General features: G+C 37.6%; 1 long non-coding RNA gene across 1 annotated transcript; it reads right to left on the bottom strand.

Moving 5' to 3' along the window:
• Positions 1–21,246: 21,246 nt before the first annotated feature.
• On the bottom strand, positions 21,247–58,834 carry LOC123569828 (uncharacterized). The gene is made up of 3 exons (XR_006693643.2): positions 58,739–58,834; positions 45,559–45,676; positions 21,247–21,352 (listed from the first exon to the last, which is right to left on the bottom strand). It is a non-coding gene; the product is annotated as an uncharacterized lncRNA (long non-coding RNA).
• Between the last annotated feature and the right edge of the window lie 13,255 nt (positions 58,835–72,089).

Below are 72,089 nucleotides of genomic sequence, written 5' to 3'. Positions count from 1 at the left end.
AAGCTATTATTTAAGTTCTTACATTTGCTAAATTAAATCTTGAAATGAGACTCCCATTTCTCTTACAGATCAAATAGAATTATTTTTGACTGGATGATTAATTATGGTTATTGTGCTTATAGTAAATAAGAAACTGCCTGAAGCTTTAGCTAATATTCTCCCCTAAACCTATTGATTAGTAATTTGCTTGTCTTGGCTACCGAGAATTAAATTTCAATCATTCTACAGTGGGCTTAAAGCTGTTTTCTCTAATAAAGTATATATGGACCATTTGGCCTGGTAGAGTTTTAAAAAGTTTAAGAGTATTCCTTATACAGGTATACAAGAAAATAATAGAAAGGAAAGAAATAAACTCCAAAGTCTTCATCTTGATCTTTGTAGCAAGAAAATAACTCAGGATTTCACAAAAGATGAACGAAATTGGCATCCGGCCATTTTAATACACTTCTGTATTAGCCTGACCCTATCTGTACACATTGATTGGAACATTTTGCTGTGTGTTCCTTACAACTGGTTCACAGTAAATGACCCTGCAGTGCAACAGACATTACAAGACAAATCTAACTAGTGCTTACAAGTCTTTCGTTTTTGAAAGAAAAGGGATTATCCAGAACTAATAAGGTGGCTATGACATTCAGCAGATGAAGTAAAAAAGAAGAAAAGAAAGAGAAAAGAGAAAAAAGAAATGCAAGAGAATTGTCAAATCTTCTTCCTCCTCCATGAGTTAAGATTGATTTAGGTTCAGAAAATAATCACTGCTGTGGAATATGTAACAATCAAATATATCAATTTGTATAAATATCAGAGAATTACATAACTAATCAAGCAACAAAAAAAGTAAATCATATTGGAAAGTAACAGTGAACAACTAAAAATGGGAGAACATGTATATTTTCATTCAGGCTAAAAAAGCATTAAAAAAACAAGCCAATGAAAGTATCCTTAGATAAAATGAATATCTGACTGTGTGGAAACACTCAAAATTATGACATGTGCTTTGTTGTAAAGATGCTGGCCTCAGTAATTATAGTGAGTGTCCCCATAGTTGACTTGTCCCCACTCTAATTTCTAAAGAAAAGAAAAAGAGCATCATGATGAGGCTAAGAACAGTTGAGGATTACAGATGTCACTAAACCAACCATCAGTAGTGTAAATTAAATGTCATATTTAGTTTGGGTTTTCATGGAGGGGAATTTTGTGGTTACAAGGGAAAATGGCTTTGTTTTGTTGGTTTTACATGTCATTGTACTCATAAGAGACAATGTCCTAGAACTTAAAGTATAATAATAATAAAAATAAATTAAAAAACAAGCTTACAAAAATTTAAAAATAAATAAATAAATAAATAAATTCTTAACACATCTGGAATATTCATTTTTAAGATTCATGTCTCTCTCTTACATGATTATTTCATTTAAAAGATGATTATTCGTTAAGAAAAATCTTATCAAGTACATCATTTTATTTATTTATTTTTCCTTTGTTTTTTTATTATACTTTAAGTTCTAGGGTACATGTGCATAACGTGCAGGTTTGTTACATATTTATACTTATGCCATGTTGGTGTGCTGCACCCATCAACTCGTCAGCACCCATCAACTCGTCATTTACATCAGTATAACTCCCAATGCAATCCTTCCCCCCTCCCCCATCCCCATGATAGGCCCCAGTGTGTGATGTTCCCCTTCCAGAGTCCAAGTGATCTCATTGTTCAGTTCCCACCTATGAGTGACAACATGCGGTGTTTGCTTTTCTGTTCTTGCGATAGTTTGCTGAGAATCATGGTTTCCAGCTGCATCCATGTCCCTACAAAGGACACAGACTCATCCTTTTTTATGGCTGCATAGTATTCCATGGTGTATATGTGCCACATTTTCTTAATCCAGTCTGTCACTGATGGACATTTGGGTTGATTCCAAGTCTTTGCTATTGTGAATAGTGCTGCAATAAACATACGTGTGCATGTGTCTTTATAGCAGCATGATTTATAATCCTTTGGGTATATACGCAGTAATGGGATGGCTGGGTCATGTGGTACATCTAGTTCTAGATCCTTGAGGAATCGCCATACTGTTTTCCATAATGGTTGAACTAGTTTACAATCCCACCAACAGTGTAAAAGTGTTCCTATTTCTCCACATCCTCTCCAGCACCTGTTGTTTTCTGACTTTGTAATGATTGCCATTCTAACTGGTGTGAGATGGTATCTCATTGTGGTTTTGATTTGCATTTCTCTGATGGCCAGTGATGAGGAGCATTTTTTCATGTGTCTGTTGGCTGTATGAATGTCTTCTTTTGAGAAATGTCTGTTCATATCCTTTGCCCACTTTTTGATGGGGTTGTTGTTTTTTTGTTGTAAATTTGTTTGAGTTCTTTGTAGGTTCTGGATATTAGCCCTTTGTCAGATGAGTAGATTGCAAAAATTTTCTCCCATTTTGTGGGTTGCCTGTTCACTCTGATGGTAGTTTCTTTTGCTGTGCAGAAGCTCTTTAGTTTAATGAGATCCCATTTGTCAATTTTGGCTTTTGCTGCCGTTGCTTTTGGTGTTTTAGACATGAAATCTTTGCCCATGCCTATGTCCTGAATGGTACTACCTAGGTTTTCCTCTAGGGTTTTTATGGTATTAAGTCTAACATTTAAGTCTTTAATCCATCTTGAATTAATTTTCGTATAAGGAGTAAGGAAAGGATCCAGTTTCAGCTTTCTACTTATGGCTAGCCAATTTTCCCAGCACCATTTATTAAATAGAGAATCCTTTCCCCATTTCTTGTTTCTCTCAGGTTTGTCAAAGATCAGATGGCTGTAGATGTGTGATATTATTTCTGAGGATTCTGTTCTGTTCCATTGGTCTATATCTCTATTTTGGTACCAGTACCATGCTGTTTTGGTTACTGTAGCCTTGTAGTATAGTTTGAAGTCAGGTAGCGTGATGCCTCCAGCTTTGTTCTTTTGACTTAGGATTGTCTTGGAGATGCGGGCTCTTTTTTGGTTCCATATGAACTTTAAAGCAGTTTTTTCCAATTCTGTGAAGAAACTCATTGGTAGCTTGATGGGGATGGCATTGAATCTATAAATTACCTTGGGCAGTATGGCCATTTTCACGATGTTGATTCTTCCTATGCATGAGCATGGTATGTTTTTCCATTTGTTTGTGTCCTCTTTGATTTCACTGAGCAGTGGCTTGTAGTTCTCCTTGAAGAGGTCTTTTACATCCTTTATAAGTTGGATTCCTAGGTATTTTATTCTCTTTGAAGCAATTGTGAATGGAAGTTCATTCCTGATTTGGCTCTCTGTTTGTCTGTTACTGGTGTATAAGAATGCTTGTGATTTTTGCACATTAATTTTGTATCCTGAGACTTTGCTGAAGTTGCTTATCAGCTTAAGGAGATTTTGGGCTGAGACAATGGGGTTTTCTAAATATACAATCATGTCATCTGCAAACAGGGACAATTTGACTTCTTCTTTTCCTAACTGAATACCCTTGATTTCTTTCTCTTGCCTGATTGCCCTAGCCAGAACTTCCAACAGTATGTTGAATAGGAGGGGTGAGAGAGGGCATCCCTGTCTTGTGCCAGTTTTCAAAGGGATTTTTCCAATTTTTGGCCATTCAGTATGATATTGGCTGTGGGTTTGTCATAAGTAGCTCTTATTATTTTGAGGTACGTTCCATCAATACCGAATTTATTGAGCATTTTTAGCATGAAGCGCTGTTGAATTTTGTCAAAAGCCTTTTCTGCATCTATTGAGATAAACATGTGGTTCTTGTCTTTGGTTCTGTTTATATGCTGGATTATGTTTATTGATTTGCGAATGTTGAACCAGCCTTGCATCCCAGGGATGAAGCCCACTTGATCATGGTGGATAAGCTTTTTGATGTGCTGCTGAATCCGATTTGCCAGTATTTTATTGAGGATTTTTGCATCGATGTTCATCAGGGATATTGGTCTAAAATTCTCTTTTTTTGTTGTGTCTCTGCCAGGCTTTGATATCAGGATGATGTTGGCCTCATAAAATGAGTTAGGGAGGATCTCTCTTTTTCTATTGATTGAAATAGTTTCAGAAGGAATGGTACCAGCTCCTCCTTGTACGTCTGGTAGAATTCAGCTGTGAATCCATCTGGTCCTGGACTTTTTTTCATTGGTAGGTATTAATTATTGCCTCAATTTCAGAGCCTGCTATTGGTTTATTCAGGGATTCAACTTCTTCCTGGTTTAGTGTTGGAAGAGTGTAAGGGTCCAGGAAATTATCCATTTCTTCTAGATTTTCTAGTTTATTTGCGTAGAGGTGTTTATAGTATTCTCTGATGGTAGTTTGTATTTCTGTGGGGTCGGTGGTGATATCCCCTTTATCATTTTTTATTGCGTCTATTTGATTCTTCTCTCTTCTTTATTAGTCTTGCTAGTGGTCTGTCATTTTTGTTGATCTTTTCAAAAAACCATCTCCTGGATTCATTGATTTTTTGGAGGGTTTTTTGTGTCTCTATGTCCTTCAGTTCTGCTCTGATCTTAGTTATTTCTTGCCTTCTGCTAGGTTTTGAATGTGTTTGCTCTTGCTTCTCTAGTTCTTTAAATTGTGATGTTAGAGTGTCAATTTTAAATCTTTCTTGCTTTCCCTTGTGGGCATTTAGTGCTATAAATTTCCCTCTACACACTGCTTTTAATGTGTCCCAGAGATTCTGGTATGTTGTGTCTTTGTTCTCATTGTTTTCAAAGAACGTCTTTATTTCTGCCTTCATTTCGTTATGGACCCAGCAGTCATTCAGGAGCAGGTTGTTCAGTTTCCATGTAGTTGAGCGGTTTTGATTGTCCTGAGTTCTAGTTTGATTGCACTGTGGTCTGAGAGACAGTTTGTTATAATTTCTGCTCTTGAACATTTGCTGAGGAGTGCTTTACTTCCAACTATGTGGTCAATTTTGGAATAAGTGCGATGTGGTGCTGAGAAGAATGTATATTCTGTTGATTTGTGGTGGAGAGTTCTATAGATGTCTAATAGGTCTGCTTGCTGCAGAGATGAGTTCAATTCCTGGATATCCTTGTTAACTTTCTGTCTCGTTGATCTGTCTAATGTTGACAGTGGAGTGTTGAAGTCTCCCATTATTATTGTATGGGAGTCTAAGTCTCTTTGTAAGTCTCTAAGGACTTGCTTTATGAATCTGGGTGCTCCTTTATTGGGTGCATATATATTTAGGATAGTTAGCTCTTCCTGTTGAATTGATCCCTTTGCCATTATGTAATGGCCTTGTTTGTCTCTTTTCATCTTTGATGGTTTAAAGTCTATTTTATCAGAGACTAATATTGCAACCCCTGCTTTTTTTTGTTCTCCATTTACTTGGTAAATCTTCCTCCATCCCTTTATTTTGAGCCTATGTATGTCTCTGCGTGTGAGATGGGTCTCCTGAATACAGCAGACTGATGGGTCTTGACTCTTTATCCAGTTTGCCAGTCTGTGTCTTTTAATTGGAGCATTTAGTCCATTTACATTTAAGGTTAAGATTGTTATGTGTGAACTTGATCCTGCCATTATGATATTAACTGGTTATTTTGCTCGTTAGTTGATTCAGTTTCTTCCTAGCCTCGATGGTCTTTACATTTTGGCATGTTTTTGCAATGGCTGGTACCGGTTGTTCCTTTCCATGTTTAGTGCTTCCTTCAGGGTCTCTTGTAAAGCAGGCCTAGTGGTGACAAAATCTCTAAGCATTTGCTTATTTGTAAAGGATTTTATTTCTCCTTCACTTATGAAACTTAGTTTGGCTGGATATGCAATTCTGGGTTTAAAATTCTTTTCTTTAAGAATGTTGAATATTGGCCCCCACTCTCTTCTGGCTTGTAGAGTTTCTGCTGAGAGATCTGCTGTTAGTCTGATGGGCTTCCCTTTGTGGGTACCCCGACCTTTCTCTCTGGCTGCCCTTAAGATTTTTTCCTTCATTTCAACTTTGGTGAATCTGGCAATTATGTGTCTTGGAGTTGCTCTTCTCGAGGAGTATCTTTGTGGCGTTCTCTGTATTTCCTGAATTTGAATGTTGGCCTGCCCTACTAGGTTGGGGAAGTTCTCCTGGATGATATCCTGAAGAGTGTTTTCCAACTTGGTTCCATTTTCCCCCTCACTTTCAGGCACCCCAATCAGACGTAGATTTGGTCTTTTTACATAATCCCATACTTCTTTCAGGCTTTGTTCATTTGTTTTCCTTCTTTTTTCTTTTGGTTTCTCTTCTCACTTCATTTCATTCATTTGATCCTCAATCTCTGATACTCTTTCTTCCAGTTGATCGAGTAGGTTACTGAAGCTTGTGCATTTGTCACGTATTTCTTGTGTCATGGTTTTCATCTCTTTCATTTCATTTATGACCTTCTCTGCATTAATTACTCTAGCTATCAATTCTTCCAATTTTTTTTCAAGATTTTTAGTTTCTTTGTGCTGGGTACGTAATTCCTCCTTTAGCTCTGAGAAGTTTGATGGACTTAAGCCTTCTTCTCTCTTCTCGTCAAAGTCATTCTCCTTCCAGCTTTGATCCATTGCTGGGGATGAGCTGCACTCCTTTGCCGGGGGAGATGCGCTCTTATTTTTGGAATTTCCAGCTTTCTGCCCTGCTTTTTCCCCATCTTTGTGGTTTTATCTGCCTCTGGTCTTTGATGATGATGGTGACGTACTGATGGGGTTTTGGTGTAGGTGTCCTTCCTGTTTGATAGTTTTCCTTCTAACAGTCAGGACCCTCAGCTGTAGGTCTGTTGGAGATTGCTTGAGGTCCACTCCAGACCGTATTTGCCTGGGTGTCAGCAGCAGAGGCTGCAGAAGATAGAATTTTGCTGAACAGTGAGTGTACCTGTCTGATTCTTGCTTTGGAGGCTTCCTCTCAGGGGTGTACTCCACCCTGTGAGGTGTGGGGTGTCAGACTGCCCCTAGTGGGGGATGTCTCCCAGTTAGGCTACTCAGGGGTCAGGGACCCACTTGAGCAGGCAGTCTGTCCCTTCTCAGATCTCAACCTCCGTGTTGGGAGATCCACTGCTCTCTTCAAAGCTGTCAGACAGAGTCGTTTGCGTCTGCAGAGGTTTCTGCTGCTTTAGTTGTTGTTTAGCTGTGCCCTGTCCCCAGAGGTGGAGTCTACAGAGACAGGAAGGTTTCCTTGAGCTGCTGTGAGCTTCACCCAGTTCGAGCTTCCCAGCAGCTTTGTTTACCTACTTAAGCCTCAGCAATGGCAGACGCCCCTCCCCCAGCCTCACTGCTGCCTTGCCGTTAGATCTCAGACTGCTGTGCTAGCAATGAGGGAGGCTCCGTGAGCGTGGGACCCTCTCGGCCAGGTGTGGGATATAATCTCCTGGTGTGCCTGTTTGCTTAAAGCGCAGTATTGGGGTGGGAGTTACCCGATATTCCAGGTGTTGTGTGTCTCAGTTCCCCTGGCTAGGAAAAGGGATTCCCTTTCCCTTGCGCTTCCCGGGTGAGGCGATGCCTCGCCCTGCTTCAGCTCTGGCTGGTCGGGCTGCAGCAGCTGACCAGCACCAATTGTCTGGCACTGCCTAGTGAGATGAACCCAGTACCTCCGTTGAAAATGCAGAAATCACCGGTCTTCTGTGTCGCCCGCGCTGGGAGTTGGAGACTGGAGCTGTTCCAAGAATTTAGAATAGAGAAATCAAAATGTTATTCTGAATTTGGGTGCATTAAATGGGTATTTGAGAAACCAACATTTGTAACTCCAAACATGTTCAGACTTTAAGAATTATTAGTAGTTAATTTAAATCCCTCTAAAAATTATTATCAGTTACCAAGCAGGTAGGGTTTTTTGGTGGGGGTAGTGGGAGAACTAGAGTGTCAAATGATGCCCCCAGATGGCAGACAAAATGACACCCTATGTCTCAAAAGTTAAAAGCAGAACCAAGAGGCCATGGCAGAGGGAGGGAGCAGTCATGCTGTGTCCTTAAAATGTATTGCAGAATCTATTTTCATGAACAGCTCCTGAAAACAAATACAGCTGGAAATTCCCCAGTTGACCACTAAAAGACCACCTGGCACTAATCAACCAACTTCCTGGAACCAGACAATTAAGACTGACTGGTGATTTGGGGCTTACAGGTCATCCAATCAAGACTCTGATCCACACTCCCCTGAAGTTCCTCCCCTGCCCTGCAGTTTTTGCCTTAATAATCTCTGACGTGGTTTGAATTTGTGTCCCTGCTCAAATCTCATGCCAAATTGTAATCCCTAATGTTGGAGGTGGGTAGTAGTGGAAGGTGATTGGATCATGGGGACATGTTCACCTTTGGTGCTGTTCTGATGGAGTTCTTATGAAATCTGGTTGTGTAGGATTGTGTGGCACGCCCACCCACCACCCCCCACCCTCCCACACACACACACACACACACACACACACACTTCCTTCTGCTCTGGCCATATGAGGATGCCTGCTCCTGCTCTGCCTCCTGCCATGTGTAAAAGTTTCCTGAGGCTTTCCCAGAAGCTGAGCAGATGCCAGCATCATGCTTCCTGTAGAGCCTGCAGAAGCATGAGTCAATTAAATCTCTATACTTTATATTTCTTTTATATTTCAGTCTCGAATATTTCTTCATAGCAAAGCAGGAATGGGCTAATACAGTCTTCTATTCTCCCAGTCCTCTTTGGAGCACTTGTGTTTTACACTGGAGGCTCTGTCTTCCCGGTCTGTAAATTCTTTTAGAAAACAAAGTTATTTTCCCTCCACAGATCTAATTCGTCTTCTGTTAACAAGGAAAAAATAAAAGAGAAAGAATCTTTATTTCTAGTAACTTCTAACAGAATTTTTTAAATTGCTCTATTTTTAGAGCAATTTTATTTAGGTTTACAGAGAAATTTGGCAGAAGGTACAGAGTCTCTATAGGTATCCACTCTCATTGTTCCAAGAAACACACACAGTTACCCCCATTATTAATATTTTGAATCAATGTGATATATAATTAATGACACGATATTGATGTGTTATTAATGTTCATAATTTACACTAGAGTCTCTCTTTGTGTTTTACCACACAGATAATTGTGATTATTAAATAACATCTTTCACTATTTAAAAACTGTCAGGCCTCTGAGCCCAAGTTAAGTCATCATATCCCCTGTGACCCGCATATATATATCCAGATGGCCTGAAGCAAGTGAAGAATCATAAAAGAAGTGAAAATGGCCGGTTACTGTCTTAACTGATGACACTACCTTGTGAAATTCCTTCTCCTGGCTCAGAAGCTCCCCCATTGAGCACCTTGTGACCCCCACCCCTGACCGACAGAGAACAACCCCCTTTGACTGTAATTTTCCACTACCTACCCAAATCCTATAAAATGGCCCCGCTCTTATCTCCCTTCACTGACTCTCTTTTCGGACTCAACCCGCCTGCCCCCAGGTGACTAAAAAGCTTTATTGCTCACAGGAATCCTGTTTGGTGGTCTCTTCACAGGGATGCTAGTGACAAAAACTACTCACAAGAAATTGGTCATAAATTTGAAAACCAGTAGAAAGATAAGTTCAAATAATCAGTGGTAATACTTTATATACTCACATAACATCCTCCATTTTTTCTCATACTTGCATTCTAAATTGGATGTAGAAGAGGATAGGGCAGATCACTTCATATCTGAAATCTAGTCTTAGGTTTCTAACTGGAAACAAAATCTCTTAGGATTATTCTTTTTTTCTTCACCAATTTCTCTGGTGCTTACAACCAATTTCATTCTTGTTTATAAGCAGAAAAATGAAAGGAGTGGCACAATTTTAAAGCCACAAATACATAGATTAAAGGCTTGAGATAAAAGTAAGACATTCCAATGATCAGGGTTACCTAAAGATGAATGTTTTATCTTTGAACATGATCACTTTTCAAAAGGTTTCAAGTAAGTGCTCAACTAAACCCATTATCATTGCGACAATTAGTCTATATTGGATAATTATGAATAATTTCATGTTTGGAATTATATAAAAGTCATCTCAAGGCATTGAAAATAATAATTGTCTTACAATATCTTTGTTATTCATTTTCTTCCTTAACGAAACAAATAGATTAACTATCTATTAACAGAATGTTAGTAATAAATCCAAGTGAAAGCCAATAAAAATAATTTAGTGCTTTAGTTTCTCCACAATTAAACAAAGCCAACAAATTAGAAATCTACTTGTCCAAATAGATCATCAAAATAACTTTCATGACTATATTTTCAATTGATTTTATAATTGTCTTGGGTGTCAGTGTGCATATGCTGTGGGCTTGTTTGTATTGAGTGCATGTGAATATTGCTTAAACATATGGTGTGTATGCATGAGTGTATCATGTGTGTATATATGAGTGTGTATTTTAAGGAACTGTTTTGTGGTTAGTGTAGTTAATGTTAATTTAAATAGTAATAATTTAGTTAAAATTATAATAGTTTATTTTCAGAAATAAGGTTTAAGGAAGAGGTAGTGATTAGCTTTAACTTTTAATAATAATTTAGATAGAATACTGTAATAAATTAATAAAGAGAATCATCAAGGAGACCTATAATGTTTTCCTAAAGTCAGACTTAAAACTAAATAGCAGGTCTGTGATTTGCACCTCTGTGATTATAAAAGAAGTAAAACATCTCACATTAATAATCAAAATTACACAGTACCACTTAAACCACTTAGAGTTTTCTCTGTACAATAAACACCAAACATGCTCCTATCCATACATTCTTAATGACTGGCAACCAGTTCCAGCTTCTAAATTGAAATAACAGCAACCACACCTTTCTTCACCCACAAATGCAAAATAACACACAGACCACACAGCTGGCATCAATTAACTCTGATTAAAAGTATTATCATTGATTTGGCATTGGAGTTTTTATTCCCATCCCTTTTGTTCAACAGTGTCACTCAGCCAATTTCATTTATGTCAACTAAATACTAGCATAGACAAGATTAAGCAAAAAATAATCTAATAAAATACAATTTTTAAAATACTAAAACTTCAACCCCTTCCCTTTATTTTCTATTTCAGTTCTATCTGGAATGTAGCCAAATATCAGCATTTAAAATGTTGAAGATGTTTTGAGACATTTTTTGATAAAGAGCTTAAGTTGACTAGATCCAAAACAACTACATCACGTCTATGAACAAACATTGCTTATGCAATAGCAAGATAATCAGAACTAAGTGGGAAATTGTCTCAAAATGTAAAACAGCCCAATTTCACTTTATGGCCTAATTTCACATGAACAGACCACTTAGTTGACCAAAGGCCCTTGTTTTCAAAGAGTACTGTAACAACGTACACACGTGCTTGCAGCTAACTGTAGCATTCACTACCTCAATTGCAAAATGTCAACAAGCAAGTGCACATACTAGGCAAGATTTGAGCCACCAGCTAATGTACATTCTTCTGGGCATTTTTAACAGGACACAGTGAGGAAAGAGAGAGACCCTCTCATATTGTTTTATATTGTTTTATACTCAGTACCTGTTTTAGGAAAAAACAAGGAAGTAAAACCAAAAACAGGCAGCCCGATGCCAGGCCCGCCTGGCCTAAACCCAGTAGTTAAAAATCGACTCATAGCTTAGAAACTGATGTTATTCACAGATTCCAGACACTGTATAGAAGAACACTGTAAAACTCCCTGTCCTGTTCTGTTTCTCTCTGACCGTCGATGCATGCAGCTCCTGTCATGTGCCCTCTGCTTGCTCAAATCAATCATGACCCTTTCATGTGAAATCTTTAGTGTTGTGAGCCCTTAAAAGGGACAGAAATTGTGCACTTGAGGAGCTCGGATTTTAAGGCAGTAGCTTGCTGATGCTTCCAGCTACTTCCTTCCTTCTACAACTAGGTGTCTGAGAGGTTTTGTCTGCGGCTCGTCCTGCTACAACAGTTGTAGTCTTAATCCAAATATTCTTTGCAGTGCAACAGCTCAAGTGTAAAATAAAACTTTTGGAGATTCATTTAAAATAGGTCTATTTAACAGTTCTTTTCTTAAATAAAAAGATTTAGCTATTCTGTAACCTTTATCTAAATTTTGTTACACATATATAATTATATATACATATTCATTTATTTATACTTACACATACACACACCCATGAGACAAAGAGAGAGAACAAAAACACCTGCGTTAGAAATCTTGTCTACCTACAACTTTTAGAGAGCACCACACACACAAATTACTACAACTTTGTCATGAATACTTCCTAACAGGATTACTTTTATGCGGTTATAAAATTTTCCTAATAATCTACCGAGACTCCATCAAAAGACTTAAGAGATTAAGCAAATAATATCCTCCAATCCTTCATTTAGAATTATGCTAGAAATTTGGGGTTGCCAGGCAGCAAAAACAGATGAGATATCAAGGATTCTGGGTTTTAATTCTGGATCAAAACTTTTAACACATGTCATTCTCATCACAAGTCAAACCGGAATTATCTCTGCTCCTTCATGAGTAACTTAGTAAAAACTACACCAGTCCACGTCCTGAACACAGACACTTGTGTAGAATCAAATAGCAAAGGCCTACTGTAGGCTGAGCAACAATTTCAGAAGTGACTGCTCCATCCTCCCAACAAATCTTCCATTTTCACCAGAGTTACTGAAGTTACTCAATCTGGAAATCTGGGTGGCATTTTTGACACCTTTCTCTCCATCACCCACTCAACCAAATCCAAAAGTTTTTGAGGTACTCCTGAAATCTGTTGATTTTTCTTTTTCTCACTATTTTTCTGTTTAAGTCCATCATTATTGCAACAGTCACCTACAATGGTCTCCTGCCTTCATTGTTGCCCTTTTCAATCCACTTCACTTCTCTGCCAGAGTTTTCAAAAGCTGCAAATGTGGTATTGACCCTTTTGCACAAAATTCTTCAAACAGCTCCTCATTGCCCAGATGATCAAACCAAAAATGATGGACTTGACTTACATTTTCTGCCATAAAACTACTGTCACCCCTATACCTTCACTCCATCCTTCTCCACCATCCCTAGCTCTTTACACACAGTCTTTGTTTTAGTTACGTATTATTGTTTTTATTTCATTTATATTCTTGGCAATCTCTAGGCTTTGAATGTGATATTTTCTAAGGCTAAAACATTTACCTGCATCTCTTTCCTCTTCTTTGATTTGTTCTCGGGTTAGTGGTCACTTCTCATGGGAGGCTCTCCCAGTATCACCAGACATGTGTTAAAAACCCAGTTTATGTGCTTCAGAGTATCATTTACCACTCTGACAAAGTTGTCTGTTTCTTGTCCATGTCCCTGCTGATTATAAATGTTCTGTCATAAAGAATCATATCTGTCTTGTCTGCTATTTTATCACCAACCCCTGACATACAGTAGGAGTCAATATGTGTATATTAACCAAGTAAATAAATAATACAATCTGTAAAAATTAATGATCGGCTTTAGCTGGAAAAGAAAAGAGGGACAGGAATGTTAGAAGTGGGTATTTATGGGAGTGAAGAGTAATGAGAGGCAGTATAAGTCTTTGTTTCCTTCTTACTCTCCAGAGAAAGTGACCATCTCTATGTAATATGGTAAAATGGGAATAACAGCATTGTCATCAAAAAGAGTCAAACTTGATAAAATGTTTAAAGAAGTTTATTCTGAGCCAAATATGAGTGACCAAAGCCTGAGTCATAGTCTCAAGAGGTCCTGAGAACATGAGCCCCAGGTGGTTGGGTTACAGCTTGATTTTATACATTTTAGGGGGACATAAGTTATAGGCAGACATCAGCCAATACATGTAAGGTGCACATTGTTTCAGTCCAGAAAGTTAGGACAACTTGAAGTAGGTCATGGGTGGATTCAAAGATTTTCTTATTGGCAATTGATTGAAAGATTTAAGTTATTATCTAAAGACCTGGAATCAATATAAAGAAGTGGCTGTGTTAAGATAAGGGATTGTGGAGATCAAGTTTCTTATCATGTAGATGAAACCTCCAGCTGAAAAGCTTCAGAAATAATAGATGGTAAATGTCTCTTACCAGAACTTAAAAGGTGCCACACTCTCAGTTAAATCTTTTCTGGATCAGGAAAAGACCTGGAAAGGGAAAGGGGTTCTCTACAAAATGTAGATTGTCCCCATAAAAGACAATTTTGGAGGATCACTTTAAGATATGTCAAAGAAATGTATTTTGAGATGAAGTCTTTGAGCCCTTACTATCTGTCATGTGATGCTATACTAGAGTCAGGTTGAAATTTGGTATCTTATTGCTGCAAAGAGTCTCTTTTATCTGTTTAAGCTCTGTTTTATGTTATTGCTGGTCAGTTGTGCCTGAATTCCAAAGGGAGGAAGAAGCATAATGAGGCATGTCTGACCACCCCCAACCCCTTCTCACCATGGCCTACACTAGTTTTTCAAGTTACTTTAAATTCTCCTTGGCCAAGAGGAGGGGTCTAATTCAGTTGGTTTGAGAACTTCGATTTATTTTCAATTTACAGTCTGTCTCATGGGATTTCCATGAAATTAAACAAATTAATATTAGAAAGCACTTAGAAATATGTCAGTTACTTCCTAAGTGCTTCTGGATGTGTATTGCAAAATAAAAATTACATCAGACAAGCTAAAAAGAAAATACTTTATTCAAAATTATTGCAACGGTAAAGACAGGCTATTGTAATAGGGGAGAGAGATTGAACTCAATTCCATTAACCTGAAAGACAGAAAAGTTTATAAACACTGGGATGAACTAGTAGAGAAGCACAGGAAGATGCTGGAGGAGGTTGGTCAACATGATCAGGCTATCCATGTTTTCTGGTTGTCTCTTATTGAAGTTATGCTCCTACTTTCCCATAGAGACTGGGAAATAGGGAACTATCTTTCTTGATGATAGTGATGGCTTCCAAGTTCTCGAGAAAGATATTCCTAGGTTGCAGAAAATTTACATCTCAAAAGAGCAGAGAAATAATTTACAATTACAGGTTTTCTAAAGTAAATACTCTTAAAAAAAGGGGGTGGTGGTAGAGGGTGATCAGGAATCAGAAAGAACCTTATCTAAGATTTAGTCAAGCTGAGAGAAACTCATTTAGGCTACCTTGGTCAGTATCAACCATTATACTATTAACCAACAGGTAGAAATGAAGGTAAATTAACTTGATTTTTTTTAGATGTTACTGAATATACTTTTTTATGTTTCTAATAATCTTGTGTACATACCAACTAAGGTCAATACATTTTTGAAATTAAAGTAACATATTATACTGCAAGAGTCTTTGCAAGTTCCATAAAATATGGCATAAAGTCAGAATTGGAGCTAATGAGAACATAATGACATGTCCCTTCAGATAGTGGCAAAAGGCAAGAGAAGGGTAAGAATGAATGAATGAATGAATTATAGGTCACACAAAATGCATATCACTTAACTCCGGGCTAAAAATGATGGACTGTTAATCTGCAAGCCACCAAATTTTAGATCATTAAAATGTATTATTTCTCCTACGGAGGAGTGTTTCTCATTCTAAAAGATATTTGAGTATTTGAATAAGCCCGCCTGAGAAGTTACTCATCACTTTCAACTCACTGAATTTTAATTATCAACATATCAAACCATTTGATATGTTTCCAACTTTGCTAAAAATGCCATAAACTTCATGTCATAACACAGACAACTACTATTTAATCAGAAGATAATGGGCTAAAATATGACACCTGCTGATTAAATTTCCTCATGTAATTTTAATATTCAATGGCAGCTTTTGTGTATATTCATATTTAGGAGACGCAAACATGACTGAATCCATAGACTATGCTCTGCTACAACTGTAGTGAATATCTGCTAATTATTTTAATGACTCCATAATAGGTCACTAATTGTAGCAGGAGAAGATCAGAGGAAATTCAAGGCACGAGTGAACAGTAACAGACTCTATTCTGGACTAGCTCTGCCTAAGATGGAGAAAAAAGTAACAGCATCAGACAGTGACAGTGAGTTTGAACACTATATTCTTTCTGTATTTTCTATCTTTCCCCACTCAATTTTTCATGTGCAGAGTTAAAGCGCCACTCCTTTACTGCCTATGTATATATAACTTCCAAGTTTACTACACTGATTCTAATCCCTGTGTATTAGTCTGCTCTCACACTACTATAAAGAAATACCTGAGACTAGGTAATTTATAAACAAAATAGGTTTAATTGGCTCATGTCTCCACAGGCTGTACAGGAAACATGACAGCATCTGCTTCTGGGAAGCCTCAGGAAACTTTCAATCATGGCAGAAGGCAAAGGGAGAGCGAGGCATCTCACATGGAGGGAGTAGCAGGAGGGAAGTGTGGTGCTACACACTTTTAAATGATCACACCACTAGAACCAACCATCATGAGAACAGCACCAACAGGGAAATCCAGCCCCACAGTCCAATCACCTCCTACCAGGACCCACCTCCAATATTGGGGGTTACAATTTGACATGAGATTTGGGTGGGGACACAGATCAAAAGAATGTCATTTTGTCCCTGGCCCCTCCCAAACCTCATGTCCTTCTCATATTGAAAAGTCTAATCATGCCTTCCTGAGAGTGCCCCAAAGTCTTAACTCATTTCAGCATTAACTCAAAAGTCCAAAGTCCCAAGTCTCATCAGAGACAAGCCAAGTCCCTTCCACCTATGAGCCTGTAAAATGAAAAGCAATTTAGTTACTTCCAAGATGCAATGGGGATATAGGCATTGGGTAAATATTCCCATTCCAAAAGAGAGTAATCAGCCAAAATAAATAGGCTACATGCCCCATGCCAGTCTTAAACTCAGCAGGGCAGTTATTAGATCTTAAAGCTCCAAAATGATCTCTTTTGACTCTATGTCTCATATCCAGGGCACACTGGGGCAAGCAGTGGGCTCCTATGGCCTTTGGCAGCTCTGCCCCTGTGGCTTTGCAGGGTACAGTGGCCACGGCTACTCTCATGGGCTGCTGTTTAGTGCCTGCAACTTTTCCAGGTGACAGATGCAAGCTGCCAGTGGATCTACCATTCTGGAGTCTGGATGACAGTGGCCCCCTTCTCACAGCTCCACTAGGCAGTGTCCCCATGGGGACTCTGTGTGGGGGCTCCAACCCTACATTTCCCCTCTACACTCCCTGGTACATGTTCTCCAGGAGGGCTCTGCCCCTTCAGCAGGCTTCTGACTGGACATCCAGGCTTTTCCATACATTCTCTGAAATCTAGGCAGAGCTCCCAAGCCTCAGCTTTCACACGCTGTACATCCAGAGGCTTAACACCACATGGAAGCTGCCAAGAATTATGGCTTACATTCTCTGAAGCAGTGGCCAGAGCTATACCTTGGTCCCTTTGAGCCATGGGTGGAGCTAGAGCAGCCAGGATGCGGGAGCAGTTTCCTGAGGTTGCACAAGTTGGCAAGGCCCTTGGCCCAGCCCATGAAACCGTTCTTCCCTCCTTGGCTTCTGGGACTATGAAGGAAGGGGCTGCTGTGAAGGTCTCTGAAGTGCCTTCAAGGCCTTTTGCCCATTGTCTTTGATATTATCACTTGGCTTCTTTTTACTTATGCCAATTTCTGCAGCCTGACTGAATTCCTCCCCTGAAAAATGGGCTTTTCTTTTCTACCACATAGGTGGGCTGTGAATTTTTCAAACTTTTATGTTCTGCTTCCCCTTTATGTATAAATTCCAGTTTTATATCATATCTCTTCCTATGCATATGAGCATTTGTTGTTAGAAGCAGCCAGGCCACATCCTGAATGCTTTGATACTTAGAAATTTCCTCTGCCAGATACCCTGAATCATTACCCTCAAGTTCAAATTCCACAGATCCCTAGAGCAGGGGGGCACAATGCCTCCAACCTCTTTGTTAAGGCATAATAAAAGTGACCATTGCTCCAGTTCCCAATAAGTTCCTCATTTCCATCTGCAGCCTCCTCAGCCTGGCCATCTCTGTCCAGATCACTATCAGCATTTTAGTCACAACAATTTGACAAGTCTCTGGGAAGTTCCAAATTTTCCCTCATCTTTCTGTCTTCTTCTGAGCCTTCCAAACTCTTCCAACCTCTGCCCCTTATCCAGTTACATAGCCACTTCCACATTTTCAGGTATCTTTATAGCAATACCTTACTCTGTGGTACCAACTCTCTTTATTAGTCTGTTCTCACACTGCTATAAAGAACACCTGACTGGATAATGTATAAAGAAAAGAGGTTTAATTGTCTTACAGTTCCATAGGCTGCACAGGAAGAATGGTAGCATCTGCTTCTGGGGAGGCCTCAGCAAACTTTCAACCATGGTGGAAGGCAAAGGGGGAGTGAAGCATCTCTCATGCTAGAAGAAGAAGGAAGTGAGGGAGATGCCACACACTTTTAAGTGACTAGTTCTCACGAGAACTCACTCACTAGCACCAGAACAGTACCAATGGGGAAATCCAGCCCCACGATCCAAATACCTCCCACCAGGCCCCACCTCCAACATTGGGGATTGCAATTCAACATGAGATTTGGCTGGGGACACAGACCAAACCATATTATCCTCATTCTCTCCAATCTCTGTTTCCCACTCCAATCTCAAGTATCTAATATACCCAGAAATATCAGAAATAAATTTTGTCTCCTTTTTTTCATTGAACTGAAACCTGCAAGTCATTATGTGACTCTTTAGTTCCTACATTTTTCATCTTAACTCACAAGAGTTTTAATCATGAATTCTCTATATAAAGTATCTCAGATCTAACTCCCAACACCCTATAAAATGAGGGGAGAAAATCTCTAAGCTCATCACTCTTTCTCTCTGAGAAAGTCAATCACTAGAACTTAGGTCACAGCCTGGACAATACGGTGAAACCCCATCTCTACAAAAAAAAAAAATACAAAAATTAGCCAACCATGGTGGCACATGCCTGTAGTTCCAGCTAGCTGGGGGGCTGAAGTGGGAGTATTGTTTGAGCCTGGGAGTTCAACCTATGATCATGCAACTGCACTCCAGCCTGGGTGACAGTGAGATTCTGTCTAAAAAATAAAAATAAATATAAAATAAAAATGAAAAAAACTTAGGTCAAACAGAAAATCCATGTTCAAGACATTTATTTTTAAAATATTTTAAAGCATCACAGGACTACCTACAATAAGTTTATAGGGAAGTGAAAATAAATGAAGGTAAGATATGCTCCTAATACAACTCCATGTTGTCATTTTGGGTCTCTCTCTTTTGCAATGATGGTAGTTTTCCAAGTCAGGCTTATACATATGCTAAAACTATAATGCAGTTGGAATAATGTAATCTGGATATTGACTGATCTGAGCACTTAAATAAAATTTGAAATCCTTAATAAATTCTCATATTTTGAGTTACTCTTACCTTTAAAATATCAGCATCTATTGAATGGATAAATATGTAGAGTAACAACTCCATAGAAAAGTAAGACAATTAGTTTGTCAAAAAATATTTATTGAGCACTAGCAATGCAATAAGCGAAACAGGAGTAGTTCTTACCCTCATACAACCTATAATTTTATGAAAAGGACAACATTAATCAAGCAACTGTAAGTATATTGAGGTCTGTCAGAGTAAAGTACAAGGGAAGTCAAAGGCTAAAAGGAAGAAGTGAGATTTAAGTGAAACTTGAAAAACTATTGGCAAACACTTCAGTGAAATACATCAGTTTCAAGTTTCTAGTTAAGTAGGCCAAGTAATCATTAGACCCATATTGGGTTTTGCCCTTAAAAGAGACCATTGGACCAGAACTGTAAATTAAAGAGGAGTCATCAGCATTAAAATGTTCATCGTAGACATGGAAACAAATGAAGTTACCAAAGGAAGGGGCATAAATGAAAGGAGGACAAAAATAATTAAAAACATGTGCACATAAGTAAATCTTGAGATTTTTTTAGAAGACAAGTCACATGCCAGATCTCCTTGTTCCCTTCCATTCTGATGGTGCAGGCATGCGTTTTCTTTCTGAATTCCCCAATCACTTTATCTTTGTCACTGATCTCTCTTTTGTCATTGAATCCAATAAATTTTTTTGTTGCAAATAATTTATCTCAGTTTTTTCCACCTCAGGGACACTTAGAGTAATACCCATAGTCCATGAAACAGCTTAGAAGACCCCACAGGATTTTGTACTTGTACTCCATTACTTTTTTATTCCATCTTCTCCTCATTCTTTGTCTTTCAGCTATGCTGGCCTCTTTGCTGTTTCTTAGCAACACCAGACACATTCGTATTTTTGAGTTTTGCACTGGTTGTTCCGTACTGTCTAAAACACTCTTCTTTCAGATTTATACCCAGCTATCTCTCCTCCTTCAATCACTTTTAATCAATCGTCACTTTATCTAAGATTGCAACAATCCCAACTTCCCTAACCTTCTTTGTTCACTTCCCTACAGTACTTTGATATTAATATATTCCAGTTACCAAGGTCATTCAATAATTGTTCTTAATAATTCTTGATGAATAAATAAATGGATACATGAATGAATAGATGGATGTGTAAAAAACCCATTTGCTCCAACTTCTGGCAATTTAATGATAAGTAAGTCCATACATACCTCATGAACTATAACAATGCAGTAAATATTGTTTTGGAATAATGTACAACTTATCAAAGCGCTAGCATAGTAATAAAGTAATTTAAAGCAGACTCTCTGAGAATTTAAATCTTTGCATATCCTGCCCGAATGCAGATTAGATGTGGACATCTAATCAGTGGACATAGGAAGGAATGAGATTTGAAATCTGTGCTCACCATCTCTTATTGCACCAAATTCCTGATTCCAAGAGCTGTTTCAGCAGTCTTAGCAAACTAATTATCAATGGTTACTTTCAAAGTAAACATCAAAAAGAGTGGGCGGATATATCAAAGAGTTTCTGTCATAGATTCGTCACACTACCTAAATGGAACTATTTTCCTTTGCCTGTGATTTAAACTGAAGAACTAAAGATACTGTATTAAACAGTTATTCATTAGCTCAAACAATTATAGCAAATATTAGGATAAGGACTCCTAGGTCAGAGGATACTGTAAACATGTGTACTAGTAATCTTAAGTAAAAAGTAATGCCTAATTCCATGTTAAATGAGCATTTGAGGCTGGTAGCCACCATTTTTAAAAAAAAAATAAAGATAAAGGTACTAATCTTTATTTAGGTATCCTCTAAAGGTATCCTCATTTAGGTAGCCTCTCTAGGTTTTCTAACGATAAACTATCTTAAACTTTCTCATAAACAAAATAAAGTTTGAACATAATTCAATTCTAATTTAGTGATTATTTTTATATCATTAATTTCTCATTTGGAGGATCACAATCCAAAGTTTTACTAATGAATATATAGTGAATGTAAGGTAAGAATGCTTGCCTTCTTTCTGTCCATGCTTCATTCCAAAATGGAGGGTTATCAGCTTTGCTGCAAATCAATCCCTTGTACTCTGTGGCTTCGATTCTGAACTTAATGTTACCTTTAGCTGTAAAGACACATTCTTTACTAGGGGGAAAAGACACAGTCAACTAGAAAGTTCAATAGCTCATTTTGAACTGAAGAGTCTGTAACCATCAGTCTTTTTCTAATGAAATTCCCATTTTAAATAATTTGATAAATTAGTATAGTCTTATCTAGAGAAGCACCACTGTGTTCTATTAAAATTTAATTGCATAAGTATATAAGAAGCAGGTTTTGAATCCTGTAAGGCTTGATTTAAATTAACCAAGTAAAGGGTGAGATAGAAACATGCAATTTAGTCATAAAAACAAATACAACAATGAAATACAGACACCTACGGTGAGAACACAAACACTAAATAACTCATGAAACATAGCCCAGTGGGACATTTAATTTCAATGTGTTTATTGAAAAGCTCACCAGCTGCGAAGTCCCTATTAAGAAATGAGCTGGACTCAAATGGTGCTTCTCACAGTAACTAACTGTGATTTCAGTTACTTCAAAATTGGAATATAGAAATATATTGTACTAAAAAGGTGAAATAAAGTTTTAATATCTAAGAATAAGAATAATCCTGGTCTCAGGTAGATGCTATATGCTTCTAGTGAAGATGACACTGTGAGGGTGATCGTGCTACATTTGCTTTGTACAAAGAGAAGTTGTCTTATAATTTTAATCTACACATCTAGACCAAACAGCTATTTCACAAATGAATTCCTTTTGTGATATGAAGCCAATAAGATGAATATGGGTGAGAAAACATACTAGCATTACTTTAAAAAATCCTCTAAGTTCATGTCTTCCTTTTATTAGGCAGTGAGAACATAAAGAACAGTACATTTCACTTCATTTACACACATCTTGAGAGATGAGACTCCACAATCGTTTGCAGTAGCTAGTATTTAAAAGGCTTAGAAATTCTCTAAATTTTTAGCGTAGTAGTTTATGATCCTTTTTGGTAAAACCATGCAGTAGCTTGTCAACCTCTTCTGCATAATCCCTGAGCAACAAGGTGGTATAAGGAAAATGTCACATTTTAGCATAAAAGAGGGTTGACTACGTTTCTGAGATTTTTCGTTGTATAGGAACATTACAAACTTCTCTAAGCCTTATCTTATTCTGAAAAAGGACATAACACCTGTACTGTACAGTTGCATCAGAAGGAACTTCTAATTTGAGCATATCTAATACAATGCCTTGTCTTAAAATAAATTAGTTTTTTTCTTCATAATGACATGAACACTTTATTGCTGGGTTTTAAAATTCCAGATCATCTAGAGCCTCTGATGGCATGCGTTAAATAAAGTGGAAAACACTGAAATTGCTGGGGAAAATCACTAGGCTGAATTTACCATTATCTGTGCTTTCACATGTACTAGAAACCGTCAAGTAGAAGAGTATGTACAGCACTTGCCTCAGAACACATAAACATATGTCTTGCTTCCAGCCCTATCCCTCTGTAGTATTTTTTGAGGTCTGACTTCAGAGTCTTTAGTTGTATTTTAGCTAGTCCAGGATGATGGAAAAACAAAGGGGGAAAAAAAGAGGAAATAGTTTGCTTTCCTGAAGTTAAGGCTGTGTTGAACTGAATAAGGCTATACTTCTGTGAGTTTCTACCAGATATTCAGCATATCCTACCCATAGTTGTAAGAGGGAATCTTCTAACGATATTACCCCAAACAATAGTGAGGTAATATATATTTTGGCTATTAAAAATTATAGATAGCTATCTTGGCCAGATGCAGTGGCTCATGCCTATAATCCCAGCACTTGGGAGGCTGAGGCAGGTGGATCAACAGGTCAGAAGTTTGAGACCAGCCTGGCCAACATGGTGAAACCTGTTTCTACTAAAAATACAAAAATTAGCCAGGTGTGTTGGCGGGCACCTGTAATCCCAGCTACTTGGGAAGCTGAGGCAGGAGAATCACTTGAACCTGGGAGGTGGAGGTTGCAGCGAGCCGAGATCACACTACTGCACTCCAGCCTGGATGACAGAGCAAGACTCTGTCTCAAAATAATAATAATAATAATAATAAAGAAAGAAAGAAAAAATATCTATCTATCTATCTATCTAATCTATCTATCTATCATCTATCTATCTATCTATCTATCTATCTATCTATCTATCTATCTATCTATCTCAAAAGCTAAGGTCTACTCTAAACTACCTAATTTTTGACCTGCAAATTAAACGTGTTAAATCTGGTACCTGCTCTATCTTTTCTTCAGTGTATGATACAGTTCATAAGTTGTATTTATAATATCATCTGCAAAAATCTTCTAGAAGATGTCATGTGTCCCCCAAGCAATGGAACTTATTTTATATACTGTGCAAACACCTACATTGCCCTCTTGAGAAGTAGGATACAAGGACTAGAGAGATCATCAATACACTCTGGCAACAGAAAGACCTTAGGCATTTAATGTGTAAAAAGGCCATTACTCAAGAACTAAGATGTATGGAAGAGCCAACACTGTGAAACTCCTTCACATTCCTCAACCACAGAATATCTTCTATTTCAATGCCTTTCTATTCTGAAGAGGGTCCAGTGAATTTATGCAAGGCATTACTGCGGGAGTGTTAAGATAAACAGGAAAATGTTGCAGAAACTCTGAAACAATTAAGGCCTTTTTTAGCTAATCTCTCCAGGATTAACAAAAAATTTATTTTTTCTTTGATATGATCAAAGGTTTCCAAATTTGTTTAAAGGCCTCTTTTAAATAATTTATACATGAACTTACTAATATTAACAGCTGAATATATTATAATTGGCTGAATTGTTGCCTTATAAATTATTGTCGTTCTATCAGTGTAATTATGAACATGAGGAAGATGTTTAAACTGGTGGAATACTAACTTTGAAGATATTATGTACAGCACAGACTAAATTTAATGTAAAAATTATCTGAATTATAAATTCTATTCAATTATTATAATTGCTTATTATAAGATATATTTTTTAAGAAGGAGATTTGTGTTATGCCTAAAATTTAAACAACATAAGTGAATCACTGCTACTCCTATCTCTAAGATTTCAGAATGCATTTAAAAATCTAAAATTGTAAAGACAGACTCACAAAGGCCAATGCCAGATATAAAGATAAGAAGAACTTCAAGATAGAGCCTACCTAAGAAATCTCCTAGCATTATTGCTTAATCTTATTCATTCATTTATTCATTTAATATTTGTTGACCACATACTATGTTGCAGACCTCAAAACAGGTTTTCTGCCTTCACGTAATTTAGAATCTAGCAAAAATAAATAAATAGAGATAGATTTTGAAAAACTATTAGAGGTCCAGTTTTGTTAAAGAAAGGAACAGAGATCTATGTAATCATGATACAGGAGCAAAACTAGTGTGGAAATTAGAGAAGGTTTTACTTCAGTAAATGATACTTAAGCTGGCAAACCGAAAAGGAGCTTTGCACCCATCCAGTAAAACATGATCTACCCAAAACATGATCCTCAGAAGGAAAGTATCTGAAATTGAAGCTTCTCCTTCTCCCTATCTAACTGCCCTATGCTTCCCAACAGACAAAGCTACATGAACTTGGATTTGGGGAACCCTCAAAATGACTCATTGCTTTTCTCTGGAGTAGCTGCAACCAGAAAATAGAGGAACCCAGTCCATTTCAAATAGCTAACCCATTCCAGTTTATGGATAAGAAGCTATTGATTAATACCCTTCTCTTATGCTTTTTTTTTTTTCACATAAAGATGAGAATTAGTTGTAGTAGCTTAAATGTTGGGCCATCATGGTCACATAGTTGATATTTGTCTGTGTATATTTTAAATCATTTTTACATGCATTTAGCCAATGGGACATTTCTAGAAACTGATTCTAATATCTGAAGTTTTATGCCTGAAAGCTTACTAGTGTTGATAACACACTATCATCGACTTGGCTTTTTAAATTCTTAAAGTAACAGAATGAGTATGCTTCAAAATTGACAGATTCAGGAATAGCATTATTAAGATACACATAATGACTCAATGCAATTCAATCCAACAGATATCACTGAGCTGCTGTTATGTACATAGCACCATTCCAGGTGTTGTGGGAGACTGAAAGATAGAGATAGCATGGTTCTTCCCTGGAAGCATTCCCTCGATTAAGATCTTTGGCGTCTGTAAGTTTCTAGTATTCCAGGGGATATACAACCTCAGGTGTCTTCAATGAGCAGATATTTCTATACTGATTTTGTAAAGCACTTTATGATTCATTGATTACCTTTCATTATTTCTTTGCTTCTCTTTACTTTGTCTTTAATTTACTCCTTTGTTTTAGCTTTGTAAAATAAAAACTAATGTCACTGGTTTCTAGCCTTTTGTCTTCTTGGATATACTTACATAAAGGTAAAAATTTTCATCAAATTATTGTTTTAGCAGCATTTTACATATTTCATGTCATGTTTTTCTTTTTATTGAATTCTAAATATTTCCTACTTTTCTATTTCTTCTTTTACTTACAAGTTGTTTAGAGGGGTGTTCAAATAAATTGAATGTACTATTTAATTTTTTGTATCCCTATTATTTTTATATTTCTTATTATATGAATACGAAAAGAGGAGTGTTGACATCTCCATCTGTAATTGTGAATTTCTCGATTTCTCCTTTTCAGTTAGGTCAATTTTTACTTAATGTATTTTGAAGCTCTGCCATGAAATGCATACATATTTTGAACTGCTATGTCTTCCTAATAAACTGACCCCTTTGTCAATAAGAAATGATTGTCTTCATTCCTGGTAATATTCCTTGTTCGGAAGTCTGCTTTGATATTAACTTAGCTATGCCAACTTTCCTAAAATAGGTATTTGGATTAAATACGTTATCCCACCCTTTTGTTTTAGTTACATGTGTCCATGTGTCTTTATTTGTATTTTGCTCTTGCTTGTGGAAGTACAGTTGAGTATTTTTAAATTCAATCTGATAATTTTAATTTTTTAATTGGAGGCTTCAGACCATTTACATTCAATGTGGTTACTGATGTGATTGATTTAAATCTACCATTTGTTTTTTGGTTCCTAACAGTTTCATTATGTTTTTATTACTTCTTGCTCTTCCTGGAAATATTTTAAATTGTGTGATTTTTATAACTTCATATTATATATATTCTTGACTTTTTAGCTACACTTCTTTGTTTTTATTCCTTTTTTTTTTTTTTTTTTTTTTTTTTTTTTGAAGAGTCGAGGCCTCTTTCTGTTGCCCAGGCTAGAGAGCGTTTTGTGATCATAGCCCACTGTAGTCTCAAATTCCTGGGCTCAAGCTATCCTTCCACTTCAGCCTCTTGAGTAGCTGGAACTACAGGTGTACACTACCATGTCCAGCTAATTTTTGTTTAATTTTTAGAAACTGGGGCTGACTATATTGCCCAGGCTGGTCTGGAAATCCTGGCCTCATACAATTCTCGTGCCTCAGCCTCCCAAGGTGCTAAGAATAAAGGTGTTAGCTACCATACCAAGCTTGTTTTATATTTCTTATTGATTTCTCTAGAGTTTGTAATATCTATCTTTAATTATCATATTCTACCTTCAATTCTATTATACCAATTTTCTTATTGTATAAGGACCTTATAATATTATGCTTTCATCCCTCCTTCTATCTTTTGTGCCTTTGTTTTGGCATATGTTATAAGCCCCACAAAATATTGTTGTCACTTTGTTCTAAATGATCTAATGCCTTTAAACAAAATTAAAGAATTAGACAAAATGTTTTATTAGTAATTATCTACATACTTACCACTTCCAAGACTCTTAATTTTTTAGCATAGCTCTGAAATTATTTCTCTTCTCTCATACCATTTCTGCATAAAAAAATATTTATTATTACCTTAATATATTAAAGATAATTTTGATGTAGAATTCTGAATTGACAGGTTTTCTTTCTCATCATTCAGCATTTTGAAGTTGTCATTTTTACTTCTGGCTTTCAGTTTATAACGAGAATTCTATGGAATTATCTTGATATCTATGTAGGTATTATGCCATTTTAAAATCTGGCTTAAGATTTTTTCCATTTCTCACAGATTTTCAGAAATTTGATCATGGTATGTTTGGTGTAATCTACCTTGTGTTTATCCTGCTTGGGGTTCATTAAACCCCTTGCTTCTAAGGACTTGTAATTTTCTCAAATTTGCAAAACTTTTTTTTTTTTCGTAATTATTATTATACTTTAAGTTCTAGGGTACATGTGCATAACATGCAGGTTTGTTACATATGTATGCTTGTGCCATGTTGGTGTGCTGCACCTATCATCTCGTCAGCACCCATCAACTTGTCATTTACATCAGGTATAACTTCCAATGCAATCCCTTCCCCCTACCCCCTCCCCGTGATAGGCCCCGGTGTGTGATGTTCCCCTTCCCGAGTCCAAGTGATCTCATTGTTCAGTTCCCACCTATGAGTGAGAACATGCAGTGTTTAGTTTTCTGTTCTTGTGATAATGTGCTGAGACTGATGGTTTCCAGCTGCATCCATGTCCCTACAAAGGACACGAACTCATCATTTTTTATGGCTGCATAGTATTCCATGGTGTATATGTGCCACATTTTCTTAATCCAGTCTGTCACTGATGGACATTTGGGTTGATTCCAAGTCTTTGCTATTGTGAATAGTGCCGCAATAAACATACGTGTGCATGTGTCTTTATAGCAGCCTGATTTATAATCCTTTGGGTATATACCCAGTAATGGGATGGCTGGGTCATATGGTACTTCTAGTTCTAGACCCTTGAGGAATCGCCACACTGTTTTCCATAATGGTTGAACTAGTTTACAATCCCACCAACAGTGTAAAAGTGTTCCTATTTCTCCACATCCTCTCCAGCACCTGTTGTTTCCTGACTTTTTAATGATTGCCATTCTAACTGGTGTGAGATGGTATCTCATTGTGGTTTTGATTTGCATTTCTCTGATGGCCAGTGATGATGAGCATTTTTTCATGTGTCTGTTGGCTGTATGAATGTCTTCTTTTGAGAAATGTCTGTTCATATCCTTTGCCCACCTCTTGATGGGGTTGTTTGTTTTTTTCTTGTAAATTTGTTTGGGTTCTTTGTACGTTCTAGATATTAGCCCTTTGTCAGATGAGTAGATTACAAAAATTTTCTCCCACTCTGTAGGTTGCCTGTTCACTCTGATGGTAGTTTCTTTTGCTGTGCAGAAGTTCTTTAGTTTAATTAGATCCCATTTGTCAATTTTGGCTTTTGTTGCTATTGCTTTTGGTGTTTTTGACATGAATTCTTTGCCCACGCCTATGTCCTGAATGGTATTACCTAGGTTTTCTTCTAGGGTTTTTATGGTTTTAGGTATAACATTTAAGTCTCTAATCCATCTTGAATTAATTTTTGTATAAGGAGTAAGGAAAGGATCCAGTTTCAGCTTTCTACATATGGCTAGCCAATTTTCCCAGCACCATTTATTAAATAAATTCCCTATTTATTAAATAGGGAATCCTTTCCCCATTTCTTGTTTCTCTCAGCTTTGTCAAAGATCAGATGGCTGTAGATGTGTGGTATTATTTCTGAGGACTCTGTTCTGTTCCATTGGTCTATATCTCTGTTTTGGTACCTGTACCATGCTGTTTTGGTTACTGTAGCCTTCTAGTATAGTTTGAAGTCAGGTAGCGTGATGTCTCCTGCTTTGTTCTTTTGACTTAGGATTGTTCCGGTAATGTGGGCTCTTTTTTGTTTCCATATGAACTTTAAAGAATTTTTTTCCAATTCTGTGAAGAAACTCATTGGTAGCTTGATGGGGATGGCATTGAATCTATAAATTACCTTGGGCAGTAAGGCCATTTTCACGATATTGATTCTTCCTGTCCATGAGCATGGTATGTTCTTCCATTTGTTTGTGTCCTTTTTTATATCCCTGAGCAGTGGTTTGTAGTTCTCCTTGAAGAGGTCCTATAAATCCCTTGTAAGTTGTATTCCTAGGTATTTTATTCTCTTTGAAACAATTATGAATGGAAGTTCATTCATGATTTGGCTCTCTGTTTGTCTGTTACTGGAGTATAAGAATGCCTGTGATTTTTGCACATTAATTTTGTCTCCTGAGACTTTGCTGAAGTTTCTTATCAGCTTAAGTAGATTTTGGGCTGAGACAATGGGGTTTTCTAAATATACAATCATGTCATCTGCAAACATGGATAATTTGACTTCTTCTTTTCCTAACTGAATACCCTTGATTTCTTTCTCTTGCCCGATTGCCCTAGCCAGAATTTCCAACACTATGTTGAATAGGAGTGGTGAGAGAGGACATCCCTGTCTTGTGCCAGTTTTCAAAGGGAATTTTTCTAGTTTTTGCCCATTCAGTGTGATATTGGCTGTGGGTCTGTCATAAATAGCTCTTATTGTTTTGAGATATGTTCCATCAATACTGAATTTATTGAGCATTTTTAGCATGAAGGGCTGTTGAATTTTTTCAAAGTCCTTTTCTGCATCTATCGGGATAATCATGTGGTTTTTGTCTTTGGTTCTGTTTATATGCTGGATTATATTTATTGATTTGCATATGTTGAACCAGCCTTGCATCCCAGGGATGAAGCCCACTTGATCATGATGGATAAGCTTTTTGATGTGCTGCTGGATCTGGTTTGCCAGTATTTTATAGAGGATTTTTGCATCAATGTTTATCAGGGATATTGGTCTAAAATTCTCTTTTTTTGTTGTGTCTCTGCCAGGCTTTGGCATCAGGATGATGCTGGCCTCATGAAATGAGTTAGGGAGGATTCCCTCTTTTTCTATTGATTGGAATAGTTTCAGAAGGAATGGTACCAGCTCCCTTGTACCTCCTGTAGAATTAGGTTGTAAATCCATCTGGTCCTGGACATTTTTTGGTTGGTAGGCTATAAATTATTGCCTCAATTTCAGAGCCTACTATTGGTCTATTCAGGGATTCACTTCTTCCTGGTTTAGCCTTGGGAGAGTATAAGTGTACAGGAAATTATCCATTTCTTCTAGATTTTCTAGTTTATTTGCATAGAGGTGATTATAGTATTCTCTGATGGTAGTTTGTATTTCTGTGGGGTCGGTGGTGATATCCCCTTTATCATTTTTTTTTTTTTAATTTATTTATTATTATTATACTTTAAGTTGTAGGGTACATGTGCATAACGTGCAGGTTTGTTACATATGTATACTTGTGCCATGTTGCTGTGCTGCACCCATCAACTCGTCATTTACATCAGGTATAACTCCCAATGCAATCCCTCCCCCCTCCCCCCTCCCCATGATAGGCCCCGGTGTGTGATGTTCCCCTTCCTGAGTCCGAGTGATCTCATTGTTCAGTTCCCACCTATGAGTGAGAACATGCGGTGTTTGGTTTTCTGTTCTTGTGATAGTTTGCTAAGAATGATGGATTCCAGCTGCATCCAAGTCCCTACAAAGGACTCAAACTCATCCTTTTTTATGGCTGCATAGTATTCCATGGTGTATATGTGCCACATTTTCTTAATCCAATCTGTCACTGATGGACATTTGGGTTGATTCCAAGTCTTTGCTATTGTGAATAGTGCTGCAATAAACATACGTGTGCATGTGTCTTTATAGCAGCATAATTTATAATCCTTTGGGTATATACCCAGTAATGGGATGGCTGGGTCATATGGTACATCTAGTTCTAGATCCTTGAGGAATCACCATACTGTTTTCCATAATGGTTGAACTAGTTTACAATCCCACCAACAGTGTAAAAGTGTTCCTATTTCTCCACATCCTCTCCAGCACCTGTTGTTTCCTGACTTTTTAATGATTGCCATTCTAACTGGTGTGAGATGGTATCTCATTGTGGTTTTGATTTGCATTTCTCTGATGGCCAGTGATGATGAGCATTTTTTCATGTGTCTGTTGGCTGTATGAATGTCTTCTTTTGAGAAATGTCTGTTCATGTCCTTTGCCCACTTTTTGATGGGGTTGTTTGTTTTTTTCTTGTTAATTTTTTTGAGTTCTTTGTAGGTTCTGGATATTAGCCCTTTGTCAGATGAGTAGATTGCAAAAATTTTCTCCCATTCTGTAGGTTGCCTGTTCACTCTGATGGTAGTGTCTTTTGCTGTGCAGAAGCTCTTTAGTTTAATGAGATCCCATTTGTCAATTTTGGCTTTTGCTGCCGTTGCTTTTGGTGTTTTAGACATGAAATCTTTGCCCATGCCTATGTCCTGAATGGTACTACCTAGGTTTTCCTCTAGAATTTTTATGGTATTAGGTCTAACATTTAAGTCTCTAATCCATCTTGAATTAATTTTCGTATAAGGAGTAAGGAAAGGATCCAGTTTCAGCTTTCTACTTATGGCTAGCCAATTTTCCCAGCACCATTTATTAAATAGGGAATCCTTTCCCCATTTCTTGTTTCTCTCAGGTTTGTCAAAGATCAAATGGCTGTAGATGTGTGGTATTATTTCTGAGGACTCTGTTCTGTTCCATTGGTCTATATCTCTGTTTTGGTACCAGTACCATGCTGTTTTGGTTACTGTAGCCTTGTAGTATAGTTTGAAGTCAGGTAGCGTGATGCCTCCAGCTTTGTTCTTTTGACTTAGGATTGTCTTGGAGATGCGGGCTCTTTTTTGGTTCCATATGAACTTTAAAGCAGTTTTTTCCAATTCTGTGAAGAAACTCATTGGTAGCTTGATGGGGATGGCATTGAATCTATAAATTACCTTGGGCAGTATGGCCATTTTCACAATATTGATTCTTCCTATCCATGAGCATGGTATGTTCTTCCATTTGTTTGTGTCCTCTTTGATTTCACTGAGCAGTGGTTTGTAGTTCTCCTTGAAGAGGTCCTTTACATCCCTTGTAAGTTGGATTCCTAGGTATTTGATTCTCTTTGAAGCAATTGTGAATGGAAGTTCATTCCTGATTTGGCTCTCTGTTTGTCTGTTACTGGTGTATAAGAATGCTTGTGATTTTTGCACATTAATTTTGTATCCTGAGACTTTGCTGAAGTTGCTTATCAGCTTAAGGAGATTTTGGGCTGAGACAATGGGGTTTTCTAAATATACAATCATGTCATCTGCAAACAGGGACAATTTGACTTCTTCTTTTCCTAACTGAATACCCTTGATTTCTTTCTCTTGCCTGATTGCCCTAGCCAGAACTTCCAACACTATGTTGAATAGGAGTGGTGAGAGAGGGCATCCCTGTCTTGTGCCAGTTTTCAAAGGGAATTTTTCCAGTTTTTGCCCATTCAGTATGATATTGGCTGTGGGTTTGTCATAAATAGCTCTTATTATTTTGAGGTACGTTCCATCAATACCAAATTTATTGAGCGTTTTTAGCATGAAGGGCTGTTGAATTTTGTCAAAAGCCTTTTCTGCATCAATTGAGATAATCATGTGGTTCTTGTCTTTGGTTCTGTTTATATGCTGGATTATGTTTATTGATTTGCGAATGTTGAACCAGCCTTGCATCCCAGGGATGAAGCCCACTTGATCATGGTGGATAAGCTTTTTGATGTGTTGCTGAATCCGGTTTGCCAGTATTTTATTGAGGATTTTTGCATCGATGTTCATCAGGGATATTGGTCTAAAATTCTCTTTTTTTGTTGTGTCTCTGCCAGGCTTTGGTATCAGGATGATGTTGGCCTCATAAAATGAGTTAGGGAGGATTCCCTCTTTTTCTATTGATTGGAATAGTTTCAGAAGGAATGGTACCAACTCCTCTTTGTACCTCTGGTAGAATTCAGCTGTGAATCCATCTGGTCCTGGACTTTTTTTGTTTGGTAGGCTATTAATTGTTGCCTCAATTTCAGAGCCTGCTATTGGTATATTCAGGGATTCAACTTCTTCCTGGTTTAGTCTTGGAAGAGTGTAAGTGTCCAGGAAATTATCCATTTCTTCTAGATTTTCCAGTTTATTTGCGTAGAGGTGTTTATAGTATTCTCTGATGGTAGTTTGTATTTCTGTGGGGTCGGTGGTGATATCCCCTTGATCATTTTTAATTGCATCGATTTGATTCTTCTCTCTTTTCTTCTTTATTAGTCTGGCTAGTGGTCTGTCAATTTTGTTGATCTTTTCAAAAAACCAACTCCTGGATTCATTGATTTTTTGGAGGGTTTTTTGTGTTTCTATCTCCTTCAGTTCTGCTCTGATCTTAGTTATTTCTTGCCTTCTGCTAGCTTTCGAATGTGTTTGCTCTTGCTTCTCTAGTTCTTTTAATTGCGATGTTAGAGTGTCAATTTTACATCTTTCCTGCTTTCTCTTGTGGGCATTTAGTGCTATAAATTTCCCTCTACACACTGCTTTAAATGTGTCCCAGAGATTCTGGTATGTTGTATCTTTGTTCTCATTGGTTTCAAAGAACATCTTTATTTCTGCCTTCATTTCGTTATGTACCCAGTAGTCATTCAGGAGCAGGTTGTTCAGTTTCCATGTAGTTGAGTGGTTTTGATTGAGTTTCTTAGTCCTGAGTTCTAGTTTGATTGCACTGTGGTCTGAGAGACAGTTTGTTATAATTTCTGTTCTTGTACATTTGCTGAGGAGTGCTTTACTTCCAATTACGTGGTCAATTTTGGAGTAAGTATGATGTGGTGCTGAGAAGAATGTATATTCTGTTGATTTGGGGTGGAGAGTTCTATAGATGTCTATTAGGTCTGCTTGCTGCAGAGATGAGTTCAATTCCTGGATATCCTTGTTAACTTTCTGTCTCGTTGATCTGTCTAATGTTGACAGTGGAGTGTTGAAGTCTCCCATTATTATTGTATGGGAGTCTAAGTCTCTTTGTAAGTCTCTAAGGACTTGCTTGATGAATCTGGGTGCTCCTGTATTGGGTGCATATATATTTAGGATAGTTAGCTCTTCCTGTTGAATTGATCCCTTTACCATTATGTAATGGCCTTCTTTGTCTCTTTTGATCTTTGATGGTTTAAAGTCTGTTTTATCAGAGACTAGTATTGCAACCCCTGCTTTTTTTTGTTCTCCATTTGCTTGGTAAATCTTCCTCCATCCCTTTATTTTGAGCCTATGTATGTCTCTGCGTGTGAGATGGGTCTCCTGAATACAGCAGACTGATGGGTCTTGACTCTTGATCCAGTTTGCCAGTCTGTGTCTTTTAATTGGAGCATTTAGTCCATTTACATTTAAGGTTAATATTGTTATGTGTGAACTTGATCCTGCCATTATGATATTAACTGGTTATTTTGCTCATTAGTTGATGCAGTTTCTTCCTAGCCTCCATGGTCTTTACATTTTGGCATGTTTTTGCAATGGCTGGTACCGGTTGTTCCTTTCCATGTTTAGTGCTTCCTTCAGGATCTCTTGTAAGGCAGGCCTAGTGGTGACAAAATCTCTAAGCATTTGCTTATCTGTAAAGGATTTTATTTCTCCTTCACTTATGAAACTTAGTTTGGCTGGATATGAAATTCTGGGTTTAAAATTCTTTTCTTTAAGAATGTTGAATATTGGCCCCCACTCTCTTCTGGCTTGGAGAGTTTCTGCTGAGAGATCTGCTGTTAGTCTGATGGGCTTCCCTTTGTGGGTAACCCGACCTTTCTCTCTGGCTGCCCTTAAGATTTTTTCCTTCATTTCAACTTTGGTGAATCTGGCAATTATGTGTCTTGGAGTTGCTCTTCTCGAGGAGTATCTTTGTGGCGTTCTCTGTATTTCCTGGATTTGAATGTTGGCCTGCCCTACTAGGTTGGGGAAGTTCTCTTGGATGATATCCTGAAGAGTGTTTTCCAACTTGGTTCCATTTTCCCCCTCACTTTCAGGCACCCCAATCAGACGTAGATTTGGTCTTTTTACATAATCCCATACTTCTTGCAGGCTTTGTTCGTTTCTTTTTCTTCTTTTTTCTTTTGGTTTCTCTTCTCGCTTCATTTCATTCATTTGATCCTCAATCGCTGATACTCTTTCTTCCAGTTGATCGAGTCGGTTACTGAAGCTTGTGCATTTGTCACGTATTTCTCGTGTCATGGTTTTCATCTCTTTCATTTCGTTTAGGACCTTCTCTGCATTAATTACTCTAGCCATCAATTCTTCCACTTTTTTTTCAAGATTTTTAGTTTCTTTGCGCTGGGTACGTAATTCCTCCTTTAGCTCTGAGAAATTTGATGGACTGAAGCCTTCTTCTCTCATCTCGTCAAAGTCATTCTCTGTCCAGCTTTGATCCGTTGCTGGCGATGAGCTGCGCTCCTTTGCCGGGGGAGATGCGCTCTTATTTTTGGAATTTCCAGCTTTTCTGCCCTGCTTTTTCCCCATCTTTGTGGTTTTATCTGCCTCTGGTCTTTGATGATGGTGATGTACTGATGGGGTTTTGGTGTAGGTGTCCTTCCTGTTTGATAGTTTTCCTTCTAACAGTCAGGACCCTCAGCTGTAGGTCTGTTGGAGATTGCTTGAGGTCCACTCCAGACCCTGTTTGCCTGGGTATCAGCAGCAGAGGCTGCAGAAGATAGAATATTTCTGAACAGCGAGTGTACCTGTCTGATTCTTGCTTTGGAAGCTTCCTCTCAGGGGTGTACTCCTCCCTGTGAGGTGTGGGGTGTCAGACTGCCCCTAGTGGGGGATGTCTCCCAGTTAGGCTACTCAGGGGTCAGGGACCCACTTGAGCAGGGAGTCTGTCCCTTCTCAGATCTCAACCTCCTTGTTGGGAGATCCACTGCTCTCTTCAAAGCTGTCAGACAGAGTCGTTTGCGTCTGTGCAGAGGTGTCTGTGTGTCTTAGTTTACTGTGCCCTGTCCCCAGAGGTGGAGTCTACAGAGACAGGCAGGTTTCCTTGAGCTGCTGTGAGCTCCACCCAGTTCGAGCTTCCCAGCAGCTTTGTTTACCTACTTAAGCCTCAGCAATGGCAGGCGCCCCTCCCCCTGCCTCGCTGCTGCCTTGCTGGTAGATTACAGACTGCTGCGCTAGCAAGGAGGGAGGCTCCGTGGGTGTGGGACCCTCCCGGCCAGGTGTGGGATATGATCTCCTGGTGTGCCTGTTTCCTAAAGCGCAGTATTGGGGTGGGAGTTACCCGATTTTCCAGGTGTTGTGTGTCTCAGTTCCCCTGGCTAGGAAAAGGGACTCCCTTCCCCCTTGCGCTTCCCAGGTGAGGCAATGCCTCGCCCTGCTTCAGCTCTCGCTGGTCGGGCTGCAGCAGCTGACCAGCTCCGATCGTCCGGCACTCCCCAGTGAGATGAACCCAGTACCTCAGTTGAAAATGCAGAAATCACCGGTCTTCTGTGTCGCTGGCGCTGGGAGTTGGAGACTGGAGCTGCTCCTATTCGGCCATCTTGCTCCGCCCCCCCCCCTTTATCATTTTTTATTGCGTCTATTTGATTCTTATCCCTTTTCTTCTTTAGTAGTCTTGCTAGCAGTCTGTCAATTTTGTTGATCTTTTCAAAAAACCAACTCCTGGATTCATTGATTTTTTGGAGGGTTTTTTGTGTCTCTATCTCCTTCAGTTCTGCTCTGATCTGAGTTATTTCTTGCCTTCTGCTAGCTTTTGAATGTGTTTGCTCTTGCTTCTCTAGTTCTTTTAATTGTGATGTTAGAGTGTCAATTTTAGATCTTTCCTGCTTTCTCTTGTGGGCATTTAGTGCTATAAATTTCCCTCTACACACTGCTTTTAATGTGTCCAAGAGATTCTGGTATGTTGTATCTTTGTTCTCATTGGTTTCAAAGAACATCTTTATTTCTGCCTTCATTTTGTTATGGACCCAGCAGTCATTCGGGAGCAGGTTGTTCAGTTTCCACGTAGTTGAGCGGTTTTGATTGAGTTTCTTAGTCCTGAGTTCTAGTTTCATTGCACTGTGGTCTGAGAGACAGTTTATTATAATTTCTGTTCTTGTACATTTGCTGAGGAGTGCTTTACATCCAATTATGTGATCAATTTTGGAATAAGTGTAATGTGGTGCTGAGAAGAATGTATATTCTGTTGATTTGGGGTGGAGAGTTCCATAGATGTCTATTAGGTCTGCTTGCTGCAGAGATGAGTTCAATTCCTGGATATTCTGTTAACTTTCTGTCTCATTGATCTGTCTAATGTTGACAGTGGGGTGTTGAAGTCTCCCATTATTATTGTATGGGAGTCTAAGTCTCTTTGTAAGTCTCTAAGGACTTGCTTTATGAATCTGGGTGCTCCTGTATTAGGTGCATATATATTTAGGATAGTTAGCTCTTCCTATTGAATTGATCCCTTTACCATTATGTAATGGCTTTGTTTGTCTCTTTTCATCTTTGATGGTTTAAAGTGTGTTTTATCAGAGACTAGGATTGCAACCCCTGCTTTTTTTTGTTCTCCATTTGCTTGGTAGATCTTCCTCCATCCCTTTATTTTGAACCTATGTGTGTCTCTGCATGTGAGATGGGTCTCCTGAATACAACAAACTGATGGGTCTTGACTCTTTATCCAGTTTGCCAGTCTGTGTCTTTTAATTGGAGCATTTAGTCCATTTACATTTAAGGTTAATATTGTTATGTGTGAACTTGATCCTGCCATTATGATATTAACTGGTTATTTTGCTCGTTAGTCGATGCAGTTTCTTCCTAGCCTCCATGGTCTTTACATTTTGGCATGTTTTTGCAATGGCTGGTACCGGTTGTTCCTTTCCATGTTTAGTGCTTCCTTTGGGGTCTCTTGTAAGGCAGGCCTGGTGGTGACAAAAATCTCTAAGCATTTGCTTATCTGTAAAGGATTTTATTTCTCCTTCACTTATGAAACTTAGTTTGGCTGGTTATGAAATTCTGGGTTGAAAATTCTTTTCCTTAAGAATGTTGAATATTGGCTCTCACTCTCTTCCGGCTTGTAGAGCTTCTGCTGATAGATCTGCTGTTAGTCTGATGGGCTTCCCTTTGTGGGTAACCCGACCTTTCTCTCTGGCTGCCCTTAAGATTTTTTCCTTCATTTCAACTTTGGTGAATCTGGCAATTATGTGTCTTGGAGTTGCTCTTCTCGAGGAGTATCTTTGTGCCGTTCTCTGTATTTCCTGAATTTGAATGTTGGCCTGCCCTACTAGGTTGGGGAAGTTCTCCTGGATGATATCCTGAAGAATGTTTTCCAACTTGGTTCCATTTTCCCCCTCACTTTCAGGCACCCCAATCAGACGTAGATTTGGTCTTTTTACATAATCCCATACTTCTTGCAGGCTTTGTTCATTTCTTTTTCTTCTTTTTTCTGTAGATTTCTCTTCTCGCTTTATTTCATTCATTTGATCCTCAATCACTGATACTCTTTCTTCCAGTTGATCGAGTAGGTTACTGAAGCTTGTGCATTTGTCACATATTTCTCGTGTCCTGGTTTTCATCTCTGTCAGTTCGTTTATGGCCTTCTCTGCATTAATTATTCTAGTTATCAATTCTTCCACTCTTTTTTCAAGATTTTTAGTTTCTTTACGCTGGGCACATAATTCCTCCTTTAGCTCTGAGAAGTTTGATGGACTGAAGCCTTTTTCTCTCATCTCGTCAAAGTCATTCTCTGTCCAGCTTTGATCCGTTGCTGGCGATGAGCTGCATTCCTTTGGAGGGGGAGATGCGCTCTTATTTTTTGAATTCCCAGCTTTCTTGCCCTGCTTTTTCCCCATCTTTGTGGTTTTATCTGCCTCTGGTCTTTGATGATGGTGACGTACTGATGGGGTTTTGGTGTGGGTGTCCTTCCTGTTTTTTAGTTTTCCTTCTAACAGTCAGGACCCTCAGCTGTAGGTCTGTTGGAGATTGCTTGAGGTCCACTCCAGACGCTGTTTGCCTGGGTATCAGCAGCAGAGGCTGCAGAAGATAGAATATTGCTGAACAGTGATTGTACCTGTCTGATTCTTGCTTTGGAAGCTTCCTCTCAGGGGTGTACTCCACCGTGTGAGGTGTGGGGTGTCGGTCTGCCCCTAGTGGAGGATGTCTCCCAGTTAGGCTACTCAGGGTTCAGGGACCCACTTGAGCAGGCAGTCTGTCAGTTCTCAGATCTCAACCTCCGTGTTGGGAGATCCACTGCTCTATTCAAAGCTGTCAGACAGAGTCGTTTGCGTCTGCAGAAGTTTCTGCTGCTTTGTTATTGTTGTTGTTGTTGTTTAGCTGTGCCCTGTCCCCAGAGGTGGAGTCTACAGAGACAGGCAGGCCTCATTGTGCTGCTGTCAGCTCCACCCAGTTCAAGCTTCCCAGCGGATTTGTTTACCTACTTAAGCCTCAGCAATGGCGGGCGCCCCTCCCCCAGCCTCCCTGCTGCCTTGCCCTTAGATCGCAGACTGCTGTGCTAGCAATGAGGGAGGCTCCGTGGGTGTGGGACCCTCCCGGCCAGGTGTGGGATATAATATCCTGGTGTGCCCGTTTGCTAAGACCCTTGGTAAAGCGCAGTATTGGGGTGGGATTTACCTGATTTTCCAGGTGTTGTGTGTCTCAGTTCCCCTGGCTAAGAAAAGGGATTCCCTTCCCCCCTTGCGCTTCCCAGGTGAGGCATGCCTCATCCTGCTTCAGCTCTCACTGGTCAGGCTGCAGCAGCTGACCAGCACTGATTGTCCAGCACTCCGTAGTGAGATGAACCCAGTACCTCATTTGAAAATGCAGGAATCACCTGTCTTCTGTGTCACTCGCACTGGGAGCTGGAGACTGGAGCTGTTCCTATTTGGCCATCTTGCTCTGCGCCCTCAAATTTGTAAAACTTTTAACATCTATTTTTCAAATTTTTTTTTCTGTTCTCTGTCTGGGACTTCAATCATTCATATGTTAATTGCTTCATATACTCCCACAAATGAATGAATCTTTATTATTCTCTATGCTTCATTTTATAGAATGCTTTTGGTATTTCTTCCAGTTCACTGATATGTTTTTCTTTAAGATTGTTTAATCTGATTTAAGACAATGAAGTGAAATTTTCATTTAAAAAATATTTTTTAACTTTAGAAACTCCTCTTGGTTTCTAAAGTTTTTTCTAAAACCCTGAGCATATTGAACATATTTTAATGGCTCTTTTAATGTTTTCATCTGCTAATTCTATCATCTCTGCCATTTATGTTTCTATTAGTTCATTTTATGTCTGGTTATAAGATCACAATTCTTCTTCACTATTTTTTAATGAATCTCTAATGTAAAATTACATTATTTAGCAAACATTAGTGTATTGTTAATGAGCATTGGAGTTTGTTCTGGCAGGAAATTAAGCTACTTACAAATCAGTTTAATACTTTAGAACTTGATTTTTAGCTTTTAAAGGGTAAGTCTTCAATAGCCTTTTCTATATTACTATTTTTGCTCCACCGTTACAGGAAGATATTTCTGGAATCTTGAGTTACATGTCTGCTGTTTTCAATGACATCTTTTCACTCTAACTCACACAAACGCAAGCAACTATCCCTGAGTTAGCTCTGGAAGTTTTTCCTGTTAGAGTTCTCTGATAATTGTCTCTCCCCTTAATTTTTCCTCCAGCTGCATGAAGTTTCACCTATGCATCTGTAGATAGGTATATAGCCAAAGATACAAGAAAAGCCCTATGCAGATTTCTGGAGCTCTTCCTCTGTGTACCTCTGTTCTTTCAAATATTCTGCCTCACAAAGTTTAGTCACCTTGGCCTCTGGAGTCTTTGATATTGATTCCTTCAACTTATCCAGACTACTCAGCTCTCTTTGAGTTCCCTTTCCCAGTGAGACTGTGGGTGTGACCCACATCATCTGTTTCCCTTCTCTCCGGGATGACAGTCCTATGTTGCCTTTGGTCTAATTTTTAAAACCAGTTGTTTCAGATATTTTTTCCAATTTTCTTATTGATTTTGGTGGAGAAAAAATGTGACTCTGATAAGGTTTGGCTCTGTGTCCCCACCCAAGTCTCATGTTGAATTGTAATCCCCAGGGTTGGTGAGGGACCTGGTGGGAGATAATCGGATCATGGGTGTGGTTTCTAATGGTTTAGCATCATCTCCCTATTACTGTCTCGTTCTCACGAGATCTGGTTGTTTCAAAGTATGTAACACTTTCCCCTTCACCCTCTCTCTCTCCTGCCACCATTGAAGATTGTGCCTCCTTCCCCTTTGCCTTCTGCCATAACTGCAAATTTCCTGAGGCCTCCCAGCCGTGCTTCCTGTATAGCATGTGGAGCTGACAATCTCTTTTTATTTTATTAAGATAAAAATTCTTTTTTATACTTGAATATAATTATTACAAGTACTAAAAAAATAAATATTTCAAACGACTTACAATGATAAGAACAAAAAGAGAACTTACAATTTTAAAAATATTCTCTAAAGAATAAAGTGTGAAAATAAAGAAAAAAAAAACATGAATGAAGTACAGTATAAAGACATCCAAAGCAAGACAAAAGCATGAACACTCTGAAAATTTTTAAAATTCAATACTGGATAACCCTGGATTTGTGTGACTTGTGAGAGTGTATGTGGTGGTGGTAATGACAGTGATTTGTGTGTGTCTGAAAACACACAGAGAAATAAATACTAGAAAATGTATAGTAAAACACTATGTAAAATTACTTATCTTCAATACAAAGTAATTGAATACTCGTTTCAAGGTTTTTTGGTGTTGTTCACAGACTGCTGAGCTGGAAGAGTTTCCAGGAGATCAGTTTTGGGTTTTTATTTGCATTCCGAGCATAGGTGAATAATATAGAGTGTTTTAAATTGTGCTATTATAAGACTTTTCTGTTTCACTCGTTTTAGGCTGTCACCACACTGAACCAACCCAGCATATTCTCATGGTTCTGTCTTAATATTTTCATAAACTCTGGACAAACACATTTATTTAATAAATGTTAACCCTTATATTGATATATATATAAGTTCAATGATTCTACATTCTTATTATATATGTATATCTTTCACTATACACTGTCTTAGGTTTTTGCCTGACTCTTTCATTTGCCGGCATTCTATATCTTCAACTAGATTATAAATTCTGATCATAGCTTCTTTCAAGTTAGTATGACTCAGTCCCTTGACTGTGACTATTTTCTTAGTTTTGGGACTTTTGATGCTTACTGAAGTTATCATTTAAATTAAAACAGCTTTCCTAAATCTTGATTTGGTAATGTCTATGTCATGCATATATTTTGTTCTTAAATTCATTTGATGTTTATTTCTTAATGCCTTATGTAGAATTTGGTATTCAGCTATTAGAGTAGCTACAAAGAGATGAAAAAAAAATAAAGAATTTTCCCAATTTCTTGTTTAGAAGGCTAGCATAGCCCATATAGCAACACCTGATGCACACAAACACAGACACACACACACAGAGACACAATATTAGATTTACTTATATACATACAATGTTACACATACATAATTAAATACATTAAAATAAATGTAAATAAATACAAATAAAGTTAATTCTCCTGAATATCAGGAAAAAATTCTTAAGTAAATAAATATCCGTATAATATTGTTACATGGAAACACTTCTGGGGGTATAGATGCCAGTACTTGCATATACTGAATTTTAGATGCAGTGATTACAGGTAAAAATCACAAAACAATATTATTTAAACTGAAATAGAATTCTACATTTTTCTGAAAGATCAATCACTAAAAAATGGTCAGAAATTATCTGAAAAAGAGGAACGTTTGTTGCTGAATATTAGAAAGTACTCTAAAGCTAAAATAATTAAAGCTTTCAATATTGAAATAGAAAATTGATGAAAATAAAGAACAGAATGGATAATTCAGGGACATCTCCAAATATGTTTTAATGTATTAGGTTTAAAAATGTGATACTAAATAACTAGGTAATGAATGGACAAAGCAATAAATGGTTATTTTGTCTACTAAACATTTGAGAACAAGATAAAAAATTACTTCTTCATATAATGCAACAAAATTATTTTTAGTAAATTAAAGAACTAAAGAGAAAGTAAAATGTAAAATTTTTGGATAAACTCTTAAGTGGCTAGTTATATATATGATACTAGGGTCAGAGGGGACTTAACATCTCCAGAAGTAACCATGAGGAAAAGATTGATGGATCAAACTACATAAATATTTAGACTACTAAAGTTAAAAAAATCATCCCATAAACAAACTTCAATGGCAAAAACAAACAAGGAGAAATCATAGTATAGGTTCTTGGATACTGGGACTTTAAGTGAAACAAAGTATAACAAAACCAATTTTTTATCATTAAAGCTAGAAGAAAACGATCCTTAATGAAACATTATTCAAGGACCTGCTATATGTTGTTTCATCTAAAGTTGCAGTTTTCAAGAACCCATCAACAATTTTAAATGAGGACTTACTGTACTTTTAGTATACTTAACGGAAGACAAATTATAGCTTTATTCATTTATGTTTCTCCATACCAACAAGAAGATATAGTACTTAGGAATAAATTTAACCAAGAAGGTTAAATAATTGTACACTGAAAACTATAAAACATTGATGAATGAAATTGAAGAGGACATAAATAAATGAAAATATATTCCATAGGCATTAATCATTAGAAAAATTAATACTGTTAAAATGCCCCAACTATCTAAAGCAATATATGGATTCAAAGCAATACCTATCAAAATTCCAATGGCATTCTGCACAGAAATAGAAAAACAATCCTAAAGTTGATATGAACCACAAAAGACCCAAAATAACCAAAACAATTCTAAGGAAAAAAGTTGAAGGTGTCATACTTCTAGATTTAGAATTATATTATAAAGCTATGGTAATCAAAACAGTACTGCACTGGTATAAAAACAGACACATAGATCAGTGAAAAAGAATAAAAAGCCCAGAAATAAATCCCAACAGATATGGTCAACTAATTTTTGGCAAGAATACCAAAAAGATACAATAGAAGAAATGATAATCTCTTTAACAAGTTGTTCTGAGATGACTGGATTTCCATATACAAAAGAATGAATTTCAACCCTTATCTTATACCATATACAAAAGTTATCTCAAAATGAATAAATAAGGCCTGAAACTATAAAGCTCCTAGAATGAAATGAAGGGAAAAGCTCCTTGACATTGGGCTTGGCAATAATTTCTTACATATTACACCAAAAACTCACACTACAACAATTAAAATAAATAAATGGGACTCCATAAAACTAAAAAGCTTCTGTGCCGCAAAGAAACAATCAACAAAATGATAAAGCAACCTACAGATTGGGGAAAAATGCAAACCATATGTCAAATAAGGGTTAATATTCAAGATTTATAAAGAAGTTATATAACTCAATAGCAAGAAAACATAAAAACCAATTTTTTAAAAAGAGTAAATGAGTTGAATAGGTATTTCTACGAAGATAACATAAAAATGGGCAAGTACATGAAAAGGTGCTCAGCATCACTAACATTCAGGGAAATGCAAATCAAAACCACTATGAGATATCACCTCTCACTTCTTAGGATAGCTGTTATCAAAAAGACAAGGGATAAGTGTTGGCAAAGGTGCAGAGAAAGAAGAAAACTTGTACATTGTTAGGGGGAATGCAAATCAGTGCATACATATGGAAAACAGTATGGAGGTCCCTAAAGAAATGAAAAATAGAACTATTATGTGACTCAGCAAGCCCTCTTCTTGGTATATACTCAAAGGAAATAAAATCACCACCTCATAAAGATATTAAAAATATCTGCACTCTTATGTTCTTTGCAGTATATTCATAAGAGCCAAGATATGCAAACAACCAAAATATCCATCAATGGATCATTGGATAAAGAAAACATGTATATAAAATGGAAGATTATTCAGCTTTAAAAAAGGATGAAATCCTGCCATTTGCCACAACATGGCTGGACATGGAGGACATTCTGATAAGTGAATGAAACAGACACAGAAAGAGAAACATTGTATAATCTCACTTATATGTGCAATTTTTAAAAAGGTGAAATATATAGAGAATAAAATTGTGGTTACCATGTTTGTAGTGAAATGAAGCAAATGGAAAGATGTGGGTCACAAGATACAAAGTAGTAAATACACAGAATGAAACAGTCTGAAGTTTTAATATATATGAGGACTATTTTATAACCATATATTGTAATCAGGATATTTGCTAAATCAGTGTATTATACCTACTCCTGCTATGGGGTGGGGTGGAGAATGAGTAAGTATGTGAGATGATGGATATGTTAAGTTGTTCCACTATAGTAACCATTTACTATATGTATCTACCTGATAACATCATATTTTATACCATACATATATACAATAACATTTATTCTTTTTAAAATGAAAATATAGGTCAGGCACAGTGGCTCACATCTGCAATCCCAGAATTTTGGGAGACCAAGGCAGGGGGTTGGCTTGAACACAGGAGTTGAAGAACAGCCTGGGAAACAAAGTGAGACCCCATCTCTCCAAAAAAAAAGAAAAAAAAAAAAGCCAGGCATGATGGTGTGCACCTGTGGTTTCAGCTCCATGGGCCTCTGAAGCAGGTGGATCACTTGAGCTTGCGAAGTGGAGGCTGCAGTAAGCCATGTTTGTACCACTATGCTCCAGTTATGGTGACAGAGCGAGACCCTGTCTCAACAAAAGAAAGAAAAAGAAAAGAAAAGAAAATAGAAACACCATTTGAAAAACAGGCAAATATCGTAAAAAGGCAATCACAAAAGAAGAATACAAATGACTAACAGACATAACAAATATTCAGTCTTTCTAATAGAAAAGGATATGGAAATTTGCCAAACTGTTAGGTATTAAAAGTACTAACACCCATCATTTGAAATAAGCATTTTATATATATTTTTATATTTTGTTATTGGAGATGTGAGTAATATAGCCTTCTGTATAAAATATGCTGATATATATCTCAAGGCCTATAAAAGCTCATATCTTTGCACCCAGAGACTGTCAAAATACACTGTGAGATGGCGGTTTGGAATTCACTCCAAAGTCAGGGTGGTGGAAACAATATGTCTAGGGTATAGGCAGTAAGGAGATGCATTGTATGTAGAGAATTTACAACAATAATAAAGCTGGCTAAAAGTCAGTTTGCTTTTTATTTTCACCATGCACAGGCAATTTTAAACAAAATCTGCAATTTAAATGTCCCTCCTCACCAGGATGGACAGCCTCTGCTGCCTAACCTTGAGATTCCACTGTTGTAAGGAAATAAGAACAGAAATGTAAAGTATTTGGTGAATATTATTTATCACCATATATATTTTAATATTAAAAGAAAATAACCATGTTAACTGCTTAATATAGGATTAGAAAAATAAAGCAGGGAACATTCGTATTTCACAATCGTTAAAAATGCTGGTGCTGTCTTATATTTGTTAACCCATGGTGTATTGTTAAACGAAGAACAGACCAAACATTATACTCACAATCTTTTAAATGTATTAATATTATGTTCAATAAAAGTTTACCATCCAGTAATTGTAGTTACAATATGATTTTAAGTGCATTTTTGTCATAGTGTAGAGAGAGATATCAGGAAAGAGAAATGACATCTATAACGTGTTCTCTCAATACACACGCGTGCGCGCACACACGCACATTTTCGCTACAGCAGTTGTTATCAAACTTGGCTGCATATTTAAAAAGCTCCTGGGGAGCTTTTAAAATCCCAATACCCAGAATGTATCCATACCAATTAAGTTGGAATCCTGGTAGGTGCGGGGAGGAACCAGGCATCAATATATTTTAATATGCCTTGATGGTTTCAGTATTCAGCTAAGTTTAGAGAGCGATTAACGCAAGTCTTGCTGCTCAGGTGTGGTCTGTGGACCGGCAGGGGCAGTCACCACCGAGAGCTGGTGAGAAATGCAGAATCTTGAGCCCCATCCCAAACCACAATCTTCAGTTTAACAAATTTGTCAGGCGATTTCATTAAAGCGACTTCGTATGAAATTGTTTGGGCGACGGCTCGTAGGGCTCCGATTAGGGCGTAGTTTGAGTTTGATGCTCATCCTGATCATAGGATGGAGTAGACGATTAGGCTGAGTATGGCTAGGGTGAATAGGAGTCCCAGGTTGAGATTGATTAGGGCGTTGGGTATAGGGAGGGGGGTTCATAGGAGAAGGGTAATGAAGAAGGCTAGAGCGGGTGCGATAATATAGAGGGTGGTGGTAGATGTTGAGGGTTTTAGGGGTTCTTTAGTGAAAAGTTTTACAGCATCAGCGAAGGGTTGTAATAGTCCAAATGGACCCACGACATTGGGCCCTTTTCGTAGTTGTATGTAGCCTAGTAGTTTTCGTTCAACGAGTGTGAGAAATGCTATGGCAGCTAGTGTGGGTATGATTATAAGTAGGAGGTTTACTGTGGTCATGGTGTTAAGAAGAGGAGTTGAACCTCTGGTTACAAAGTTTTAAGTTTTATGCAATTGCCGGGCTCTGCCATCTTAACAAACCCTGTTTTCGGGTGGAATGTGAGGTATTTTGCTAAATTAAGACTAGGTCATTTATGTAATGAAGGCGCTTTATGAAGTGGGCCTTATTTCTCTTGTCCTTTCGTACAGGGAGAAATGTGCAATAGATAGAAACCGACCTGGATTGCTCCGGTCTGAACTCAGATCACGTAGGACTTTAATCGTTGAACAAACGAACCCTTGATAGCTGCTGCACCATTAGGATGTCCTGATCCAACATCGAGGTCGTAAGCTCTATTGTCGATATGGACTCTAGAATAGAATTGTGCTGTTATCCCTAGGGTAACTTGTTCCGTTGATCAAATAATTGGATCAATTATGAGTGTTAGTTCGCTTTGACTTGTGTAGTCTTGGCATGTGTTATTCGGAGGTTTTGTTGTGCTCCGAGGTCGCCCCAACCAAAATTTTTAATGCAGGTGTTAGTAGTTTAAAGGTCCGTGGGTTTGTGTGATTTTTGGTTGCATTAATAGATTAAAGCTCCATAGGGTCTTCTCGTCTTATTGTTTTATGTCCGCCTCTTCGCGGGCAGGTCAATTTCACTGGTTAAAAGTAAGAGACAGTTAAACCCTCGTGGTGCCTTTCATGCGAGTCCCTATTTAAAGAACAAGTGATTATGCTACCTTTGCACGGTCAGGGTACCGCGGCCGTTAAACGTGTGTCACTGGGCAGGCAGTGCCTCTAATACTAGTAATGCTAGAGGTGATGTTTTTGGTAAACAGGCGGGGTTTGAGTTTGCCGAGTTCCTTTTACTTTTTTTAACCTTTCCTTGAGGCATGCCTGTGTTGGGTTAACAGTGAAGGTGGCATGGGCTTGTTTGTGCTTGTTATGCCTGGCTGTTAGATATCGGTGAGGCTTTCGGTCCGATTTAGGCTTATGCGGTGGAGAAAATATTCATGTTACTTATACTAGCATTATTGCTTCTATATGGTGATAGATTAATCCAATGTGGTGTGAGGAGTTCAGTTATGTGTTTGGTATTTTTGTGGTGGTTAGTGTTGAGCTTGAACGCTTTCTTAATTGATGGCTGCTTTTAAGCCAACTATGGTGATTGAGGGTTTTACTCTCTCCGTAAGGTTTTTTCCTAGTGTCTAAAGAGCTGTCCCTCTTTAGACTAGCAGTTAAGCTTACAGGGGGATTAGGTAGTTCTATAGGTAAGCTTAAGGTTGAACTAAGATTCTGTCTTGGATAACCAGCTATCACCAGGCTCGGTAGGCTTTTCACCTCTACCCAGAAATCTTCCCACTATTTTGCCACATAGATGGGTGCGCTCTTTTAGCTGTTTTTGGGTAGCTCGTCTGGTTTCGGGGGATTTGGCTTGTAGTCCTCTTTGTGAAATTGTTTCTAGCTAATTCATTATGCGAAAGGTACAGGGGTTAGTCCTTGCTGTTTTGTGCTTGGGTGGTTTTCTATCTTTCCCTTACGGTACTGTGTCTATAGCGCCAGATTAAAATTTCTATCGCCTATACTTTGTGTAGGTAAATGGTTTAGTGTGTGTTGGCTTGGTATTAGTGTTGGTTGTGCTTAGGGCTAGCATTGGCTCAAGGTAATCAAGTGGCATTGAGATCTTCTGGGTGTAAGCCGGGTGCTTTGTATTAAGCTATACCTTGATTTATCCAAGCGCACCTTCCAGTACGCTTACCATGTTACGACTTATCCTCTCTATATAAATATTAGGGCGTTTAGTTAGGATATTCCTTAAATATATTTGAGAGGAGTGACGGGCGGTGTGTGCGCGCTTTATGGCCTGGTTCAATTAAGCACTCTATTCTTAATTTACTGCTAAATCCTCCTTGGACCCTTAAGTTTCATAAGGGTTTTCGTGGGTTTTCTGAAATAGAAAATGTAGCCCATTTTTTACCGTCTCATGGGCTACACCTTGACCTAACGTATTCGCGGCGGTGGCGTTTGCGCTCACTTTGTGGCCTTCATTAGGGTTTGCTGAAGATGGCGGTATATAGGCTGAGCAAGAGAGGGTAAGGTGGATCGGGGTTTATCGATTACGGAACAGGCTCCTCTAGGGGGATGTAAAGCACCGTCAAGTCCTTTGAGTTTTAAGCTGTTGCTTGTAGTATTCTGGCGAGTAGTTTTGTTATCTAACTACTGCTACTGAGGTTTAGGGCCAAGCATAGTGGGGTGTCTAATCCCAGTTTGGGTCTTGGCTATTGTGTGTTCAGAAGCTTTAAAGCCACTTTCGTAGTTTATTTTACATTAGCTAGGGTTTTACAGTTTAGGTGGAGTTTAGCTTTATTATGTTAGATCTTAAACACCCTCTACGCCGATCCCTATTAGCTGGGGTTAATCGTGTAACCGCGGTGGCTGGCACGAAATTGACCAACCCTAAATATAGCATGGCTTAGTTGAACTTTCGTTTATTGCTAAATACTTGTCACTGCTGTCTCCCGTGGGGGTGTGGCTAGGCAAAGCGTTTTGAGCTGCGTGTGCGTGCTTGATGCTTGCTCCTCTTGGTCATGATGATTTATAGGGCGTCTTCACTGGAGCAGGGATGCTTGCATGTGTAATCCTGCTAAGAGCTAATAGAAAGGCCAGGACCAAGCCTATTTGTTTATGGGGTGTGTAAGCCCATCTAGGCATTTTCAGTGTCTTGCTTTGGGTGGGTTTAAGCTACATAAACAGGGGTGTTAGTATGGTTGTGAGGCAGCTTCTTTCGGGTTGTGTGAGATGGGTCTATTGTGGGTTGGTGTAAGAGGTGTTTAGTGAAGTAAATGTTTGTTAGTTGAGAGAATGGCAGTTGGAGTTATGTACACCTAAAAGATAAAAACGCGAGCTCTGATCGGATATATTAAGACTTTTGTTTTTGGGGTTTGGCAAGAGTGGGTTTTGGATGAAGGTCGGAGATGGGGGGTGGGGGGGTTTGACGAGGTATGGTTGTGGTTTGATTGACAGGATAAGAATGGTATTTGGTTGAGATAATTATTGGTATGTCCTACAAGCATGAATTAAATAACACCCTGCTAAAGTTTGTGTGGAGCTAGAATATTGAACTATAGGTGCGATTAATAACTGCATGTACTAGGAATCAAAGACAGGCGCATACAGGACGAGATGTGGTGGGAGTCAGCATTCTGCGATGGGGTTGCGTGCAGACCAGAGATAAAAGATACCAAATGCATGGAGATCTCCCGTGACTGGTTAATAGGGTGATAGACCCGTGATCCATCGAGATGTCTTATTTAAGGGGAACGTGTGGGCGATGTTGGTTGTTATGGCCCTGAGGTAAGAACCAGATGCCGGATACAGCTCAAGTATAGCTACCCCCACGAGTTATGGGCCCGGAGCGAGGAGAGTAGCACTCTTGTGCGGGATATTGATTTCACGGAGGATGGTGAACAAGGGACTCCTAAGTGAGGGGGGGCATCCGTGGTGAGGAGGACTGTTTAATAGATATGTGCTATGTCCGGTGAACGATTTAATGTACTATGGACGATTGACATAAGTTGGTTTGGTCGATATTCATGGGGGGATGGATTGGACTTTGGAAAAACCATGTTATGTGTTACTGTTGGGGCTATATTAGGGTGCTTGCTTGTAAGCATGTCGTTCGGTGGATGTCATGTTGATATGTAATAATATGTTTTATGTACAGTCAAGCATATATAGTACTATATATTATACATGCTGGCTAGCAGTAATGCACGAATTACATAGTAGTATTATGAGTAGGTTAATACTAGGACTATCTTATGAAGTTCATACAACATAAGAGTGCAGAAAGTAGTTTAAGTTAGAATGCCAGCTTTGGGTGTTGGTGGTGGAGCTAGATGCTTTCTTTTTGATTGCCCTAGGAAGGGTGTTCATTTCTGGTTTACAAGGCCAGTGTATTAGTTTATACTACGAGGGCAAGTTCATTTGAGTAGGTTGTTTTCAATTAGGGAGGCCAGTGGTATTAGGATTAGAATTGTAATGAAGTATATAATGGATGCTACTTGGCCGATGGTGATGAGGGGTTGGGTTACCGGTTGGCTTCCAATTCAGGTAAGGGTCAGTAGGATTGTGATCAGGAGTCAGAATAGGAATTGGCTGAGTGGGCGGAATATTATACTTTGTTGTTTGGATTTGTGAAGTATGGGGATGGCTGCTAAGATGAAGATTGATAGGAATAATGCTAGTACGCCTCCTAGTTTGTTAGGGATAGATCGTAGGATTGTGTATGCAAATAGGAAGTATCATTCTGGTTTGATGTGTGGGGGAGTGTTTAGTGGGTCGGCTGGAGTGTAGTTATCTGGGTCGTTTAGGAGATTGGGTGAGAGTAGTGTTAGTGTCGCTAGGATGAAGAGAAGGAGGATTAGACCTAGGATGTCTTTGATTGTGTAGTAGGGGTGGAAGGCGATTTTGTCCGAGTCGGAGGAAATTCCACAAGGGTTGTTTGATCCTGTTTCGTGTAGGAATAGTAAGTGTACGGCTGTGAGGGCGATGATGATGAAGGGTAGGATAAAGTGCAGGGTGAAGAATCGTGTGAGGGTGGGGCTATCAATGGCGTATCCTCCTCAGATTCATTGGACAAGGTTAGTTCCGATGTACGGGATTGCTGATAGTAGGTTTGTGATTACCGTTGCTCCTCAGAATGATATTTGGCCCCATGGGAGAACGTAGCCCATGAAAGCTGTTGTTATGGTTATAAGAAGGAGTACAATGCCGATGTTTCAGGTTTCTAGAAGGAGGTATGAGCCATAGTAAAGGCCTCGACCGATGTGTAGGAAAAGGCAGATGAAGAGCATAGAGGCACCATTGGCGTGGAGATAGCGGGTAATCCAGCCATAGTTTACGTCTCGGGTGATATGTGCAATTGAGGAGAAGGCGGAGGAGGTGTCCGGTGAGTAGTGTATTGCTAATAGTAGACCTGTAATGATTTGTAAGGTTAGGCAGGCTGTGAGAAGTGAGCCGAAGTTTCATCATATGGAAAGGTTGGGCGGGGTGGGTAAATCAATGAGGGAGTGATTGATTGTTTTTATGATTGGGTTGGATTTGCGTATTGGAGTCATTGGTGCTTTTATAGTTGAAGTACAACGATGGTTTTTCATGCCGTTAGTTATGGTTGGAGTCCATGTGGAAGCAATGGCGTATATTTTGTTTACATTGAGTGTTTTATTGGTTATGGGGTTTGTGGGGTTTTCTTCTAAGCCTTCTCCTATTTATGGGGGTTTAGCGTTGATTGTTAGTGGTGTGGTTGGTTGTGTGATTGTTTTAAATTGTGGGGGGGTTTATATGGGTTTAATGATGTTTCTGGTTTATCTGGGAGGTATGATGGTTGTTTTTGGTTATACTACAGCAATGGCTATTGAAGAGTATCCTGAGACATGGGGTTCGGGGCTTGAGGTATTGGGAGGTCTTTTAGTAGGGTTAATAATGGAGGTGATGTTAGTTTTATGGGTTTTAAGTTTGGATGAGGCGGTAGTGGTGGTGGTTAGTTTTAGCGATACTGGTGATTGGGTGATTTTTGAGGGGGAGGGGTCAGGGTTGATTCGGGGTGATTCTATTGGTGCGGGTGCTTTGTATGATTATGGGCGTTGATTGGTGGTAGTTGCTGGTTGAACGCTATTTGTTGGTGTATATGTTGTAATTGAGATTGTTCGGGGCAATAGGTTACATTATTAGGAATAAGGCTAGGGTGAGGGGGATAAGGAAAGAAAGGGAATAGAGTTTGATTATGCCTTTTTGGGTGGTTATAGTTATGGAAGCGGTGATGTGTGCTTGTGAGATTGTTTTAGGTATAGATTTTTCTAGTCATGTTGAGTCTAATAGGAGGAGGGCTAAGCGCTGATTGAGGGCTGATTGAGGGCTGATTGAGCGCCTTTGTTTCCATCACTTTAACATAAGATTTCAATGGAGAAAAGTGTTCTGGGGTCCAAAATAAGTTGGAAACACTGGATTGCTAAAGTCTTTGTCTAGCTATACATTTTGTGACTCTTTCATTTTACGTTTCTTTGTCTAGGAATGAGTGCAGATTTTTACAAATCCATATTCAATAAGAAAAAAAAATTAGAGATTCATTGGAAACAGGTTTAGAAAGTGATGTATGTTTCATTGTGCTTAAGAAAAACAATTTACATCACGATTTTCCTTTCTCTTTGGTAACGGGAAAAATAATCCAGACTTTGAGTCCAACATTAATGTACTTGATTGTCTTTTTTCAGAGACATCTTAGCTAAATAACTTCATAAGCTAAGCTTTAATAAATTCGCTAAATTGCTAGAGAAATTGAGTGAAACATCTCTGTCCAGATCAAAAGCATATCTGAGTCACTCACATGTGATTCTCATCTCAGCTGTTGTTTAAGTAACAAACAGCAAATGTGTAAAGTTAATAAAAGAAAAAAAAAATGAAAGTTTGGGGAGGGGTATTAAAATGAGACAAACTTTTAAATTGAAAAACCAATTGACAAACAAGGTATTTTGTGTTGGAACTAAATTTACATAATGGAAATTCTAGGCAACCTGAATCAATGCAAATAACCCAATGCAATAACAACTTTATTAAGATAACAGCTATATACATATGGAAAAGAAAGGCATTTCCCTCAGCCTTAGAATGGTATTCTCCTAAGGGAAACCAGCTTTACAAGCTCTGCACTAACAGAACAAAATTGGCTGATATATTGATGTTTCCTGTGCGTAACATATTAATGCAAACTCAATTTCTTAGCAGTTTCTGCTATAAACGTTGACATTGTTCTATATAGTGGACAAAAGTTTAAATTGAATTTTGTACCATAAATTTTTATTAGTGCTTCAGAGTTTTTAAGGATTTTTTTTCCTACTCATTGAAATCTCGTCACAACTCTGTTACGGATTGTTATTCCCATTAGACAGATAGAGAAACTCAGAGTTGGAAGAATTCTATAACATAGCCAAGAACACATGACAGCAAGTGGTATACTCAAACTTACAGCTCTCACTCTAAGTTTCTCCTATATCACAACTTCTTTTCATGTCATTTAATTTTGATTCTTTCAGCTTATTTTGTTCATTATGTTCTGTGGCAGTATACACACACATACATACACACTTCTGGGTAATCATGGCTGAAATCCAGGTCACAGGTCATGTGTTGTTAAATAAATACATTCACATAAGTGGAACTTTTCAGATTCTGATGGCACCTGCACATGGTAAATATAAAGGAATTGGGTCTTTGGTTTCAGGCAACTAAATATAAAAAATTGGGTCTTCTTTGGTTTTCTCATTATTCTGAGAGTCAGCACTGACTTCTTATACAGATTATTGTTCATCACCCTTGCCTAAACTAGAAAAAAAAAATCTTAGGAAGAAAATGTTATTGATCATTATGCAAGGTAAAATTAACTTTTAAATAAATTCTGCTTTTCAAATACATGACTGCTGTGCAACCTCTCTCTATATATGCCTGAACGCACCGTATTGCATCCTTGTTTTATTTTGAATATTGCTTTTTTTAGTTTAGAAACTGTCTACCTAGTGTATTTGTCATGGTATAAACACAACATATGGTAAACTGTATAAATATCTAGAAGGTAAGTTAGAGTTTGTTTACTTAAACCTAATAGTCACAAAAATTTTCAATTTACTTTCTGTAACTCATTTGGATTTACTTCTAATTCATGCAGGCTTATCATTTCTCTTTATGTTTTTAGTAAACATTTTCATGCATACAAAGGTTAAAAAATGAATTTTTTAAAACCCTGATATTGATATTTTACTTAATAGTTTTGCATTTAATAAAATCTGTTCAAAAATAAGGAAACTCAAGGAGAAAGTAATTGGAAACAGATTTAAAATGAATTAGTGATACCAAATACAATTTAAATAATCAACATTTAATTCCAAATAATTTCTATCCTATAAAATTTGTAAAGATTTATCTAATCCCTTTGGTTTTTATTTAGCTATCCAAGTTTTAATACACATACAGATGCCTTTGTGATATAGTGGTTACTAGTACAGTATATTTTATCTTTAAAGATAATTATGGTCATTATACAATATAGAAATGAAAATTAAGAAAACAAAACAATTATATTACCTAGCTATTTGAATATTCAGATATTTTTCTTAGCAAAACCGTTATGCTGCTGGTAATGTATATGCCTGATTCAATTTCAGATCAAACTAAACTTGCAGTTTTGGTCATGTTAAACTGAGTGTCTTAACAGCAAATAATAAAAAAAAATTACTATTAGAGTTAGAAAATCATATACTAACCAATTTTAAATGAGAAAAAACAAAGTATTAAAAAAAATGACTGTTATTAAACTTAAGAAAATATGTTAGTTGTAACAGAGAGAAATTTATTTTAATGGTAGTAGTCTCCAAATCTGCACACCTTACTCTCTCACCCCTCAAGGAACTGCAATTCTCAGTATTCACTCCTTTACAGATGCTAGTCTACTTAAATGTGGGTCGACATGTGACTTGCTTCTGACCCATCAAAGGCAGAATAAGCATCTTCATGTTATTTTCAAGGATACCTCAAAAGAAATCTGTGCTTACATCTATGTATCTTGAAATGCTAGCTCTAGGGGAAGCCAGCCATCTTGTAAGAACTCCGACTACCTTGAAGCTGCCATGGTGTGAAGGAACCCAAGACAGTTACATGGAAAAGGAGATCTTGGCTAGCCCCAGTTATTTAAGCTGTCCAATTGCAAGCACCAGACATGTGAGTAAAAAAGCCTTCTCAGACATTCTAGTCCCAGGACATTTCATGTGGGAAGACCCAAGGAATCAGGCTGACAGCCAGCACTGAGACTCCAGATACATGACTCTAGTTGAGCCATTTAAGCATCCCCAAGCAAAATGAGCCCCAGTTAGCCCAGATGTGAACCAGACAACAAGGAGCAGATGTAAGTCATTCTCACTATATTCTGATGGAATCTTGACCTACAGAATCGGAAGCATAATCCCTAAATGAGCCCAAAAGATGACCTCTGTGTATTCGGTGCTAGTATGTTTATTCTTCACTACAAGATGACACCCGTTAGCGCAAAAGCCCACTAGTACCAAACTCAGTTTTTAATATATACTATTACTATAAAAATAGTTCAAACAGGCATTTTTAGCCATTTAGAGCCTACCTGCTTTGCATCCTCTGAGAAACCTCACCCAGTATCTGCCAGCCATAGGTAAGATAAGCCTTGTACCTAAAAGACTCCAAACTACTGCTGCTCTCCAGTTTTCTGACCCTGAGACTCTCCATTATGTTGTTCAATATTACCTAGGCATTCTAGACACAAAAGCCCCCTCTCCCATTTTCCACTTCCCATAGAAGTTCTTGTGCCCCCCTTCTTTTTTGAGTAGTAGTAGCTTCTGGACAGACTCCTGCTTCAAGAAACTATCCCACATGCAAGACTGTTACAGCATGTATGGGCTACTGCTACACCTCATGGTCAGGTCATTTTTCTTGATCATCTCTCAAATCCCTTTAACTCCTTCTGATAATAAAATGGCTTTTGTTTTATGCATCTATATTTCAGGATGATGGGTTATGCAGCAGCAATAAGTAATAGAGGCAATTTAAATTGTTTCTCTAAGACATTAAAAACCAGTTATAAAACTACTAAATGCCCTAAGATATTTGCAAATGTTATAGGGTTATTCTAGTTTTATGCAAAATACCATGATACAAGTCTGCAGATGGTGAAGTTCCTGAAATAATGTTACCTTTCATGGTCCATTATATCCTTTAAAGAACACTATGAGATTATAAAATATTTTAATAAGAACACGGAGCAATTTCCCCAACAGGAAATTTAACTGTTATTAACATGCAATACATAATCACAACCGCAAGCAATCTTATCCATCAAAGGGAAAAAGGGCAGTATTAGAACTAATCAACTGTTCCTAAATTGTTAATATAAATGCTCATTTCTTGTTTGCTTTTTTCTATGTATTAACATTTATTAACAGATAAGGTTTAGTTGGAGCCAAAGGTTATAGAAAATATTGAAGAAAAACCAAAACTTGGAAAATTAATAACATATCTATAAACTTTTGTAAATAAGAAATAATTTCTTTAAGAAAAGTAAACTAGAAAGACTGCCATTACGGTGTTTTGTCAGTGTAACACTCTGCTCTGGTCTTGGTTTTATTTCTCATTTTGCCACTTGTGTGATTTCAGGCAAATTATACAATCAAACCAAGTCTTTACTTACACAGTTATACAATTTTATTAATTTCAGAAAGTCATTTTGAGGATAAGAGGTTGTAATGTATGTAACACACATTATATTTCATATTAAGTAACTTGCGATGCAAAATAAGCTATTATTTTCATGAGTTGTTATACACTCAGGACAATACTACATGACTTTAAGGAAAAGGAAAGTCTCTCTCTTATTTTTTGAAATGGTGTGTTGCTCTGTCACCAGGCTGGAGTACAGTGGCGCAGTCTCAGCTCACTGCAATCTCTGCCTCCTGGGTTCAAGCGATTCTCCTGCCTCCGCCTCCCAAGTAGCTGGGACTACTGGCATGTGCCACCACACCCAGCTAATTTTTGTATTTTTAGTAGAGACGGGGTTTCACCATGTTGATCAGGATGGTCTTGGTCTCCTGACATTGTGATCCACCTGCCTCAACCTCCCAAAGTGCTGAGATTACAGGCATGAGCCACTGCACCCAGCCAGGAAAAGGAAAGTTTCTTTCTATTTCACTTACCAGGAAAATTCATCACATGACCAGAGACTTTCAGTAAAAGGAAGAAGGCTACTACTTTCATTTGTTTAGATACCTCTATGACATAACATGGTAAGATGCACTGACTGGCAAATAAATTATAAACAGAGTAGACTACAATGTCCATTTACAAGCTTTTGAAGCAAAGGAAACCTAATATCCATAAGACTTGAAACACCATACCCAACCAAAATGATTCAATTCCATTCAACTTTCAGATAATACTATCAGTTACAGTTTGGATTTGTGGCTAAAAATCCCTTAAACATATTTTATTTCAATTAATCTTCTTAAAACTATATGGAATAATTATTTTCTTAATTATACCAATCAGGATATTGAAGTATCAGAAAAGAGACAAAGTCAAATCTCAGAATCTCTACAGCTTCACCCTGAATACAAATTTGAGTTCTGCAGAAATCCTGAACAAAATACAGATTCAGCCAGCTTTTATGTGAGAAGGGGAAATGAGGTTGTAATAAGGAGAGCTTCTAGATAGACTTACTATGTTTACGCTTGTGGATGGCTAGACATGGTGGCTCTCACCTGTAATCCCAGCACTTTGGGAAGCCAAGACAGGAGAATCATCACTTGAAGCCGGAGTTCAAGACCAGCCTGGGCAACATAGCAAGACACCATCTCTACAAAAAAATAAAGAAATCAGCTGGGCCTAGTAGTGCACCTGTAGTCCTAGCTACTCTGCAGGCTGAGGCAGGAAGGTGATTTGAGTCCAGGAGTTTGAGGCTACAGTGAGCTATGGTCAGGCCACTGCACCCAATCCTGAGTGAGAGAGTAGGACCCTGTCTTTGAAAAAGAAATGTTACCACTTGTAGAGATATTTGAATTTTTGAAAGGCCACAATTGCTTACCTAGGGTTATTAAACACTTAACTATTGAATGTCTCTAGTGACAATGTAGTCATGCATTTATATATCTCAGTTTATGGCTCCTGTGCCATGGCTCAGAAGATCCAGGAAAATTGGGAGGTCACTGTGCATGAGCATGATTGATGGGTTCCTTCAACTCAAGGCCAAAAGTAGGTCAAACTGAGATAGAATATACCCAGGTACAAGACACAGACAAATACTAAAACCAAGTTCCGGAAAAAAAAAAAAAAAAAGAAGAAGAAGAAAGGGGAAAATTGAGAGGAGTAAGAAAAGGTCCTAAAATGCTAGAAAGAAGTTGAAGTTGGGAAGATTGTAGGAGTAGAAGCAATATATAAATCTATTTAGTAAATCATAAAGAACCATAAAAGTTTAGCTATTATTGGGTATTATCGGTCAGTTAAATTTCCCAAATGCATCTCATCAATTTACAAAAAGTTCTCCTGTTCTCCCTATTTATACGAATCCCTCCCTACCTAAATTATTTTAGAGATTAGTTTACACTCACTTTAACAATTTCCCCAATCCTCATTCACTACTTAAATCACTCTGCTCTAACTTGCAATCCCATTATCCTACTATGATAATTCTATATCGGGTCACCTGTGACTTGTAAGTGATTTAAATTAATGGGCATCTTTAGCCCTGATCTTCCTTGAGTTTCAACAATACTCAACACATTTTTCCACTCCATCATCATTTAAACACTTCTATGATATCACATAGAAGTGATATCATAGAATCTTACTTCTATGATATCACATTCTCCTAGGATGTTCACTATTTTTGTCTGCTTCCTCTTTTTCTCCTTTGTTAGCCCAACTACTTCCTCACAGCCCTTAAATGCTGAATGCCCTCAAGACAGTTTTCAGTCCTTTTCTCTCCTCATTCTGTGCTCTCTTTGTGTAGTTTCATGTATCCTATGGTGTTCAGTTATCAGTCATATTTCTTTGATTTGTATATATATGCCTCTAGTTCACACCTCACAACTCCAGGATGCTGTATATCCAGGAAGCCAACTCACATTGCCTTCACTTATGTGTTCCAGAGACACCTGAAGCAGCCAGTTTAAAGCCAAATTCCTGAGCTTCTCCCCAATCCTGTCCGCTTCTCAGGCTCCCTCTCTCAGTGAGGGAGTCTCATCCATCCAGTTATTCAAGCCAGAAGCCTAAGCATCATTCTTGATTCTCTCTCTCCAGCTCTGTACCCAATATATCACTAAGTTCTCTTGACTCTATCATACAAATTTCAAACTATCCATTCCTCATTTCTCTCTACCTTTACCTAATTCAAGTTACTACAGACTCTCAGGTAGATGCAATGCCATAGGTTTCTGACTGAGGCTTCTTGAAATTTATTTTTCCAAACTTCAGAAAAAGCATTTTTTTTTCATGTAAACATAATGCTATAGCTTCCTGACTGGGGCTTCTTAAAATTTATTATACAAACTTCAGCAAAAGCATTTTTTAAAAGCAATCTGAGCAGGTATTTTCACTGCTTAAATCTCTCAAGGAAAGATTCAACATCTCTAACTTGGCTCATAGGGCCCTGGATGATCTACCCCACTAGGGTGTCTCTGGCCTCCCCCACACTACTCTGCCTCCCATTCTGTGCTCCAGCCACACTGAATTGTTTCCGATGCACAAATACATCCCACTTTCCTGTGACAGCTTTGCACTGCTGCTCCCTGTGCCTGCTGCACTCTTCCCCATCGCTGCCATTGTCAAAATTAAATCCAGTTTATTTTTGTATCTCAGCCCCAAAGTTGCTTCCCCAGAGTCTTCCCTGACCTGCTCCCCACAGCCACCTCCCCCCAAAAATATTAGATTTTTTATATACTCTCACTATACTCTGAATCTTTTATACATAGCTCATTCTGCAGTGTGCAAATATATTGTTATTTGTGTGATTGTCACCCCAGGAAAAAGAAATGATGCTCATCTTTTAAAAAATTAATTTATTGTTATTATATATATTTAAAGATTACAATATGTTTTGGTATGTTTATACATAGTTGCATGATTATTATAGTCAAGCAATTAACATATCCATCTTTTCATATGGTTACCCTTTGTGTGTGTGGATATGTGTATGCGTGTGTGGGGGTGGGGGTAAGAGCACCAACAATCTACTCTTTTAGCAAAAACTCAAGAGTCCCATACAGTATTATTAAGTTTACTTAGTTTGTACTTATTTATTCTACACATCTGCAACTTTGTATCCTTTGACTTATGCCTCCTTATTCCCTACCCCTGTCCCTGGGAACCATTTTATTCTCTACCTCTACATATTCAACCTTTTAGAAAAAATCCCACATATAAGTAAGATCATGCAATATTTTTCTTTCTGAGCCTGCCTTACTTCACTTTGATGTTTGCCTTTGGTCATCATTGCAAGTCCAGTGCCAAATATAGGAGTCATCACCGAGTATGGGTTCAGTGTTATTTGTTGAATGTCTAAGTGTATGAACTGAACTGGCTGGATGACTACCTTCTCATGTTATGAAGGCTGTCTATGAACCCTTCCTCAAATGAAGTATTTTCACCTCTGTGCTCCTGATTATGACAGTATCATTTTTTTTTTAATCACACTGATGGTTGTGATAACTATCTTTTTGCCAACACAGGTTGTGAGTTCTTCAGAGACCTTGAGAGTAGGAATCATGTCGTGTTCACTGTTGTCTCATGGGGACTGTCCTAGTGCTGAGCATGTCACAAGAATTCAGAGTGGAGGGAGCCGAAGTGATGAACTCTGCTGACTTTATGATTTCAACGGGCCTTGCTTCAACAACAAACACATTGACACACAGGGAGTGAAGCCACCTATTATTGAGGAAAACTGCTTAATCTGCTCTATATATTACAGATAATGTCTCAAATCTTCTGTCAGTTCCTGCCAACCTGCTGAGTTCTAGAATGATTCAGGGCTTGCTACTGCTGCTTCTTCTTAATTCATAAATATAATCCACATATTAAAACTTCATTGCCCTTTCAGAACAAACAAAATGCTTCATGGTAATTTCATATTCTTTGGAGAAAGCTAGGATTTAAATCAAAAATGAGTTTAAAAAAAAAAACAATTAAGATAAAGCATTAATGTACACAGCAGGTGTTTTAAGTTTTAAAGCTCATTATTAAGAAGAAATGATTATAGAGACAGGAAAAGGAGAATGGATTTTATTTTTTTTTAAGTTGGTTGTATTTATGGCTAATAGAGTCTTGAATTTTTACCAAGATGAACTAGGTGCAGTTAACCTTTAAAAGTCACATTAAAAAGAAAAACTGTGTCTTCTCATGATTTGTCTTTCTCACACAGAGTTTGTTGTCAACGCTTCTCTAAATGAGTCATTTGTTATTTTCTAGATGGTCAATTTCTAACTTTTGTGCTCTGTTAAATATAACTAGTAAATATATTTTAAATTTTGCTTTTAGTAACTGACAATCTCTCGTAGAGTTTAGAAAAGAAGAAAATAAATATGATTAGTTTGTTCCTTGTCTTCCAAATCTGAAGCATTAATATTATCCAAGTAAAAACTGTTGTATTCACTATGAAGGGAAATTTGGATAGAATATATAATGAGCCTGCAATGAGAAAAATAGGAACAGGAAGCTTTGAAGTTTTCAGATAATAATCTCAATAAGGAGAGACTGACTATCTTTACCTGAATTTAGCAGCTAAGCATATCATCAAAGCAAGAACACACTAGAGGGAATGCCAGGCATATGATTTAATGAGTAATATTTTAACATAAAAATTACACTGATATTTCATTTATATGTATCAGTTGATGTGCTTATTAAGTGTAACTAAGCTTATTGGAAAGAATATTTTCAAAAAATTTTTCTTCATTGGTTTGGGTTAACAGACTTTACACACCAAACTACAGATTAAGGTACTGATAGATGTCAGTTACTCCATACAATTTTCAACTTGTCAAAAACAGATATAAAAATTACACTTTTTACTTTTAAAATCAACTTTATTGAAAAATAATGTACATATAATAAAATGCCCCATTTTTAAAATGTATAGTTCAATGGGTTTTTAACAAATGTCTAGAACCATGAAACTACTTCCTCAATCAGGATACAGAATATGTGGATGTACAATTTGTTCATTCATTTGTTGATAAGCATTTGGGTTGTTTTCAGTTTGGGGCCATCATGATTAAAGTTATGATAAACATTCATGTATAAGTCTTTGGTGAACCTTTTAAACTTTTTCATTATTCTTTCATAAATACCTAAGAGAGGAATTATTGAATCATAAAGTAGGTATATATTAAATGTTATAAAAACTATTAATATTAAAAAATTTAAGTTAATAATGTTAAAAAGTGTCAAAAGGAAATAAATGTATATTCAACATTTGTTCATTCATTTAATAAACATTAAGTAATCATCTCTTATGTGGCAGCACCAGCTTGAGTATTCAGTGTGCCGAATTTAACAAGACACAATCCCTGGCCTGAAGAAATTCAGAGAATAATGAGAAATAACTCTCCCTTTTGCATATAGAAAAAGATATCACTTTCTAAACAAGGTAGTCAAGAAAGCAATGCTTGTATAACTGGATAGGCTAAGTTCTAGGTCTGGCTCTATTATCAACTGGTTATCTAACTTTGAGGAGACAATCTTTCTGAGCTTTATCACTTCTAAAAAGAGAAGTGAAATAATCACTGGTTTTCAAACACTAAAATAAATCTGTAATTTGTAGTGAAGTAACAGAAGATAACAATAACTTTTGAAATCTGGCAACTCTAAATAAAGTTTAAAATATAAACTTTCAAACTTTGAAGCTACTGATGGTTTTGTTAGAAACTGATGAACAGGGTAATTTCTGACAAACATGAGCAACATGATTCATTTCTTAAAACAATAGTTTCATTGACCCATCACTAGGACATCAATTGTATGAGAAATCATTATCAATGAGAAGCCTATAAATCTGCTCTCCAATGAATCCCAACCAAAGTGAAGTCTAAAAGTGGAAACAAATTGTTGCTAACTCTAACCAAAAACTGAATTGAAAAAGAAAAGCACAAAGCTCCCATTGGCTCCCAACATCACCTCTCTTTTATCACAGTTTTCAGCTATCACACTTTAATGCTCTTGATACTAAATAAATTGAACATTACCTTGTACACAGGGTGTTGGTGATATTTCTCTCAACAAACAGTTCAAAAAGTGATTTCCATGGAAAGTCAAAACTAGCAAGGAGCCAATCTTTTTGATGAAATAAGAATATATGACAGTCCCTGACCATCATTAAGGAATATGTTTGTACTTACACATTTTCAAAGAAGAAATTCCCATTTCTTTTTATGATAATTTAAAGACCTTGAGTGAAAAGAAGAGTTTGGTTTTACTGTGATTTGTTTTGTTTTGTTGTGCTGATAACATCCTTATCTGTCATTACTGGCTGCCACTGTGTTCACACTAAGACTCTAACTCCTATACAACAGTGACCAATTACCCCTCTACCCCAAACAACAAAGGCACACTGTTCTTTAACGTGTAATAGCTGAAGATTTAGTCAGGATCACAAACCACTAGGTAGAGAAGATTCCTTAAAAGGGAAAGAAAGAAGAATGAAAACCATCTTCTCCCAGTGTTTGAATAAATATACAAGTCAACACATCAGAAGATTACCAGACAATGAATAATAAAATGATGACTACCTGCCTTTGAGGTCTTACAGAATTAAGATTATGGAATTAGAACAATATCCAGACTCAAAACCAAATGAGGTATTGGTCTCTATAACCAGAAGCAAATCAATGATCACTTCCCTATGCCTTATTTTCCCCATCAGAACAGCAACTACGTTTTTCTTTTAACATAGAATTTGTAATAGTTAACAGAAAAGTCATAAAGAACATCTAGATATAACAGTTTAAGAAATAATGACACATACAAATATGTATAGTGTTTTACATACTATATACAAGTAAGTATATACAAGTAAGTATATACAAGTAAGTATACTGTTTTACATACTATATACAAATACTTATAGTATTTTACATACTATATGACAGTATATAATATAAAATACTTATTTTCTCATAATTTCAGATATAGATACTATTTGAGATTTCCCAGCAGGATAAGAAAGTACTTCTTGGAGTAACAGAAGTTTCTCATAAATTCTAGAACTTCAAATTCAAGCCCAAATGTGAGGCTAACTTTCCACAGAGCTGGGCCTCATAAAATGATCTCAGACTTGACCACCTATAAATCAGCCATGAAATTCTTATGACAGATGATTACTACATGCATATCATGAATGCAAATCTACTCTCTGATACAACCCTGAATCTATTACATCTATTTTCCTCTTGATCAACACAGCGGCACTTTCTATCAAGGAAAGACTGAGCCATCCAAGGCATTAAATAGAACCTTGGTTTCACGCTTACTGGGTCACAAATCATAGCGGAAAGCCTTAGGGGCTGAAGAGTCACCAGCTAAAGAGTCTTCCTCTGGCTCTTGGTTCTGTACTTACCAAGCACTAGAGAATTGGACCAGCTTTTTCTTAACTCTGATGCTCAGTTTTACTTTGGATTTAAGTCCATTCTTAGTCATCAATATTGTAATTCTCCAGTGTGGTGGGAGCTAGGAGGGAGAGAAGGCAATGCTAGAATGAATGCTCAGTGACTACTAGTCTTAAGACTATTAAAAACAACAGGAATTGTTCAGCTGGGAACAAAAACCTTGAACTTGTATGCAATAACGCCTCTTCTTCACATTCAGGGCTAACATTAAGCCCATGGCTTACTAGGGTAAACTGAGGCTGAAGAAAGCAACACTGTCTTTTTTGTACCCAACAGCCTGTCCTGCATAGTAGTCAATGCTGTTGGTAGGCTTCTCTTTTACATATGAAGCCATCTCATTTGGTCTGTCTTGACTTTTTCTATTTAAAAACAAAAAAAGTGTATTCCTTTAACAAGTATGTCACGGTAGGTAGTTACTGAGCTAAGTGAATTCCTTGGCCTCTTCTATGTGAACCTTGCAGAAATTGTTGGCCAGTAAGAGAGTAAGGAATAAGGAGATCATTGGCATTCAAATACCAAAATTATGAACTGTAAAAAGAATAAATGAGGCTTTAAAACTTGTTCCTTCAGTATCTCTAAACAATGTAAAGTCAAATGGTTTTGAAGAGATCTCTTCTTTTTTTTTTTTTTTTTTTTTTTTTTTTTTGAGACGGAGTCTCACGCTGTTGCCCAGGCTGGAGTGCAGTGGCGCGATCTCGGCTCACTGCAAGCTCCGCCTCCCGGGTTCACGCCATTCTCCTGCCTCAGCCTCCCAAGTAGCTGGGACTACAGGCGCCCGCCACCGCGCCCGGCTAGATTTTTTTGTTGTTGTTGTATTTTTTAGTAGAGACGGGGTTTCACCGTGTTAGCCAGGATGGTCTCGATCTCCTGACCTCGTGATCCGCCCGTCTCAGCCTCCCAAAGTGCTGGGATCACAGGAGGTTTCTTATTTCTTAAGCAGAAATGCCAAAGAATGAGTTAAGATTTGGAAGATTTTAAAAAGAAGTAGCAATTTCTGTTTTATCACTTTCTGCAAGCACACTGCACTACTTGGCTGATTTGGGAAGTTTCTGAAGTCAGTTGTTGGTTTTCTCACTGATGATAGATTGTTTCTTACATTAGCTTTAAGCACTTTGCAGACACCACACATTACCAGCAAAACTGAAACAGTATACCTACGAAAAAGTAGAGCGCTTCAGAAATACTGATCTATTTCTTCCATTTATATGTATATAAAAATAGAAATTAAAATACATAGAATATATATGCATATATAATCATAGCATTAAAGAAAATTGCCTATTTAAATATATAGTTGAAAAGTATTCTTTAGAATTAAATTTCACAAATAGAAACACAGTTCTATAAATCATACAACTACTTCCTTTGGGAAAAGGACATGATCTATTTTTACTCTCTCAAGAGCTTTCTGGCAGTCACCACCAAAATTGCATCTGCTTCATTTGATAAGGACATTGTTAAAAGGTGGACTGCTAAGAAAGAGTGAGTCAGAAGTTAAAGCCTTTACCTTTAAGGCACAGAAGATTTGTACAAATGCAAGAACAACAGAATCTGGTTTCTTTGGTTTCAGTTCTGACTCCCATCTAGCAAGACACAGCCTGTCATCAGGATCCTGCGAGAAAGTGGAGGAAAAATGGCAGATACCAGATATCAGAAGAGAAAGATAAAAGAGCTAAATGAGAGTATGCTTTCTAAGTCTGCTGTACATTTTTAAAATGTAGGCTTTATACACTAGAGGAGAAATGTAGAAAATTAAAATATCACAATGTATAGGACTGAGGTTATTTCCTTATATTTAAAATAAGTTAAAAACCAAAAGTATAATTCTAATTCAACATACCAACTTTATGCCTGAACTTCTAAATTATTCCAAAAATAAGTATAAGTAGATAAGCAAATAGTTGTAGTGAGTTTGAAGCTGCAAGTTGGCTAAAAATGACTGCATTACCTGTACTTCTGTTGCTCCAGTATTCAAATAAAGTAGAATGTAAAGTTCTGGGAAGCACAACTTCATATGGTTTTATATTGAATACTTAAAAATGCATAGGTGAAAATTGTAGAACGTTTCCAAGGAAACCATTAACTTGCTTGTTTGATTAATACCCCAAAATAATTGCTAAGAGACAACAGGGTGCTAGACTGATATAAAGGACAGAACAGAAGTCTGGAGCTTTGCAAACAAGATATAGTCATGGTCAGATTCAAATCTAAGTAGTGAGGCCAGCAGGCAATATTGATAAAATTGGCATTCTATTGTGATTTTCTTTTCAACCTAAGCCTCTTTTGTAACATACTGGATAATAAATTTGGATGTCTTAAAGACCTGTGAGGAATATGTATGGAAAGACAGAATCTTCTGAAGGAATAAATGGAAAGTCAAGAAGTGGAAGAAAATCTGACGTGTTTCTGAAGCCCTAATATATCATACTATATTTCAGTACTGAAAACGTATCAAATTAACCCTTTGTATCCCTTTTTTCTTTTTTTCTTTTTTTTTTTTTTTTTTTGAGACAGAGTCTTGCTCTGTCGCCCAGGCTGGGGTGCAGTGGCCGGATCTCAGCTCACTGCAAGCTCCGCCTCCCGGGTTTAGACCATTCTCCTGCCTCAGCCTCCCGAGTAGCTGGGACTACAGGCGCCCGCCACCTCGCCTGGCTAGTTTTTTGTATTTTTTAGTACAGACGGGGTTTCACCGTGTTAGCCAGGATGGTCTCGATCTCCTGACCTCGTGATCCGCCCGTCTCGGCCTCCCAAAGTGCTGGGATTACAGGCTTGAGCCACCGCGCCCGGCCTCTTTTTTTCTTTTTTATTCCTATCACCTCTTGCATCTTTGTCTTCTGTCAGCATTAATGGTATTGGCAACATAGGAGGTTTTCAAAGAGTGCTAAAGATTTAGTCACAAATTGTGATTAGTGAAATCACACTTTTTGTTGAATTATCAGCAGCAATCTCTTTATTATAATATCATGGTGCCTTTATGAGTGTTATTATCATAGTACTTTACAATGTCGTGTAATTGCATAGTTTTGTAGTATATATAGACTCTAGTACCTGTATAATATTTGAGTATCAGAGGAGTATTACACTCTTCTGAATGAGAACTGAAGGGCATGACTGGAAAGCTGATAGAGTGTTTATAAATGTATTGTACTAGAAAATACCATACTCAAAGTGAGAGACAGCAAGCTTTCAAATTCTCCATATGTTAACTAATATTTAGTATGAAGAGCTAGCTGTAACCCAAAGATAAATATCTTGGCTTTTTTACATAATGGTTTTCCTTTGTACTCAGCTAATTGCCTTAGATGACATCTGCAGTTTCCCTATCAATAGTATTCCTGGACTGTTATAGGAATCCAATTTTACTTATGCATAAATTATAGGCACCTTGTAATCAGCAAGACACAATGTTGGACTTAAATTCTGGAAAGGGAGAAGATGCAAGAGATCATGGGATGGCTAAGCACTGCAGCTGAATAGTAGCAGAGTATGCCACTAAATTTCAGAAAGACATTGAAGTGGAGAGCAGAGAGAGAAAATAATCCAAAGCTACCTTTCTGGATATTTCATATGGTATATGTTCAGAGGGCCCAATTGAAATGAAATTGGAAGAGATATTGTGATTGTTGGCTTTCTAAAACACTTTGACCTTGAACCCAGACTTGTGATAAGGCCTGCTTCACTCTCACAACAGTCTTGATATTTTTCCCATTTGTTGCTTCCTCATCTCAGTAAATGGCATCCTCATTCCTCAAATCAAAAAACTAAAAGTCACCATTGATTTCTGCTTTTACATCAGCCCTTATATCTGATCTATTACCAAAGTCTGTCAGTGCTACTCTAAAGAATATAAAATAAAGATATATTCCTCCATGCCCATTACCACCAACCTAGCCCAAGCTCATGGGGAGAGCCATATTCACAGGTAATGAGTCTTCTATACTCTATTCTTGTCCACAGTGAAAGCATTTTCATCAGGGTAGGCAGATTTACTTTTTCAAAAATAAATCAGAACTTAGCAGACCCCTGACTGGAATCCTCCAAGGACTTTCTAATTATAACCTGAATAAAAACATTCTCCAAATGATGACCTTCAGTGTCCTGAATGATCTCATTTCTACTTATTTCTCCCACCTTATCCGACAGCTCAATCTGAGACCACTTTTTAATCATTTTTTGTCTTCCTCTTTCAATGCAGGCTCCAAGTGCAGAAACATTGACGCTGTTGTTCACTATTGAGTGTTCTTCACTTCCTAGTAATTGGCACATATTACATGCTAAATGGATATATAAAATAAATGAGGAAATGGAAGCTGCAGTTCAGCCTGTTCTCTGCCTGTGTTACAGTTCCTTATAATGCTAAGGGGCTAGCCATAGTGACTCTAAGGAAAGTGCCCTAAAACCACATTTCAGTGGCAATCACTTGTTAAACTGTGTCTCCAATGCACAACTCTCCAGACAAGATGGAACTCGGCACTACGCTTATTCTACTCTTGTACTGAAGGGTTTAATTTTATTATCACAACTGGCCTGCAATAGGACAGAGACTAAATAACATGCTCTCATTTTAACAGATAAGACAACAGATCTAAAAAGCATACTAGGTTAAAGCTATGCACTTGATGAATTTAGAGATAATATGTGTATTAAAACTATTATTATTATCATATATAATAATAATACAGGAAAATGTATTCATTAACACATTCCAAAGACATTTATTGGGTCTCTCTTCCTGGAAAGTTCAGCTATTGTGTGGCCTGAAGTCTACAAAATTGGGCATAAGAGGTTCCTTAAAAATAAAAAATGAAGAAGTAGCTTTCTTTTTTTGAGTTTTACTATAAGGTGTGACCATATGAAGACATGTCTAGGGTTCCTCCCAGGGTCTTGAAAAGAGTCTGTTCAAATGAGGGAAACTGAAATTAAGTCTAATAAGGCTGATGGTAAATTGTGTCTGTGAAACTACAGTATACTTTATAACCCACTAGAAACAGTCACAAAAGACATTGTCCCAGCTCCAAAGGAGGTGGTCAGAGAAGCAGAATTAGAATAAATATTACAAAAGGCTGGGATCAAGTTAAGGTCCAGGCATTTGGGAAGTACAAGGAAGTTGAAAGACCACTCACGGAAGGCATCGTGGAAGAGGTCCCACTGTGACTGAGTGCTGAAGTTTAATTAAGTCTTCTACTAAACAGGAGTGGGGCCCTGAGTGGGTAGGAGACAGCATGATGGTTGGCAAAATGAGGTAGGGGCAGCCTATCAGAGAAGTCCTTGGAAAAGCATACATGTACAGAAGAGGTTGGTACGTTTGTGAACACTCAGTACTTGGATCTGTAAGCTATTCGAAGTGAAAGCACCAAACAGCAATGAGATGCTGGAGGAGGAGGGCAGGAATCAGCTCAGAAAGAACCTTTGGTATCACACTAAGGAGTCTGTGTTTTCTCTTGAGAAATATTGAAGATGTCTAAACAGAGAAATGGTGTATGAAATACATGTCTTAATAAGCTTATTCTTTTGGTAATGTGTAAAATGAATTGAAGCAGGACAAGATTGCAAGTAAGGATACTAGACAGAATGCTATTGTAACCAATGAGGAGGAAAATGATGAGGAACTGATATAAAGAGTTGGGGAGACACCTGCTTCTGGCCTACATTTCTCATTCAGAGATGAACCATTTAAAGAATGCAATATGTAATGAGAACTTTATTCTCATTCATAATAAGAACACTGGGAAAACGGATAACCTGTCTAGTTGTGCTAGTTCTGCTCCTACTACACCAGTCTTGACAATTAATTAATCCTCAGTTTTTCTCTTCTGAGAAAAGAAGAACTGACCTAGACAATATTTGAAGCTCTCTTGCAATTCTAAAATTCTGTGGACAAAACAGTTTCCTCATTTCTATGATAGAGCTGTTATTTACTGCTCTTTTTTGCAAGTTGGGAAAAGAAAATTAGCTCATTAACTTGGAATTAATCCTCCAATTGTGCTGTCTTATATCTAGAATTACAGGCATTGATATGGACTTTTTACAAATAGTAATTAAACTCAGTTATCTTTATGAGAAAGGTTGTTCAAAAGAAGAGTATAATTTAAATATAAATCCTAAATTAAAGAGTTAGTTGTATTTTCTCCTTTGTCATTAAAAAAAAGCAGAAAAATCTCCCTCCCTTTTCTCTCCCTTTCAATATATCATATATTATTTATTTTAAAATAGCATAAATTAATAATTATGTACAGCTAAGCAACTCAAAATCCAATGCTTGTGGTTATAAACTAAGTTTAAGCAGTTTTAAATAATTCTACTAGTTAATTATAATTAGAGTTGTGCTGGAGTACTCCAATTCTGCACTTGAATTAGAAACTTGGTGTCAAGCAAGTTGCTTGCCACCACTTACTACATGGACACAGTAAGCCATTCAAGCCATTTAAACCCCATGTACTTAAACATAACGCATTAT

Source organism: Macaca fascicularis, chromosome 17 (genome assembly GCF_037993035.2).
Source record: "Macaca fascicularis isolate 582-1 chromosome 17, T2T-MFA8v1.1".
Lineage (NCBI taxonomy): Eukaryota > Metazoa > Chordata > Mammalia > Primates > Cercopithecidae > Macaca > Macaca fascicularis.
This window is presented reverse-complemented; position numbering and strand designations above follow the sequence as displayed.